Source organism: Paramacrobiotus metropolitanus, unplaced genomic scaffold (assembly GCF_019649055.1).
Source record: "Paramacrobiotus metropolitanus isolate TYO unplaced genomic scaffold, Prichtersi_v1.0 Parri_scaffold0000021, whole genome shotgun sequence".
In the NCBI taxonomy this organism is placed as follows: domain Eukaryota; kingdom Metazoa; phylum Tardigrada; class Eutardigrada; order Parachela; family Macrobiotidae; genus Paramacrobiotus; species Paramacrobiotus metropolitanus.
This window is the reverse complement of record NW_026570241.1, coordinates 1,014,068-1,066,965: the sequence shown is the minus strand read 5'-3', so window position 1 is coordinate 1,066,965 and position 52,898 is coordinate 1,014,068. Positions and strand designations below refer to the sequence as shown.

At 42.7% G+C, this 52,898-nt stretch overlaps 7 protein-coding genes and 1 long non-coding RNA gene across 8 annotated transcripts; 6 read left to right on the top strand and 2 right to left on the bottom strand.

Annotated features, from left to right (window-relative positions):
* Window positions 1-23: 23 nt before the first annotated feature.
* Window positions 24-1,679, top strand: LOC129586485 (tyramine receptor 1-like). Its single transcript, XM_055479745.1, has 2 exons — window positions 24-744; window positions 1,363-1,679. Exons 1-2 carry the CDS (start codon window positions 24-26, stop codon window positions 1,677-1,679), a joined length of 1,038 nt encoding a protein of 345 aa, XP_055335720.1.
* Window positions 1,680-3,085: 1,406 nt separating this feature from the next.
* Window positions 3,086-4,365, top strand: LOC129586484 (thyrotropin-releasing hormone receptor-like). The gene is made up of 2 exons (XM_055479744.1): window positions 3,086-3,815; window positions 4,046-4,365. The coding sequence occupies exons 1-2, from the start codon at window positions 3,086-3,088 to the stop codon at window positions 4,363-4,365; spliced, it is 1,050 nt and encodes a 349-aa protein (XP_055335719.1).
* Window positions 4,366-8,591: 4,226 nt separating this feature from the next.
* Window positions 8,592-13,620, bottom strand: LOC129586573 (atrophin-1-like). The gene is made up of 8 exons (XM_055479887.1): window positions 13,590-13,620; window positions 13,073-13,432; window positions 11,166-11,932; window positions 10,035-10,904; window positions 9,885-9,971; window positions 9,550-9,744; window positions 9,371-9,482; window positions 8,592-9,041 (listed from the first exon to the last, which is right to left on the bottom strand). The coding sequence occupies exons 3-6, from the start codon at window positions 11,452-11,454 to the stop codon at window positions 9,686-9,688; spliced, it is 1,305 nt and encodes a 434-aa protein (XP_055335862.1). The 5' UTR covers window positions 11,455-11,932; window positions 13,073-13,432; window positions 13,590-13,620; the 3' UTR covers window positions 8,592-9,041; window positions 9,371-9,482; window positions 9,550-9,685.
* Window positions 13,621-30,703: 17,083 nt separating this feature from the next.
* LOC129586483 (uncharacterized) lies at window positions 30,704-32,834 on the top strand. Its single transcript, XM_055479743.1, has 9 exons — window positions 30,704-31,154; window positions 31,211-31,255; window positions 31,420-31,758; window positions 31,830-31,873; window positions 31,937-31,975; window positions 32,046-32,126; window positions 32,222-32,359; window positions 32,427-32,477; window positions 32,649-32,834. The coding sequence occupies exons 1-9, from the start codon at window positions 30,788-30,790 to the stop codon at window positions 32,832-32,834; spliced, it is 1,290 nt and encodes a 429-aa protein (XP_055335718.1). The 5' UTR covers window positions 30,704-30,787.
* Window positions 32,835-32,925: 91 nt separating this feature from the next.
* LOC129586644 (uncharacterized) lies at window positions 32,926-33,451 on the top strand. Its single transcript, XR_008690164.1, has 3 exons — window positions 32,926-33,045; window positions 33,117-33,195; window positions 33,268-33,451. It is a non-coding gene; the product is annotated as an uncharacterized LOC129586644 (long non-coding RNA).
* An 11-nt stretch (window positions 33,452-33,462) lies between these two features.
* LOC129586482 (receptor-type guanylate cyclase gcy-2-like) lies at window positions 33,463-35,577 on the top strand. Its single transcript, XM_055479742.1, has 5 exons — window positions 33,463-33,751; window positions 33,809-34,025; window positions 34,080-34,344; window positions 34,437-34,656; window positions 35,371-35,577. The coding sequence occupies exons 1-5, from the start codon at window positions 33,569-33,571 to the stop codon at window positions 35,575-35,577; spliced, it is 1,092 nt and encodes a 363-aa protein (XP_055335717.1). The 5' UTR covers window positions 33,463-33,568.
* A 10,458-nt stretch (window positions 35,578-46,035) lies between these two features.
* LOC129586597 (BTB/POZ domain-containing protein 6-B-like) lies at window positions 46,036-48,675 on the bottom strand. The gene is made up of 6 exons (XM_055479922.1): window positions 48,410-48,675; window positions 48,210-48,332; window positions 47,809-47,968; window positions 47,538-47,716; window positions 46,747-46,882; window positions 46,036-46,680 (listed from the first exon to the last, which is right to left on the bottom strand). Exons 1-6 carry the CDS (start codon window positions 48,568-48,570, stop codon window positions 46,501-46,503), a joined length of 939 nt encoding a protein of 312 aa, XP_055335897.1. The 5' UTR covers window positions 48,571-48,675; the 3' UTR covers window positions 46,036-46,500.
* A 249-nt stretch (window positions 48,676-48,924) lies between these two features.
* Window positions 48,925-50,852, top strand: LOC129586625 (uncharacterized). Its single transcript, XM_055479954.1, has 3 exons — window positions 48,925-49,485; window positions 50,104-50,385; window positions 50,485-50,852. The coding sequence occupies exons 1-3, from the start codon at window positions 49,083-49,085 to the stop codon at window positions 50,616-50,618; spliced, it is 819 nt and encodes a 272-aa protein (XP_055335929.1). The 5' UTR covers window positions 48,925-49,082; the 3' UTR covers window positions 50,619-50,852.
* Window positions 50,853-52,898: the final 2,046 nt, after the last annotated feature.

The following is a 52,898-nucleotide window of genomic DNA, read 5'->3' as shown; positions in this document are numbered from 1 at the left end:
CCATCATAAGTTTTCCGACGAAAATGGATGATGTTACAACAGCTAACAACGCCTCCGGGGCGCCGGTATGGAACATCAAAGCCGGCATATCCCTCATTCTCTGCATCACCGGTCTAGGTTTCAACGGAATACTGGTGCTGACCTTTCTCGTTAACCGTCACCTGTGGAGTCCCTTCAACATTTACCTCTTCAACCTGCTCTTCGCCAACCTAGTGTACTTCAGTACGGAGTCTGGTTTTGACATTGTGGCAAATCTGTATGAGGTGTGGTGGCTAAATTCCGCTTGCTGTACCGTGTATATGTACGGTTGGTGGGTGGTGTCCTTAGTTCAGTTGACCACACATCCGCTGATCGCCACCAACCGTATCTGGGCATTGTGGGCGCCCATTAATTACCGGCGTCACCACGGCTACCAGGCGGCCATCGGCCTATGTGTGGTTACGTGGATTTGTGGGCACATCATCGGGTTGTGGGGATTGCTGGCTGATCATCTCTACTATCGGAAGCTGGAGAACCCTAAGTGTGAGATTGATACGGAAACGGAGGTCACTCAGAGAGTGTGGATGTTGATTGTGCAGCTTATCAGTATTGCGGCGGTGGTGACGATTGTCACGGCTTTTCCGCTAATCGTCTATAAAGATCATCAGCGAAAGAGAATTCGCGGAGTGGTTTCGGGGCTAAATGGGATTGGGAATGAAACAACTAATGGAAAGGGAATAACGCAACAAAAACCAGAAGATGCCGGTCAGATAGGAAATAGTACGTTCATCAGAAATTAATACTATCTCCTCAAGAACCATCGTTTTCACAAAACGGTTCGTTTTCACAAAAATTTCAAGGATGTTAAATTGCATAAAGTTCTTTTTCTTATGTAATTTCTAATGGTAAATCTTGCATAGTGCCATAATTATTTAACAACTGTAATAATATCAAAACGGAATTCCTGTTGGCCGATTCTAATAATCCCAGGTTGCTGTAATTGGTAATTATCAGAGAAATTGCTAAGTACAGTTGGTGATCCTGACCTTGGCCATTATTAGCGTCTTTATAAGCGCAGAAAATAATTAATGAACGAGACACTGAAGTAGAGCAATCAATGTACACAATCGTATCACAATCGTATGTACACAATCGATTGTACAAGATTATTAATCGTATTTACGTTTAGTCCGTGAGCGCATTAACACGAGGTGATCATACTGTTGTGCCGTGAAATCTGATGCCGGACTACGGCACGGCACGATACGTACGTAGTAGTCCGGCGCTAAATCAATTCAGTCTAATACTTTTTCTTAAAATGAAAATTTCTTTCTTTGAAATGAATTTCTTTGAATTGATTGTATTCAGTGCTGATTTGTGTAGCGGGGGAAGAGCAACACCGTTCCCATGCGCAGCCAACAGTAACACTTGGAACAACACTGCCGCGCAATCCTAAAGAGCGCTCCAATGCCCACACCCTTCTCCTTTTCGTGTTGACTGTCAGTGTCTTTATTTTCTGGTCTCCATCCGTATTCTACTACACGGTTGTCGCGTTTATCGGCTATGCCAATCCGACGGTGGATAGTGTCGTCATGATTATGTTCAATGTCCAGTCAGTACTGGATCCGATTTTATTTACGCTGACCTTACGCAGTTTACGTAATACTGCAATCAATACAATCTGCTTCTGGAAACGCTAACCGCGGTAAAGAACGTGGACTCTGTGTATATTATATTGGCCTCTATGAACATTAACAATTGTAACGTTTTCCTTTGTTGTTCTGTATTTGTGTGTTACGCTCCATGCGTTGCAGCCCATGCGCTTTGTCTTGCTGGGTTCTGTGTTTCACGTTGCATGTTTGTGGTTGCGTATTATGCACTGAAATCCTGGTTAATAAAAAACGTGTGGTTAAAGCGATGCCGTATGTAGTATCCAGGTGCATTATGTAGGTGCATTATGTAGTGAAATGTAGTTGTATGTAGTGAAAATTTTAACTCATGACGAAAATTTTAACATGGAACAATAAAACCATGAAACAACGAATCCTGAAGCATAATAGATGGAATATCAAGCTGCTCGTATGAAATAAGGAAAACAAAAATGCCAATCACAAAAGCAAAAAACATGTAACGGAATATAAACCATGAAACAATGAAACATGGAATATAAAACTACAGCTTGATCTATGAAGCACGGCAAGTGAATATGTTAGTATCATGTACCTCCAGACGATCTTTACCGTTTTCAAAAACGATTATAGACTGCCTGTACTGCACCTGAAAACCACAGGTCTACAAAATTCTATTTCTACACTAAATTCGGCATAGAAACACCTAGGAAAACAGGCATGAAACTACTCCATCAAGGCAATGTTTCAGGATTTGGATTGCTTGCATTAAGACCTTTCTAAAGTAAAATACTTGGTGTAAGCGACGCGGCGCAGTGCTTCTTGCCGCTTATGCCTTACCTATCTATCTACTCGTAATTCCTCACTGAATCGGCAAGCAGTGGTGTATACAAGTACTTACAATCAAGTCGCTAATCGTACAGCTATTGAAGTAACAAAGTTGCGGTTTAAAAATCAATTGAATTAGGTGAAAAATGGTTGTGGCTGCGTAGCTGTCACAGTTCTTGGATGGCGACGGCTATAAAAAATTCGTTATCTAAAGCCCCATTAATATTATACCTTAAGAGCTGTTACGGGAGCACGATCATTAGGGGAATTTTAGATATCAGCAACTTGTACGCTTTTTTTGCGCTTCTGCTACGTACGCTTGCGCATTCAACGTGAGAATGCAAACACGCGGTCAACAACGCCAGCCGGATGAGCTTTTTCGACTGCAGGAGTGCTTTAACGAGGATCACTCGATAATTGCCGGTATTAAGCGAATCATCTGCTCCTTTTCATAACACCATCGACCCACATCCTTGAAGCTCAAATGACAAACGGCTTCGCTAAGCCACAAGACATTTTGGAAGTGCCGTTACACATTGCTCCAAGTGCTAACCCCAGCATAACCTCACCTTCTTAGATACGACGATACGTACCTATATATCAGGGCAGGGAAGACTGCACATTCACCACTTACACATTTTCCAGCGAGGATGAATAACACTACAGCCTCTAACAACGTCTCCGCCGCGATGCCGGTATGGAATACCGATGTCGGCATATTCGTCTTCCTCTCCATCACCGGTCTGAGTTTCAACGGAATACTGGTGGTAACCTTTCTCGTTAACCGTCACCTATGGAGGCCCTTCAACATCTACCTCTTTAACCTGCTCTTCGCCAACCTGTTGTTTTTCATCACGGTATCTGGTTTCAACATTGTGCAAAATTTGTACGGCACGTGGCTGTTAAATTCCGCTTGTTGTACCGTGTATCTGTATGGTGGGTGGGTGGTGACACTGGTGCAATCAATCATACATCCGCTGATCGCCAGCAACCGCATTTGGGCCCTGTGGGCGCCCATCAGTTACCGACATTACCATGGCTACCAGGCGGCCATTGGTCTGTGTATGGTCACGTGGATCTGTGCCCATATCATCGGGTTGTGGGGCGTGTTGACTGATCATCTCTACTATCGGAAATTCGAGGAGACCCATGCATGTCAAATCGATACGGATACGAACGCCAGTCAAAGAGTCTGGATGCTGATTATGCAGTTTATCAGTTTGGCGGCGGTTGTGACGATTGTCGTTGCCTTTCCGTTGATTGTATATAAAGATCATCAACGGAAGAAGATTCGCGAAGGAATTACGGCGGTGACGACGGGAAATGGAGGTAATACAACGGAACAGAAGCCGCAGGGGGAAACCGGTCGAGCCCAGAGCGGTAAGTTGATGGAAATGCAATATGTACTTCGATTACGGTCGCAAACACGATGGAATAAAATTAAATAAAATAAATTATTCTACTTGTGTCAGTTGATCACAATGTTCCAATTTCTTCTATAAATTTTGCCTGTACAGATTGATAAAGTGAAGAAATATCAGTTTAATTATTTTCTTCTAAACAACTTGGTATTTTTTACTTATGCACGCTGTGCTTTGATTTCCATGCAGTTGCGACAGTGCAAAACCATTTCAACACGCAGTCGACTCCGGGAACAGCATTGCCACGTAATCCCAAAGAGCGCCCCAACGCCCACACCCTTCTCCTCTTTGTACTGACCGTTAGTGTTTTCATTTTCTGGTCTCCATCCGTCTTCTACTATGCGATTATCCCATTTACCGGCTATCGGAATCCGACGGTGGAAAATGTCGTCATGATTATGTTCAATGTACAGTCGATACTGGACCCGATTTTGTTCACGCTCACCTTACATAATTTACGTAACACCGTGATCAGTACAATCTGCTTCTGGAAACGCTGTTTGCGATAAAAATCGCTGCTGTGTGCTGTATCAACCTATTATTACCGTACAATTGTGCGGTTTTACTTTTGATTTTCATTGTTTCGTGCTTTGGGTGTTTTATGCGTTTTAACTCGAGCGTGTCGTTTTGTGGGGCTCTACATGTCTAGTTTTATTTTTATAGTTCCATTTCTACTTGGTTTCATTTTGTACGTACTTAGTGCGTACGATTGTTCAACCTCCTGCGAAGTTGTTTATAGAAAAGAAAATCGTTTGCCAGGAATCCTGGTAAACATATTACTCGGATAGCGTTATAATCCTGGGCCATGATTATAATGCTATCCATGGTAATATTATGTAGATAAATTTCTTCCAGTATATTTTATTATAGTCAGTAGCATCGTACAATACTTTGTACAGTTTCCAAAAGGCTAAAGAAGAACACAAACGCGGTCATGTGCAGAATACTCGCAAACAGTTTTTTAATAACTGAACAGAGTTATCTGTATTTGTGATATGCATATGTAAAAACACCTGCGCACAGGCTGAAGCAGCATGGTTAAGCAGTTACGGAATCTAAAGATTCGTTTTATACAGATCTAACATTTATCAAGTGGTCTTACAAAAACCCAGGTAAAGAGGTTTTTAGCGGGTTATTTAAACCCATGGTTCGTTGCTGATGGTCTCCGGAACAGTACAAGATTTTTATCAGCAAGTTGGTGACTATCGACACTTCTGACAGCTCGTTGGGTCCGCTCATCAGTCGGCATACACAAGCAGTTCAAAGCCCTTCGAGGCGGGAATGTATCGCTAACTTGCCTTTCTGGCTGAGGAACGGTGAGCACTTGCGAGGCGTGCCGATGATGACCGCTTGCGGAGACATCAACGGGATGAGCCGGTTGTACTGTAAGCGTTTCCTTGGAACAGAGACGGTTCGTCCAAAGGTGCTTTAAGGTTTTCCTGTACTCCCGGTTAGTAGCAAAGAAGAATATCTAAAAATAAATTAATTATTTCCTGGTGTTGTAGGGTTGGGCATGTAATTGCGCATTCTTATACTGAGCGTTTTCGTATCTGTGCCATGAAAGATAGGTACTAGTAATCAAATGCCGCTAAACGGGAAAAATTGCGATCGCTTATCTACAGTATAACGACCGCAAAAATATAGCTAAATGGATGGTGCCGGTCGATCCCGCTGATAATCTAATTAAGTGTACAAACTGCCAGAAAAGCGTTCTGAAAAGGTGGGTTGCAAAATCGATGCAAAATTAGTATTCAGTTTCGCTTGGCGACATACGACGTCTCATCTGCTCGGTGTAGAATTTAAAAAGATGCACAAGCACTAAAGAAGCGTTATCATTTGCTCCTAATTTAGAAACCTGAAACAAAAGAAGTTTTAATGAAGCAATTTGTCTTTTTATTGATTTACGAATTGTACAGAAAGACTCGATTCACTGGAAATTACCCAAAATAAATTAATGTTTTCCTAATGTGTATTGACATTAATGTACACTTGTATGTAACACGAGTACATTCATAAATTGTGTCATATATAAACTTGCTTACTGGACTTGCACCGTATCCCACCACTTGAACAGCTCTGGTATACAAAATGAATCTCAGCTCTTTGCTCCACGCTCCACCAGCATTGGTGACAATGGCCGGTGGTAAAATGCAGATGCAGTACCATATAAACGACAGCACCAGCGCTTTGGCCACAGACAGCCGTCTTTGCATGGTTCTTGAGCGCAACCGCTGAACGGTATTGCTTTCACCCGGTATCTCGGATCGTCGCAGAATCCGCGAAAAAATAAATAGACTGCAGTACGTAAGGCCCATTAAAGCAGCTGGAAAGTACAAGCCTAATATCAGGAGAATAGTCAGCGCATAGCCGTTACTTAATCCACATATTCCGGATGCTGTTCTGCTGCGCTTTAAATCTGGAGTGAAGAAGAATACCGGTACATCAAGACCGAGAGCAATGCCCCACACCACACCCACTGCGAGCAGGGAAAGCCGTTTTGACGCGATATTATGGTAGGCATGCGGTAGGATAATGGCCACAAAGCGATTAAAAGCGACGGCCACCGATGACCAGTTGCCGGCATTCATGAACAGTACTAGGAAAAATCCAGCATCCATGCCACAACTGTAGGAGAAAGGGATGCGCATCTGGGTGAGATAGATGGGAATACAAATGGCCGGACTGATCACAAGACCCAGTACCAAATCTATGACGAGGGAAGGGGCGATCAGCAGTCCCGAGCCGCTATTTAACGCCTGCATACGTTGCATGACGATTAGCAGCAAAATTATCAAGATGGCCGCCACCGCGCTCAGTCCTAGCTGAATCACAATCCAGATAGATATCTCTGTAGTCGAAATAGTTGTGGACTTCGTGGTGTTGGTGTTAAAGGAAAAATTTGAATTGTTCGCCATTGAAATTAGCATCCCAGAATGGAAACTCTTTCGCGCAAAAGAGAGGTTGAGAACTTGTACCAGGCTGGATTGATAACCAAAAGCAACAGAGACAGTCCAGAACAGTTAACATGCGGAACCAGTTGTGGATGTCTGCAAACGGAAACTGCGCGATGCCGACGACGATACAGCCGTTGAGGTTGCGCGGGCTTGGCATCAGCCGTGAAACTGAAAAATCACCCTTTAGTCTTACTATCATACTTGTGCGCGCGGTTAACATTGACGCTGTCCATACACCTATTGAAACATTATCCACCTGGAATTGATTAAGCGGATGTTAATCATTCCGTGTTCCTGCTAGAGACAGTTTAAATCCGGCGTTCCGGCATCCTCCGCAATGCCCCGCATGAATTAATTACAATTTAAAAAGCCGCACGCTTTTGAACTCTTTTCTTGTTATCCTGTTTACGATTTTATGATGAAACTCGGTGTTTAATTATCAGACAATTTTTAAACGGTCCCCCGCATCGCAGGGTATATTATTCGTAATGCTAAAAACGTCCGGTTTGTGCAAAAACTCCCGATGACTTGCCGCTTTATTTTAGTGCTCCTTGCAATCGTAATGAAAGCAGTACGAGATTTCATTGTTGGCTGCACCAGTTAATCTATTCTTGTAAATGGAAAGTGGATGTCTGAAGTCGCGCATCCTTCGTTAACTGGAACATACCTGTAATGCGTTTTGTTTCCTCAGGCTTTTGTCGCTCTTCCTAGAGATACAGAAGAGTTGAAGTTACATGTAATTAAAAATCACCGTGTGGCCAAGTATTGCCAAGAATGGTAACGGCCTTAGAAAGATCCCTTATGCTAAGGAAGTATGTACAGTTTTTCACAAGAAGGCATCATTATTTGTGTACGACACTGACAGCAGTTATATGACTGCTGTACTGAGAATGATGACCCAATCCTCAGTACACAGAGTATCGGAATATGAGTTTGATATAGTAATAGATGCAAGCTGCTTTGAGTTACTGTAGCAGTTTACTTCGAATTTTCAACTTTTACGTTACTGCTGTTTTATACGCGTAATTATCCGTATAATTGTCAACCATGTAATGAACTGAAACAAGGGCTTGGGAAACACGCTTTAAAGCGCCGAGCACGCGCGTTCTAAAATCTCATAAGAAAGAATACCATAGTTCCGTGATGTGTATAGCGTGACCTTTACGAAATCAGAAGTACTTCTAAAAGACTAACTGTTCAAATATATCTTGCTTTATCCGGATTTTTATTTTCAAATCGTAAAATATGTGTTCCAATGTGTAATTTACTTTGACGTTGAACGGTGCAAGCTGTGATCGGCGCAGCCGCAATTTTCTTATTATTTTTTTTTACAAAGGACTTGTGACCCGTTTGATGGCTCACCTGTTTTCCTCTTTTTGATCATAACAAATTAATTCAGCTGCATAAACAAATAATTTTAGGTTGCACTGATCTTTTAACCGGAAGTATATGGGTTTCATACACATTCGGTTTTGAGGGATTCCGCACGGATGTCAGAAATAGCTGTACATAAGTGCGGCATAACAACGTAACCGATACAATTCTCTGCAAAGAAAACTATCCATCCATTCACAGAAACATAATCCATTAACTGGTGCTCTTATTATTTCACAATCAGCACAGCAGTAATGATCAGCGTTAACCATTTACGGAGCCTATATCACACCACACTAGATGATCCCGAGGTAGGATTGTACAGTACTGTAATAGCAGGTACTAGGAAGAATTTGTTTTGTTTATACATGTCATTTTCTAATATTTGCTTTCTTTTCCGCCTGCGCAAAGCGCTAATACAAATCTAAAATATATTACCGCGTGAAAATTCAGAAACTTAAAGAGAAATTTTGTATGAATGAATTACAGCACCCATTCGGTTGTGTAGCTTTAGCCATCCCGCAAAATGTACTGAAAAGGTTAGCCTTATTGTTAGTTTCGCCATATTGATACCATCATCGTCGAAAGCTGAATCAGCAGTTCCACAAAATTCGACATCATTTTCCACGAAGAAAGACAGTTTTTACGTTTACTGAATCCCACTTCCCAAACCGATGTTTGCACTGAATTGTATCACGGAACAAAGATTCTACTCCAAATCCGAAACGTTGGTTTTTTCAGGCTTCCATAATTCCAATAACCTGCTCATCTGTGCTGCTTGGAGTTCCTCCGAAGAAATGTCACCGTGATAACTGTAACACCTTTTTTGTTGATCCCACCCAATGTGCGCAGTATGCCTAAAAAATACATATGACCCTGTTATTTGATATTTTTAAGTATCTCGTTTCCTTGCGCGGATCCGTCGTTATTTGGCAAAACCTCGAACAGCGCAAGAGCGGCCAGTCCAATGGTCTGCTACCAGTATTTAACGCGTAAAGGTCACGTTAGTCTAGGAAACACGAGTGCTGCAGTATGAATGCTTGGTTTGTGCATACGAATACACAAACACAGATTTTACATAAAAAACGAGGTTACAAGCAACAATGTGCCAGCATGTTTTGCATGTCAAGCAAACCAAACACCAGTGATCCGGCAAATGCAAGTATTATAGGTTAGAAGTTCGTACTGGAATGATCCCTTTTGCGGCAAGCTGATTTTATCGGCTGTCAACGGTGAGGTTTCCCGTCTAGCCCGCTCAACTCCTAACGGCTTGGCAATCTTAGATAACCATGTCGTTTCTGGAAGAAAATTCTTGGTGTCAGTATCATTGGCTTAAAAGTGTCGTTAGCAGTTTAGACAACTTACTGCGCTCAGATGTTCTGCGCTTGGATGACTGAGAGGTTGCGCTCCTTTTCTGGGGTACGTTGAATGTAGCGCTTCTCTTGTCAACTTTGCGATCAGCGTGAGTGGGAGGAGATTTCTTTATCATGGTCTGGCTCTGTTAGCGTTCGGGAGAAGGCGCGAATCCTGTATGTATTTCGTCGTTTGCTGTACCTGGGTCTAGGAACAAGTAATAGCACAAACGATAATGATAATCTGGGAAAAACAAAGTAAATATAAGTGAAAGACAGCAGCGTCTTCTTAAGAACACAGTTCTTTTATTTTAATAACATTTTTTTTTGATTTGACTTTATTTTTACCATTAGCCATCGCAGTCTTGCTTACAACACCGGATGTACGCGCATTCGGGTGTGGAGGAGGTGGTATCCGTTGATTTGATGGTCTCTCTGAATATGTCAAGGTGTAATGTTAATATAATGGTTGTACCCAACGAATATTTATGTTCTGACTTATTTGTGAACGCTGAACAGTTTCGTTGTGCGTCATCATTTGTCTTGGCCATGAGTGTGTTGCAGTTTCTCGTGACGTCGGTGACGGAACTGTCAGCAGTGATGACGAGCGATGTTGACCAACAGGTGGCGGTGGTGCCGGTCTGCTGATTATAAGCTGGCTTGGCAAAAAATTCCCAAAAGCCCTTCCGGTTTGCGGCATCGTGACCATGCTTTGTGCACTGTGGGACTTGCTTTTAACCCGCTTGAGATTTTCGGCTCGGTAATGCGGTAATGGGGCTGTGGATTTTCGAGCAACTACCACCGTTCCGCTCGAAATAATTGAAGGCAAACTAATCTGCGATTTGAGCAGCGGTGGTGGCGGTGCAGGCCTATGAAACTGGAGTTGGCTTGACGAATTAGGAGCTAGTTTTGCGGTACTCACTCTATCCGGTACCGTAACGACGGTTTGCGCACTGTACGACCGGTTCAAATAACCGGTACGTTCGGGCGGTAAGCGTAATGCAGCATGTACATCTTCCGCCGGTGGCAGATTCTCCGTAAGCTGCGGTAAAGAACGGTGTAAAGTATTCGGTGGTGGCGGTGCTGCTCTATAAGGTCGGGTGCTGGACCCAACCGGCACATCCGGCGAAGTGAAACCGTGACCGCTATTGTCGACACTGGCCGGCGATAAGGAACTCATTATGTGAGTCTTGCTGTGTGTTTGTCCCTCTGTAATAAGCAGCTGCTCTTGTTGCTCTTCCAGATGAGTTCTGAAAAAAGGCACAGGAGAAGCCGGACGACGTGGTGAGATTACTCCATTATTTTCCGCCGGCAACCTGGAGGCGGGAGCTTGGCCTGATTCCTCTCTAATTCCATTAAGCCTTCCATCTAAAAGGAGTTTTCATTATAACATTGTACATCTCGTACGATATTATATTTATATATATAATATGTATATATAATATAAAGCGAAAATATATATATATATATATAATATAAGGCGAATATATATATAATATAAAGCGAAAACTGCTTTCTGCGAAAACTGCGAATTTTTAAAAGAAATCTTTCCGCGGCGCTTGAAACAAAGTACTACAATTTCGCTAGGAAGTTTAAAATCCAAAAATATCGTCATATTTTGCTTCTTACTATCGGATGGTTTGGTGGTAGCATCTTGACAACCCAGGCGGAAAAATTCATGAATATTCGAACCATTTCCGCAAATACATCGCGAGGTACGAGTGCCAAAATTACGAGGGCTTTTGTTGCTAATTGTTATTACCGGCATATTATCAAGCAGAAGGGTTTTTAAATTTTCTGCCGATGGCCTAGACTTGCTTTCCTTTCGTAAGCACAATTCAATGAGTTCCGTAAATATCGGGGAAACTATTTCGCTGATAAGTGGGACATATCCATCTATAATTTTCGTGGCAATCATTTCCTTCTTTGTACTATATCAATAATTATACCATCGTATATGGACAGCGAATTCATCTTATACATCACTCGTCTTTCGATTCCGAAACAACGATCGGCTAGATCATGAATGATGCAACCTAAACTCCAGATGTCCGTAGCCCGGCCTGGAGTATCATATGGTTCATGTACAAATTTCCTTAACATCTCAGGAGACATATAACGGATGCTCCCTCGCAAATGTGGAATATCGTTTGAGCTGGTCACTCCGTGACGCATTGGTACCACATCATCCAGATCTCCGATTACTAAAACTGGGTGCTGATCTTACGTTCGATTGACGAAAATGTTATCCGGCTTGATATCACCGTGAATGATGTTGTTTTTATGTAAAAACTCCAACCCATCAGCGATTTGAACCGCATAGCATATGGCTGCTGCTTGCTCCAATAACATTTGGTTTTTTCGCAGTTTGGCCATGATTAGCGCCAGATCTCCATCTTAAAAACATAGAGATTTAGGAATATGTACGATATTATGATCCTTAGCACTGTATGTACCACAGGTGTATGTATGCACTGTATGGTTGTATGTATGCACTGTATGTACCACAGGTGTATGTATGCACTGTATGGTTGTATGTATGCACTGTATGTACCACAGATTACAAAAAATACACCCTGGTCACGCCAAGTTGGCGGCCTGAAATTTTATTTTTCTGTCGAATCGTGTTGCGCATGAATATCCAATATTTTTACAGTTTCCAATGCAGTTTTTTCTTGCGCATTTTCTGAGTATAAATTGACTTGGCTTTTGTTGCAATGTCGCGAGAAACACCTAACGAAGCGAAAGCATCGATTGAACGAGTCAAGGCAGTGTTTGAAACGAATTTAATTGATCCAGAAAATCAGGAACAACTTCAGATGCTTGAAATTAAGAATAGTTTGGGGACAACTGAGACGCTGTTTCGTGAACAAAAGCTGAAATTCATCGGCTGGACCAAACACACAAAACGCCATGGGGAGCAAAATTCGGCTTGCTTAGTCTGCAATATCGCGCGCTTATTTTGCAAACGGTGATACCTAAGTTGAAGCCCAATTCCTTCTGGACTGTATTTTGCAAAGCATGGCCAAAAAGAACTTCCCACGGTTACACAGTAACCTCGCGAAGGAGACCGTCCTACCTTTTGACCACGCCCACAGCTATACCGCAGCCCTGATCCAGGAGTAACTTTAATTCAACGGTATGACGTGTATTACGAATTACCACTGGGTGGGTAACTTACCTAAGTTGAAGCCGGTGGGCTAAGGCATACGTGGGAATTTAAAAAGAATTTTGAATAATGGGAAGGCAGCCACGGTAGCTAGACTGCAGCGCATTGTCAACCCAGTTTTGATCTTCCTAAGATTCGTCACGCGCTCAAATCTTGGATCCCATGAGTCCAAACGATGTGGGATACATTGGGCCATACCATAAAAGTTGGAAGAAGGTTAAGTTTTTAACCAGTGGTTGGAGGGAAGTTCTTAAAGGGATGCCGCCAACTTGGCGTGACCAGGGTGTAGTTCTGCTGCTGTTCTGGTTTTCTCTAAGCTGCTTTCATTAAGTTCGTGTTTGTATAAAAGTACTGCAGTAGGTCTTACCTCGACAGTAGTCCATAACGAATTCGACGTACAGGCCCTTAAGCGCCCTGAATACGGAAACTTTATGGTACACCAATAAGTGATCATGCCTTAAACTTAGGAGTTTGCTCCATCTTTCGCGCAGCTTAACCCAGCTTGTATTAGTAATCACTAAGTCTACGTTCTTGTCCAAATGAGTAACCTGTACAGCAACCGTTTCATCACCATCAAAATTTCCACGTTCCTCAACAGTGGCCTTGTATACCGTTCCGAATGCGCCTCTTCCAATGTAATGACTGGTTTTGTATGAATACTGACAGTTAGAGCCCATCATTTCATTTTCTGTCAGGTCAGCGTGATTCTCCATGATTCAGTTGGACGCTACAGAGATTTCGGCAATTACCGATGCAGTGAGCAGATGGAGCTCATAAAATAATTATATACTGTACATGAGATTTAAGTTCCGCCTTCACAAAATGTATTTGCATAGAAATCAGATAACTTTACAAATAGGTGCGATTGTTTTTCGAAGTCTTACAATTTTCTACTAGCGATACTGCTCCCGGTTCCATAATAGCGCGACTCTGTACAAACTGTGCAGTACATAATGCATATTTCATGATGTGAAAGCACGAAATATGCATAAAGGAAACACTATTGTTTCCGATAATCCTACTCTGCATTCTATCTTATCTACGAGTAGTTGTTCAGCGCATGAAGATAATTCAATCAATTGTTAAGTACTTGTACCGAGACACGTTTTCGCCAGATACAGAGATAGCAACAGCGTAGGTGGATAACGACAAGGCCTAAAACTTTAAAACTACCGGTGCTTTGGCCTGCGTCCTTGTCGTTCCACGCCTGTGTATTAACGCCTATGTTCGAGAAACGCCGACAAATGGTTTGGGGCAAATGGCCAGCCTCAGCTCGGCCGCGGAGTCTCGTGGTATCGTCAGAACATGCACGGCCACCGGGAAGGAGTGTATGCGTATGCGTGTGCGCGTGTATGCCATCGCAGACACCTGATGCGTGGCCAGGTGTCCTCCCTGATTCGTGGCCAGGGAGGTTGGCGACACCTGATACGTGGCCAGGGGACTCCCACCCAGGGAGTTGGGACCACCACCTGATTCGTGGCCAGGGGGATGAGACTGCCTTCCGGTGCGGTTCTGCGCGTACCATAGCGAGAGAGCTGCGCGAGTGAGGTCAGACCTTTAATCAGAATTGTGTACAGTGCTGCAGATAGAGTTTGATACTTAAACAAAAAATACTTGGAGAACGTTAGAAGCCAGCGACAGGGCGGGAAGGCGGGTAAATAAATTAACACGGCAAATATACACTGAACAATCGTTGAACAGCTTCTAAATTCCAGTCCGCGTGCAAAAGACAAAATGCTAACACAGATCGTGCTACACAACCAGTAAGCCGTCTTCGCGAATGCAGTACACGTAACTAGGCCATCCTCCGCTGAGCGATAGGAAACAGGCAGGTAACTTTTCCAAGAATTGGCCAGGCTGGCTAACGCCAAGCCATCAACGGAAGGCGGTAGGTGCTGTTCCGAACAAAAGCTATTGTTCGTGAGCCGCAGAATGAGAGATCAGCCGTGCCGGCGTTTCTCTCACGTCGTTAAAACAAGTTAACGATTAAAACGTTAACTTCAATTGCTCTTCGCAAAACAGAGATCAGGTACACTCTTGCCCATTCGTAAAACAACGGCTTTAGCTATTGGGGCGTAGACTGTACAGTTCAACAACAAGACGATCGTGACAATTTGTCGATTTTGAATAAGCCAGATTTTGTGAATAAAACCTGAACCTTTGCCATAATAACAGATTTGATCGACTTTTGTTTGTAAAAACAGCAACCGACGTAAACAGTACATCAATAAAATGAGTGCGTTTCGCATAATAAGGCCGATAATGTCAATCTAATACGGCAGGCATCGCAGTTTTACGATGAATTCTTTAGCGGTTGCCAGTGTGCTATTCGACTGCTTTCCTCGTGGAGCTCCCTGTCCCGTAAACTGCGCAAGCATCAGCACGTATCCCAGTATCGCACAAAAGCACTACAAACACCGTTCCCAAGAAAGCCTTTTTTAAATGAATGCGACTATTTTTATAAGCTGAATCCTTACCGCAACGATTCCATTGCGGTTTACTAGAATGCCACCGAGAGTGATGCCGGGTTTCACTGCTTCGAAGTAAAGGTGATGCTTCCGCAGATGTTTCTTGCTTTTCTCCGACACCGTAGGGCGGAGTGACAAACTTTCCAAGCTGCGAACAAATTCCATTTCCTACGAAGCTGTAAATGGGATTTTGTTTGGTGCAATTTTAACTGTTCTCAGTACCTTTTCCGCCATATACGTCATGGATAATAATTGCAGAAATGTTGTTGCTACATCAACTGCCACGATTCCCACGCTCACCATAAGCAGCTGGTGTATCTGTGTGGTTTCACTGGATTGTACTGCCTCAAACGCTTCCTCAAATACTACCAGGGCGAAGATCACCGTATAAAGGAACATCATGGCGCTTGCTAGGCAGAAATGGTCGTTGAATAAGCTGGATAACTCTTGCAGTCTAACGTGATCCTGCAAGCACTTTACCGCTGCTTCGGAACCTGAATGTGAATGCCGATTTTTATCAAATGTTTCTTTTAAGTTGACGGTCAGCGCACTAAAGGCAGCGCCCATAGAAATGGACGTAGTAGTAATTAAACAATAGACACAAGAAAATCTACTACACCGAGCCAAGTGGAGAAATGGTTCAGGATCAAAGCGACCTTTTCTACAAGGTCGTTATTCTCTGGATCGTGCGTTAACAATGGGATCAGATGTACAACGCTTAGTGCACCAAGGAACCCGGGACAAGCGATAAACAAGAGTAATCCAGTAAGGACGCAAAAAATCGTTTCGGAATTCGCGCGGTAAATTTTTAGAATAACAGTTAACGACTTGAGCGCAGAAGGGAGTGTTTTCGGCATTTTCCACATTTTTAATGCGCAGGTCGCACGGATGAAAGGAAATAAACGTACTGGTGTGACTAGCAGTGCTGCAGGGGCACTGGTCGTTGATATTTTAAAGGTTCTTAGAGAGGCGACGCTAAAGACAGCATGGAATAAAATGTACAAGAGAACTGCCATCTTAAAAACCGGCCAGCACGACGGCCGAACAGGACAGCAGAAAAATCTACAAACTTGCATGCAGAAAAGCCAGACATTGTTGTGCACAACAAACATAATACAGTATTAGCAACTACGTTGCGACAGCTGTGCATTACTGCGGGCAGACAAAAGCTGTCGGTAACTTGTGTTCAACTTCAGACAATACTCAAGTAGATGGAAAAAGTAAATTTACGTTTGAACGTTAATCACCTACAGAATGCCAGTTTTAGCGAACTGTGCTGCTACGTTGTAAATAGTATTTTTAATACACAAAATTTTGAATATGTTCGTAGAACAAGGGACAGCCCTAAACCGATATCATAATGTGTCACCAACTGCAGCTGTCTATTAAGACACGAAGCGCCTAGGGATAACCGTTCCCGTTACCTTCCGATATTACAGCGGTTTCTCGTTACCTTCCGATATTTACCCAGCACAATTTTGATAGGTCGCCAAATAAGAGAATTTATCATGTACCGTTCGTTTATCAGCTTAATGTCTACAACAGCCAGGACAAGATCCCACGAGGTGGTAGACTGCCACAACAGATTGTGCTCTCACACAAATGAAAACACTAACCTACGTAAAACAAAGCAACCAATACGACAAAAACGAATAATGGTCAGCATGATAAGTCGAATTTTTTAAAGTCTGTATTAATTCCAATAATCGTATCGCCAAATTGAATTAATAAAACGGTAACTATCCAATTATCTATCGGTAACTTGCGTCATTATACCCGGGAAAACTGACAAGTAAGCGGTTGCCGTTCCATGCGAAATATAATCCTTAAGGGCTTAGCGAGAAAGAAGGCGTTGTAAATAAATAAATAATTACAAAATGTTGTATAACAGGAGCCTGATTGTTGAACGACGCGATAAAGTGGTTAAACCGAATAAGCTCAAATGCGCAAACCGTTAACTATGCCTAATACATTTGTACGGTTTTGATCGTGTAAATTTACAGTTACACCTTTTATGAGATCCAGTACGCCCTTCGTTCGCTGCTGGTCGGAGCTTTTCTTATCGACAAACTGAGCAGTCATCAGAATGTAACCAGATACTCCACAAATAACCTGAAAGTTAGTGCAAAAGTTTCATTTCAGAAACTGCAGAAATCTGACTAACATTGCTTACAACGTACTGTTAAGAAAACTTCTCGGGTCACCGTAATACCGCCGGCGCTGATGCCGAATCCGGCTGCTTTGAAAAAGCAGCTATAACTGTCATAATTCTTGCCCACGGGGATCTTGACTTGGTCAGTGATTTTTGAAGAGACCGAAAAGTTTTTTAAGGTGTTCACGAATTCCTATTCCTGTAAAATTTTTTTCAATTTGCAAGTAACACGTAATTAATCATAAGCAGCGCTACGGTAATACGTAATCAAGCAACAATAATGTGGAAAGGAATTTGCTGTTGCGTTGATACTTTTCGGCCATGTAAACCATGGATATGAAGTGCTAACAGGTAGTCGCAAAAGAAACAGCCATGCTGGTAACAGTAGGGCTCTACTAACATACTAAACTCAATGGCCCTGAAGAGATCTTGAAATGTTTCCAGTAAGAAAAACAGATTATTACAAAAATTCATGACGCTGGTCAAGCGAAACTGCTCGTCAAATAATCTTGACCACTTTTTGAGTGTGAAATGTTCTTTTAAGCATTCCAAAACCAATTCAAAATTGTCGACTCCGGATACGCTTTTCTTCAACTTATCCAGCACGGCTACGAAACCGATTCCCAGTGCAAGGGATGTTGGGATGAGCAAGAAATGAGCACACAGAAACCCGGTGAATTGTATAGCAATAGAAACATTTCTCAGGATATAGCCGAATTTTTTAGCAGTACTAAAGGTTGATAAGTTTGCACTGTAGTCGTAAGAAAGGTCATTCCATCATTGGGCATTAGACAGTTCCATAACGCAGCGGACAGTATTGGTTCCTGGATAGCTGATGAATAACAGCAATCCACTAAATATGCAAAAAGTTATTCCACAGTTTGATTGTGAGCCATACTTCTTTAAAATGGAGATTAAGGAATATAGCGCAGCTGTCAGCTGTTTTGGCATGTACCACATTTGGAAAGCCCCGACGAATCGCATCACAGGAAAGAATCGTAAGAAGGCTGCTGCGGAACTGTCTCGGGACCGGTGATAATAAGTTGCCGAATCTGACAAACCGCATGCTAACTGCTCCAAATGTACACGAGCGTTAACATCTTAACAGGCTTCCAAAGTGACTGCCAAACAGGACAGCAGAAAACGCCGCAAAGTTGCAATGACCACAGCCAAACGTGGTTCTGTAAGATCAAGATACGAAAAATCTTGCTGCACATTACTCCGCTTCTGATAAACGGTCATAAACTCTACCTACATATTCTTTTAATTTTAGCTGCAGCTGTTCTAAGGTAAGAATTACTGCTGCGTCCTGACGCCAACCATCAAGTTATTTAAGCGAGAAAACACAAACTAACAACAGGTTAGTTGTTTTTTTCTTTGCGCTTGTGAGCTGCACTTTAAATCAGACTGCTCAATAATCTGCTTAGGAAAGAAGACCGTCATGCATAGAACCTTTGCAAGGAGTGTTGGTTTGTTCAGCTGGTGACATGATTGACATTAGGCGACAGGCGGCTCCCGGCTCCGCAACTTGCCATATGTCGACTTGCCAATTTATGGCAATTGACAAGTCGACAGTTGACAACACTTTTACAAATGCACGCACCTAGATGCGTGCGCTATAACTACGCGGGTTCACTCGTATTTACAGCGTCGCGGTGACCATTACTTATATATATGCCGTGCCTTCTTATGATTGCAGTTTTAGTATGCCAATGCTTTTGCGTACCATAATTTGTGTCCGGTATCTGTACACTGTATGTATAACGTTGTATTCACGATAATGTATGTATAAATCCATCAGATTCAGGTAACATAGTACTTTGCATCCCTGAAAGCGGAAGACCTTAGGTTCAATACCACCTGATGCCGTTAATCATGCGGTAAAATAAAAGATAAATAAAGGACCACAAATTAAAGGACCGGTGAATGATTTTTATGATCGACTTTGCGGAATTAGCCCTCAACAGTTGTTTTAACAAAGTGGTTCTGACTTACTGAACAACGTATTTGCAGAATAGCGAGCGCGATTTATACGGTAGACACTAGACACGGTACGGGCGGCTTAGACACATTAAATCGTTGCGCTATTTTGGCATAATATAATCATTAATACGCATCTGATGCATCAGGCACCGTAGTTTCTCGAGCAATTGGTTAGCATTTGATACTGAAAAATTTGTCAGCTTTTCCTTTGGAACAGTCTGATCAGAAAATTGTGCAAGCATCAGGATGTATCCCAATAATGAGCAGAAACACTGCAAATATCCAACCCACAAAAAATGTCTTAAATGAATGACGCGAGAAAGTGAAATCTTACCGCAAAAATCCCGTTCCGAGTTACTACAATGCCACCCAGACTGATGCCGGGTTTCCAAGCTTCAAAATAACTATTATGCTTGCGCAGCAGCTTTTTATTTCTTTCCGACACCGTTGGACAGAGGGCCAGACGTTCCAGACTGCGAACAAATTCCACTTCCTATAACGCTGTAAAATGTGATTTTTATTAAAGGCATTCTATAATTATTATGAAGTACCTTTTCTGCCATATAAGTTGCGAATATTAACTGCAGGAATGTTGCTGACAGAGCAATACCAATGGTTACAAGTAATAGCTGGTGTGTTAACGTGGTCACCTCGCTTGGTTTCACCACAAACACTTCTTCAAGTGTTGACAGAACGTGAGTCACCGTATTTAAGAACATCATGACACTCACAAGGCAAAATTGCTCGTCGAATAATCTGGATAACCGTTTCAGGTTAATGTGATCCTGCAAGCACGTTGCCGCTGCTTCTGAACTCGACTGCAGATTCACATTTTCGTTAAGTGTTTCTGTGACTGCGTTAAAGGCAGCGCCCATTGCAATAGACGTTGTAGTCATTAGGCAATGGGCACTGAAGAATCCGATCATCCCCAAACAAACGAAAACAATATTCAAAACTCCACCGATTTTTTCCAAAATTTCGCCGTTAACCGACAATGTGAATAACACACTGACAATGCCAAACCCAATTTGAAAACAGGGAAAAAGGATAAAAAGGAGCAATCCAATGCAGACGAAAAAAATCATGCGAAAATGCGCGCAGTATGTCTTGAGGACGACAGTCAACAACTGGAGAGCAGCCGGGAGTGTTTTTGGCATTCTCCACATGTTTAGTGAACAGGCCAACCGCATTAAAGGATATAAACGTCCTGGTGTAACTAGCAATACTGCAGGAACACTAGTTGTTGATATTAATTCAAAACTTGTAGCAGAAGCCAGGGCAAAGGTTGTTTGTATTAAAATGTACAAGAGAATTGCCAGTTTAAAAACCATCCAGAACGACGGCCGAACCGGGCAGCAAAAGTACCCGCAAGCTTGCATACAGTGCAACCAGACATAGTTCTGAACTGCAAAAATATTTGCAACTTGTATACAGGGCATTACTGCGTCCCTTAAATTTTGATAACTTTGGTAATTCTGGAACTACTTACAGCTATCTAAAGACTCTAGCTAGATAGCATTCAAGGGGAGTGAAAAGTACTAAGTTGCTTTCAAATAAACTGCAAGAGCTACTGGGCAAACTGAACTCGTACCAAACTAATATTATAAAAAGTTCGAAGCTGCTCGCGGAATGAGGTATCGGGTAAACCTAGGTTAGCTGACGATGAATGCCATAAACTCCGTATAAATATTTTGCGCAACTGCTTGTGAGTGTTTAACATGCAGCCAGATGGAACTGTCCTGTTTCTGCGGTTTCGGGTTGCGATTCCGGATATTTATCTGACACATTTTATGTCAGCTCCCTCAATAACTAAAACATCATGATAACTTGAGTTCTGCTTTTGCATTAATAGAAGTATAAATGTCATTACTCCATCCGGCATTTGCGTCATACCATACAAAAAAAGTGACAATCTGGCGGATGCCGGTCTAGGCATAATAATTATGTGAAAATTTATCCATAAAAGCAGCGGAGGTTAAGGGAGAGCGCAGGTGCGGCATCATACTAGCAAGTCGAAGACAAAACGCAATAAACCCACCCAGTTTGAATGCGTAGACCGTTATTCACGTCACATGCGCATGATTGTGCAAATTAACAACGACCCCTTTAATAAGATCCAGCGTGCCATTCGTTAGTTGCCCTTCCGGACTGCTCTCATCGGCAAACTGAGCCGTCATTAGGATGTAACCAGATACTCCACAAATAACCTGAAAGTTAACAAGAAGGGCATAAGCAACAGCATCTTAACAACGTAACGCCGGAATGGAAACATACGGTCAAGAATCCTTCCCGAGTGACCGAAATACCGCCTGCGCTGATGCCGAATCTGACTGCTTTGAAATAGCTATAATGCTTGCGCAAGAGAATTTTGGTTCGGTGGTCAGTTTTTGGGCAAGCCGAAATGATTTTTAGATTTCCCACGAATTCCTTCTCCTACAAACATGATGTTCGAGTAATACGAGGTACTCATACAGATACTCGTAAGCTACGCTCTGTTGACATAGCGCAGTATCTGTGAAATGTGAAATGCTAATTGCTGTTAACTTAAAAATTCGTCTCATCACCTTTTCGGCCATATAAACCATGGACATGAACTGCAAACAAGTGGTCGCAAAATTAAAACCAGTGCTCCCAACAAGCAGACCACCTACAGGCATATTACGCTGCATAGCCTTAAAGATATCTTGAAACGTTTCCAGTAAGAAAAACATAACATTACAAAACTTCATAACGCTTATTAAGCGCAACTGTGCATCGAATAATCGCGACAGTTCTTTGAGTGTGACATAATCTTTCAAACATTGTGAGACTATTCCAAAGCTGTCAACTTTTGTCATGCATTTCTTCATCCTGTCTAACACAGCACCGAAGCCGATTCCCATGGCAAGGGATGTTGTGATTATCAAGGAATGAGCACACAGAAACCCTGCAAAGCAGAGACCAACGGAAAAATTCCTCAACAATAGGCCGCATTTTTTAAAAGTTTTTAAAAGTGTTGAGTTTTCATCGCTATCGTAAAGAAAGAGCTTTTTCCATCCTTCCACATCAAACAATTGCATAACGCACTGGACAATGTACGTTCCAGGATAAGCAGTAAAAAGAATCAGTCCAATAAAGGCGCAGAAAATTATTCCGCGCTTGTTTTGTGAGTAGTATGTCTTTAAAATGGTGATTAAGGAGTGCAGCGCAGTGGGAAGTTCTTTCGGCAAGGACCACATTCGGAAAGCTCCGACGAATCGCATCACCGGAAAAAAGCGTAAGGGCGCGATCAAGAGTGCTGCGGCAACTGTCGGGGCCGGTTGGTCGTACGTGACCGAATCCGTCACACCGCATATTAACTGCTCGAAAATATACACGAGCATTAACATCTTAACAGGCTTCCAAAGTGACTGTCGTACGGGACAGCAAAAAAAGCCGCCTAGCTGCAGTGACCAGAGCCAGACGTGGTTCTGTATGAACAGGATACGAATAACGTTGCTGCCCATTGCTTCCCGTTTGATAAAACTGCATAAAGCTACTGAGTACCTACAGTCTGAGGATATTTTGAGATAAAAATAAGTGCTGCTTCCTGAAGTTTACCAGTAAGTTTAACAATGAACACGTAATTTTTGTTCGATTGGTTTTAAAGCGGACTGTAAATTAGATTGCTAATCACGCAAGCTACGAGTAGGGAAGAGAACCGCCGGCCATGAATAATTTCCAAGTGGTAGTCGTTTGTTTAGCTGGTGCCAGGGCTGACATCAAGCGGCTTCAAAACCAATTGTATGCAGTGACACGATGGCTAATATTATTTATTGATATGACATGTCTGTTATGATTGCGGTTTTGGGATACCACTGTTTTTCCATAACACAATTTCTCTGTGCATACAGATGTGTGTCTAGCACTTACTGCTATAGACTCTGAATTCTTGAAAGCGGAAGATATTTCTGTAGGTTCAATAGCACCAATGTATGTAAACCATTTAGCTTTAGAATGCCACAAGGTATTGCAAAATAGTAATTCGGAGTGCGCGCAAGCGAAAGTTTTAGTGTATGTATCCCATTTTTGACGCTATGTACCGGGCCATTTTCCTTAAAGGAATTCTCACGGATGGCTAAAGGGGATGTTATGGATGACTTGAAATGCGATAAGTAGTTATAAAACTGATTTCTGATTGCTGAGTTACACCTTGCAATAACTTTCACTGACTCGGCACATTTTATTGCCAGCTCTTATTCGCATTAAAGGTCAGCAAATTTATTCATTTTATTACACCAATGATTGAATGTTTTATCTATCAGTAATAAGTAATTCAGATTAGCAAAACTTAATGAAAAGAGTGTCACTGTATAAGTCCAAAAATTAAATAATAAATGCACGTACTCACAGTTGCTTGAAAGCTACAATGTAGAATTTATTGTTTGAAGAAAGGACGACACACGAGCGAAATAACGACAGGCATAGAAAAGCCGTCAAGCTTGATTAAAGTATTAAACAATAAACGTAATATTGCAGCGAAATATCTGTACGTCACCTCGCTTTATTTTGCATTTATCACAGCTTTGGTATTTTGATACTTAACGAAACAATATGACTGGCAGCTAAGCCATGCGCGTCTTTGTGTTATGTCGGTTGTTCATTTCATGGGTTTGCTGCCAGTCCCATCTTTCTTATCCTTCTCCCGGCCGTTCAAACTTACTATCCTATAACGCGACAATGGATATTTCTGTCAATGTACCTGTCAATGTAGGATGTCTTTTAACTCCGGTAAGCTTTACTTGAGCTACAGCATAAATCAGTTTCAAATACATACTTCGCTTATAAACGAACAATAAATGCAGGACAATGTACCGCGACGTTAAAATTGAAAACTTGTGTGATGCATTTTTCGCAGATTACGGTTGGACTTATGAACAAGCAAGCCAACATCTTCTGAAGGAGGCCCTCCTTCGCCAACTGAATTCGACGAAAACCTAACCCAATGTTTTCCACTAGGACAGTGCGAGACGGTTCTGAATGAGGTGTGGCAAGTCCAAGCGAACCGACAATTGGAAGCCTAGTTTTCCAAGCATGTTACAAATAAGGAGACCGCCAAATTTGCCTTACTTCAGAAAAACCGTATGAATGCGAACAGGTAGCGCTGCGGAACGCGTGCCACAGAGTAATATAAATGCTCGAAAGCAAAATTTAACATGCTAATCTAAGTCGAAGTCTTATTATGTTCAGTTTCTAAAGATTATGGACGACTACACAGTCAAAGTAAACTGGAGAATATCTAAAATAGGAAATGCTGTTGTTGAGGTTACTAAAAAAATATAAGACAAACACAAACATGTAGTTTAAGTAAGAGTTTCCTAACTATTAACGAAAATAAAAAGAATGTTGCAAAAGGAACACATGCAGCAGGAGCAGTAATAAGTAAACTACCCTATATGGACACGCTACCACATGAAGTAAAAACACAAAATTCGTGTTTGCCAGCCCCAGCACTGATCCAATTTTCCTGACAGAATGGCTTTTGTGCACTGAAGGCTAAATTGCTTTTTTTCCAAACATTTGAATGAACAACGTGCTTGCCATGGTATCAGCACTACCAGTCGCTTTACTGCGAGAAACAGCGCGATGTAATTGCATTTTTTAGGCATACTGTAGCCGCTGAGATGCACTGGTACGATAAAACCCAAAATAATAATAAGAGCAAATACAGTGGATTGATAAAACATACTGCCTCTACTTACTTTTCCATAAAATGTCAGAACTTGACAGCCGTATATTTGCTCAAAGCCCAAGCAGTAAACAGTGTAACTTAACCCCGAACATTAATAAGGCAAAGGTTTACATTACACGTACCGCAACGGAAACGCCAACAACAAAGTTGTTGGCGCATGTACTCTGTCTTCCTGTAGAACAACCAGGTCCACAGCGATCCCCAGTAACTTACAGAAAAGGCTGTTGTAACAGTTAGACATAAATTCGAATAGTGCATTTTAAACACCTTTTGCTAAATGTAATTATCGGTAACCAGAACTCAGAAGTCTCCGTTTCAAAATTTTGGTCAATAGACACCCCCCATCCATCGAAATGAAGGATAAGGGTCCCTTATCATATCGCATCCTGCATTGGCACACTATCTTCTGGATGTACATTTTACAAATATTTGGATATTTCTGTTACCCGGCATCGGCAGCTACCAAATACACAGTCATTCGCCACGTTATGCGCACGCTAATGTCCGTATATATGGCAGCACTGATTGTTGTATCCGTCACGACCGTAATAAATCCGTTGCCGAAAGGCAGTATGTCACGATTGCTCCTGGAACTGCCGACTCGGTTGGCTCCGTTCCTGCGCTCCTACTACGCCCTTCGCATCTGGCGACTACATGGCGCTGTACCGCGTACCGCTAAGGCTTTAACAATTCTTCTACAAAAGTATCTCAGACCAGTTGATGTTGTTCTGATCTTAACGACATCCTTGGCTTTGTTTGGTTTGGGACCCATCGTAGAAGCTTCCACACTCGGACCGTTCCAGGAGGATTTTGGCAACATGACTAGGAATTTTCAGGCCAAACATAACACCTCGAGGTTCCTTGTGACGTACGCTGCAGAGGTCATCAACTGTCAGCGCGTATTTTCGTTTATGTATGGTGTGGGATCGAAAGTGGCCTACTGTTTCATGATTATGGTGCCGTACATGATTGGTCTACTGTTAACCAGAATGATCAAAGCCTTCACTGCGGAAAGGTCACGGGATAAAGCATCTTTTCGCAATCTACTTCGAGATCACTTGTACTTGGGCCAGTTAATCCGCGAATGCGATAGTCAGTTTGCATGGATAAACGTTGTGGCTTTCGTCGAACATATGGTGAGGATCATCGTGCGCTGTCAAAAACTTTTGGATGATATCAAACTTAACACAGCTACGTTTGGTGAAAACGAGATTTCTATGATTTCCCGGGTGATTTTGCTGGCTTGTCTTATTCTTACCCTTCTGTATCAAAGCGAAGAGGTAAAAATTCAAAGTTTCAAACATAAACTTCTTTTTGAGTCTCTACAAAGTTATAATAATTTTGTGATTTAGGAAACTCTGGTGCAGAAAAAACTGCATCACATGGTGGCTTTCGAAGAAACCCCCGAAGACATTGCGGTCGACATCAATGACCATCTGCGACAAATGCGAGTAATCAATCCCAATATTACCCTGGGAGGAATCGTGCTCATTCGGGAAGCGGCAATTGGGGTAAGCGACATGCGTTTTGCTGGTGAATTGAATGCTTATCTTGTTATAGCTTCCGCAGCGTACAACTTTGACTAAATCGTTTTCAAAAATCGTTGTAGTTCAAAGATCAAAGAGTCATAGTGATCGCTGCTCTTCATCTTGAAAAATGTGAAAATGACCTGTTAGCAAATTGAATCGATCGCTACATTTTTTCGCAGATGGTATGCACGATATTCGGCTACATTTTGATCCTGGCGGAGCTCACTGACGAAGCCCCAGTGAACCAAACCTCTATCACAGGGTAAACTCAGACCTGATAATAAATACCAAACGATTGTTATTTTTGAGCGCTATCTTGACGCCCGGGCACCCGCATCTCATTCGATTTGAATTTGCAGTGATCTTAAATTTATAGTGCCGCAAATTCACTTTAACTTGATAAGAACTTAGCCTAATCGACCGCTTATACCTAATCAAACTAGTTTATTAACAATTACGCAGTTTTATTATTATCACCTTCTTTTACCTATAATAAAATTGATTTTATTTCGGCAAACATACGCGCATTAAGAATATCTAAGCTGTACACTCTGCAGATACGGTAACGAGAATTTGCGCTTAAGCGCTTTCTATCAAACATTTCCTGATTAAGTAGTACGGCATCTTTATTCGATGGCCCGAAAAGGATTAAAAATGTATCTCTCTCTGCAACACCTTGTGTTCAGCCATTATCACATTTGCTCATGCTTAATCGTTATTGATCAGAACAAAATAACTACAGTAGAAAAAGGTCACCGGTTGTTTAGCCTGTCACAGGAGAGGAACATCTGCGTTTAAATAAATAACCTGGACGGTGATGATTAAAAACAGAAACATTAGATGCATCATTTAGTTAACCTATCAACTACTGCTCTTTACTCTGCACACTCTAATATTCTCTTCTATACACTATGACTCTCCTCTTGTAGCAGGTGAGCCTGGTAAAATTCTACCCGGGTGAGTGTGCTGGTTTCGTTAATGTTGTCTGGCAGTCAGTCTTCAGTATACAAGCTTCTGGGTGTTGTGCGATATATAAACCTTATTTCGTACATTTTCATTCGTTGTTTGACCTTTGCAAGTTCTGTGCACAACTCCTGTGCACAAAATCTGTGAGACCAGTCACCATTTGTCTCTTTACGCAGTTCTTGGTCTTAATAACCGTGAAACATGAAAGCAGAAACAATTCAAAAGGCACTGCACATCCATGCCATGGTTTGGCTGTACGCCTTCCAGCTGTTTGGTTACTTCTGCTATCCGGCATCGGCGGCAACCAAATCAGCGATTCTGCGCTGGGTTTTACGATGCGTCATGATGTTGTACATCCTGGCAATGTTCGCCGTGTCCTGTGTCCCGGTCTTGAACACTCCGCTGCCACAAGGCAGTACTTCGCGTTTGCTGCTGGAAGCTCCCACTAGGGCTGCTCCTTTCTTTCGTATCTTCTGCGCTGCATACATCTGGTATCTTAACGGCGCCGTTCCACAAACAGCAAAGTCCCTAATCAACAGCGCAAAACAATACTTGAAGCCCTTTGATGTAACTGTGATTTTGATCACATCGATTTTCCTCTGTGCAAACGGACCAGTAATGGAAGCCGCCATTCTAGGACCTCTACACGGAAAACTTGATGACCTTACCCAACATTTTGCAGCAGTGCACAACGAATCTCGGATCTTAGGATCATACGCCAAGGAAATCTTTTTATGCGACCATGTTCTGTACTTCGTTGCCGGCGTTGGATCGAAACTGATGCTATGCTACATAATCATCCAGCCTGTCATAATCGGATTGCAGTGGTCTCGAATGGCGGAACGGTTTGAAGACGCTGACAACCACAAGATCGGCTTTCAGAAACTGGTGCAAGACCATCTGGAAATCAGCCAGCTATCCCGGGAATACAACAGCCAATTTGCCTGGATCAATGTGGTGGTGTTTGTCGATCATGTGGTGCGAATAATTGTACGTTGTCAGAAGTTAATGGATGACATTCGGTTGGGTGCTGTGCATATTGGGGATAACGAGATATCTCTGTTGTCGCGGCTGATCTTTCTGCTGGGACTTATGCTGGCGCTTTTATATCAAAACGAAAAAGTAAGATGACTAAGATCCAAAATTAGACATTTTCTTAACGGAATATTAACATCGTGGCGCCTGTGCTTAAGCTGTACGACAAACAGTTATGTGTGTGAACTATGCCTTTTTGTTTAAGGGAAACCATCTGCAGAAAAGACTACAATACATGGTGACCTTTGGAAAGATGTCGGATTTTACGGTTACTGAACTGAAAATTCACTTGGAACAAATTGATGTGATAAAATCCGGAATTACCTTGGGCGGGATCATTCTAGTGCGGGAATCGGCGATTGAGGTGAGTAAACTGATCTATGACTAACTTGCAGAGCAGTTAATCTAGGAATACTCATAATCATGCTGATTCATGACCGGCATTTGGGTTTTTTGATAGGTTGTCTGCACAATGTTTGGGTATGTTTTGATTCTGGCAGAACTGAGCGACGAAGCACCGGCAAACCAAACCTCTAGTGCTGTAACTGGGGCAGCAATGTGATGGTATTCGTTGGGACTTAATCCAGTTATCCATTTTATTCAACAGTACAGTTACGTTTTTCGATGTTACAGAATAATAAAAAGGAAAACAGGTTTTGGTGACACGATGAACTTTGCAAAAATTATGGTTATGGCGGTGTAAACAGTTTTCGATTCCTAAAGCAGCAGCTTTCGATTAATGCTGTGCAGGTTGTTTGGGATAGTTCGTTACGCTTCGATGTGTCCTCCGAACACCAAGAAATTAAAGAATCGTATTCCACTTATTAGTCTGACGCACGATTAAGACTAGAAGATTCATGTCTTTGTGAAAGGAAATCGCAAATTCCTTTTTATTGCGGGATGTTTTCTACACGAAGAAGTATTTTTAGACAAGACAACGCTTTATTCTCAGATCAGTTTCAATTCTTGGTATACATGTTCCACTTTGTACAATCGTAATAACATCCAAATGTTAATTTTCATATATTAAAACAGATCCCTGTATGCTGAATCGATGATCGTTGCTAATGTACTGTACCTGTTGCTGCTGATGCACTCTACCTGTCGCTATTTAAATGCCAGCTTGTTTCAGTTATTAAATATTATCCATATATGGATAATCTGTTCAATTTTTGAAAAGTTTGCACCGCTTTCTGGTTGCATTTTATGCAACCAGAAAGCAACTTTTGAAAGCGGTGCAAACATTTGAACGGCGAAAAAGGTAATTACCTATGTCGCATACGCAGGTTCACATACCGTAGTTACGTCGTAATCAACAGGATCTTCCCGCGCTTGCTATCCCGGATTCTGCTGCTGGGATTAAACCGTTAAGTTTCGTGCTACCGGGTTGTAATAAATGATAAGTATAGATAGTTATGCGAGGGAGCATGCAGAGTGGCACTGAGGGAGAAAAAGCAGGACACTTGAACGGTCTTCATTTTCCGTCCGTATCTGATAGCGTCAGGATCTTCCGTACTCCTACACAATGCTAACACAGCAACACAATACCTTGAAGCGTCATTTATTGTGTGTTGTCAGCAACAAAATTAATTCCAACTTGAATTGAATGAGATACACAGGTCGTGGCATACTCGGTCAGATCTGACACAAAACTGTTCTTGTTATGTGAACTGGTGTACAATTTTCACATGTTTATGGACTTTCTTTGTGACGACCATTTTTACCGTATCACAATGATCAGATTAATATTGATTTCTGCAAAAAACCATCGTTTGGAATGGCCAACAATGAAATGCAATATCATAACCAACCTCGTCCTTTGGAATGGAATATAATGTGTACACATATCTGTAAGTTGTGCCGAGAAGGGATTCGATAATACCCGTTAAATCATTTTGATGCCGTACATGTAGTGCAGCTCAACTCAGGATATTGACTGTAATTTCATTACCAATCGATACTACATGTGCCATCTTTTACATCAACCTAAGGAATATAGACTAAAACTCGGGAGGAGCATTTGTCTCAACCTCTGGGAGTATCTGGATCTCATCTAGCAATCAGTATGTAATACCGGAAACTTGGAATAACGCCTAGAGTACTCGCACACTTCTCTTGGCACAATTGGAAGATCTCTTGCTGTTAATCTGCAGAAGCAGGTTCTCAAAAATGATGATGACAAGATGATCGAGTAAACAATACTATGCGTTAAAAAATACGTAGCTCATGACTGTCCGGAATGGTAGAAACTGTGTTATTTATGGTTTGGCTGTTGTGGATCTTTCAACCTCCTACCATACACAGCATGAACATAACCGTTGTAACCGTGGCATTCACCGACAGTCCGACGTACGGCTATAACGCCATGATGCCGACATACGACGCGATATTTTCCTTTATTGCGCGGAAGTATCCATTAGTGCACTCGAAGATAAAGCGTATGCCACCGTTGAATTTGGCACAATACATGCCGGCTGATGGATACTCGTATTCTTGTACATTTGCTTATGAAGTGGCTATGCAATATATTGGAGCGTATTATCAAAAGCATCCAGAAATTTTCCAGCCGAATTCTACGGAAGTCTTTCCATTTATATTGACCGCAGGTAATGTTCAGTGTAATTCTTTAAATGAAAGTGCGGTTGCAGTCTTTTATTTTCAGACTGGTGCGATGACGCTCAAACTGAACTAGCAAGATTTGCTACAGGTAAAACACCGATCCACCTTCGCAAACCAGAGCTCGACGCAGGTTTTCCAACAAAATTATATTTTTTGTCACAACAACAATGCTGAATTAGCATGTAAATACTCGTACGTGAATGGACCAAGGTTTTGCTACCCAAATCACACATTTTCTTACATGTTTTACAGCGGCAAATGTCTTTCTGTTGACCCTAAATCCAGCCAACGGAATTTTCTCCCAGTTTCCAAATTTTCCCGTCATGACGGAACTGGGTCCATTGCCCGGTGCCAAGATGGTGGCCGGGGTCACGGCGGTTTTACTGAAATACGGGTGGACCAAGAATCTGGGGTTTTGGTGTCCCACGAACGGCATGGCATGGCCCTTTATTTTCTGTGATATATTCATCAAAAGCGATTTATACAATAAGATCGGCGCCGAGCAGTTCTACATTGTCGATCCCGAGATTAAGGAATTTTCCCGTGCCCAATATCGAAAAATACTGAACGATATGCGATATCGAACACGAGGTACGGGACTTTTTTTCTGTGAGAGCTTCGACAGGCATCAGATGTTTATTGATGTATATTAATTTTTGCAGTCATTCTGGTGTTCCTCTTCCACCGACTGTTGCGTGAATTCATGGTACAGTAAATAAATTGATCAATATGTGCTGAACGTATGTCTGATGGCTTATGTTTTCTTCAGATTACCGCTCACGAGATGAATATGACCAACGGCGATTACGTAAAGAACAGTTCCTAATTTTCCAAAGGCACTTTTTAATGACAATTAATACTTTGAATCTTTTTCGCAGGTTTTTCTGACCTTAGCTTTCCAGTTGAGTCCAGATAGTCCGTATCCATTCACCTGGAAGGCCAACGATAAAGATGACGGGGTGAACACATTTTCCTATTTTTAACAGCAGTCGATCATTTATACATCAGAGGTGAATTACCAATGTGTAACAACCGCACGTACTCCACGTTGCAGAAAGCCTTTCAAGCCTATCAGTCCCTAATTGCCTCGTCAGATTCCCTGGTTAACTGGAATGCCATGAAAGACTTCGTCAGCGAAAGAGCAAGAATATCAGCTGATGTGTACAATATCACGTTGCCTCCGGAAAGAATGGTATAGTTCTGCTAATCAGCGTGATTTGTGTGGCGTGTTGACACTTACTGGTTGCGGTAATTTCTAGTACAACCAAGCTACGGCGCTCATGTATGACCTTCTCACTAGCTTTGCTGAGGTAAGATTATAATCTCACAAACTGACAGCTGAAAACGCATAGCTAATTCCAGCATTTAGCTGAACTAGGTACATTAGTTTTATTTTGTGTAATCCCCCTCCCTATAAATGTATGGTACAGTAAGATACAGTAATACTGCCTTCTGTTTATCAAACTTTACTGCTTTTTAAGGGTGTCAACAGATCCTTAGGAAATGACGATTACTTTCAACCTCGAACCTTTGCGAAACGCCTTAAGGAACAGATGTACAGTCGAGAAACAAGTTCCACAAAGTTGGACAAGAATGGTGGAGCAGCGTTCCGTGTGCCGATTCTTCGACTGAATACGGAAAGCGGAGAAATCGAAGTACAGTACTAATTATATAACATTAATTAATATTCGAATTCTAAACCAATGCGGTGTTTAACGGGTCCTCGTTATTTTATATAGCAAGCCGGGTTACTAGACACAGAAAGTGAGATCTTAATAATGCAGAATAATAAAGCATGGACATGGCACAACCAGACAGTTTTTCCTACTAATGAGCCGATTTGTGGATACGACGGTCAAAGTTGTCCGAATAATTCAGGTGGAACATTAGCCGCTCCGGACGTAAATTCGGCTAATTCTTACTAACGATTGAATGAATTTGTTTTTAAGGAAATTTCACCTTGATCGTACTGTGCATCGTATTGATCTGCATATTCGTCATCGCGATAGGTGCTGCATGGTTTTACCGGTACAAGTGTAAACATTGTACTATTTGCACAACGCTGCATAAGCTAACTCACAAATGTAAAATAATTTCCAGGCGAAAAGCCAATCATCTCGCAATTGCCCATATGTTTCTAAATTCATCTTCCTTTACCTTTGAATCACCTGACAACGGTATCAAGAAATGCCCCAGTGACGGGAAGCAAATCGTCTCCTGCTTGCATGCAACACTGCAACTGGAAAGTCAGCCAGTGTATCTTGTGCGTCTGCCCGGCAGCGCTTCCATGAAAATGTGGTCAATAAACAGCGCATTTACCAATAGTCTCTTGGCGGTGCGTACTGACACAGCGCTATCAAGTTTTTGCTTAATTGATTACCTGCAAAAGCGGTTTGTATAGATGCATCGATTGGCCAATGAAAATATCGGTCGATTCTATGGCATAATCCTGGATGATATAAGCGCGTCGTCTTACCTGATGTGCGAATTCACACAGCGTGGAAGTTTATATGATGTCGTGACGCAGAAAAATATCCTCAGTGATATGCCCATTCGTATATCGTTTCTGCACGACTTAATCAAAGTGAGTCGAATTTTTGCAGTGCAGTAGCTGCAGCAACCATTTTTTGTGTTTTTGCAGGGATTGAATTACATCCACAATTCCCCACTACATTGCCACGGCAGCCTTTCAGCACAAGTTTGTTTCATCAACAGTCGATTTACCCTGAAAGTCTCCCATGCCGGCTACCAAAAGATATTCAGTCTGATGTCCAATGATACAAATGTATCAGCGGGATCACGAGCCGTTGACATTGTCAGCTTTGGGAAGATTTGCAATGACGTTTTAAGTGATGCAGGTAATGTTGACCTTGTACTTCCTTAAACATTGTACAGAGTACGTTAATCTATAGACTCGGCAGCGATGGCCAAACAATCGAAGCTGAGTGCGCTTATTGATGACTGCCTGAGTCTGTATCCGGCACAACGACCCAACTGTCAGAAAATCCTGCGCATCTTCCGCACTCTCCCATCCGTCCCTCGCAATGTGGTTTCGCATACGTTGTCACTGCTGGATCGGCAGACTGTTGAGTTAGAGGAGTCAGTGCGCATTAAGACGGCTGATTTGCTGGAAGAGATGCGGAAAACGGATATTTTACTATCGGAAATACTTCCCAAGTATTATAACTCATAATACATTTTGCGGAACCATTCTGTGTTATCTGTAGCACGGGCTGTCGGTTTGTATCACCTGTTATTGTTTCTTGCAGAACGATTATACAACGTCTGCGCAATAAGGAGCAGATTGCTGCCGAGGCGTTCGATAGTGTATCCATCCTGTTTAGTGATATACCGGAATTTGCCGAGCTGCTGCGCCGGTGTACACCGATCGAACTAATTAATCTTTTGAACGATGCACACTCCAAGTTCGATGGGGTTCTTATGGAGTTCGATGCCTACAAAGTTGAGACCGTTGGCGATTGCTATATGGTAAAATCTAGTGTTGTGCTACTAAATAAAATTAAATAACGGCCATTTACTTAGTAAAAGTCCGCCTAATATTAAAAGTGTAGTAAATAGTAAGGTTTTGGAAACAAAGTAAGTAAAAGTAAGTAAATGTGCTGCCGGAATAGTAAAAAGTAAGTAAATATTAAGGTTCAGCGTTGAATAAATAAAAATCATTTACTAAATTATTTACTAATTTGTTTTATGAGCGTTACGTAAAACTGGCGTGGCAGGAGCCGCCACTCGCAGGTAAAGTGAGAGTGCGCAGTAGTCGGCTGTGCCGCCCTAAAAGCAGCAATATTTACTGTTCAGTATGCACCTGTATAGCTCGATTAATGCATAAGAAATTTATCTGCACTATTTTCAGTAGTCTGTTGCGCTCTGAAACTAGGGCATTTCGAAACTGTCAATGCTAAATTATATTTATTTAGTAAATTTACTTTAATTTAGTAAGTAAATGTCCTTGGAAAAATTGAAATAGTAAGTAAAAGTAAGTAAAAGTCCCGAAAAATTTTGAATACTAAGTAAAAATAAGTAAACTTCCAAAAGCAGATAGTAAAAATAAGTATATTGGCAAGGACTTTTACTACCCAACACTAGACTAAAATCGTCTTCCTCGCGCTTACGCCGTACAGTAATTCAAGTTTCAAACGCCTTTATGCAGTTCTATCCCAAATTTATTTTGTGTTTTTTCATCAGATTTCCAGCGGTGTTCCTATACGAAATGACAAGCATGCCGCCGAATTGTGTTTTCTTGCCCATACATTGCTCAAAACGTCCCACTCTTTCCATGTTGCATCGGCTCAAGATGTTACACTAACCGCACGAATTGGTATCAATTCAGGTAATTTAACACTTCAGAAACTACATGCCGTAAAATCCGATATTGACGCCCTGGGCGTTTAATTTTTCGAAAGCTTCGAGAGGGGGCGTTTAAAACCGCAGGGGGCGTTTATTCCGGGGGCGCGTTTATTGTTTCATTTGAATAACGCGCTCATGAAATTTCATCGTTAAAGCCTAACGCTCAATATTAACAGGCATTTACAAGCTTCAGTGAATGTAAGCTAGTATCAGCAAAAACATGAGTATGCTTAAATTAGACCAGATTAATCAGATTCAGAATCAACTCCATCCTGGGTCAGAGGATCGTCCACTATTTCCTCATCGCTACTTTCATATTCTTCGTCCACGAGTTTTAGTTCTTCGAATTTTGAATTTTTTCGAAGCGGCATGGACGCTGTTTGACCTTGCAAACTTGACAACATCAGCTTTTACAGCAAAATCATACGATACGCGAGGCATTTTTAGATATGAAAACTTCTCAAAACACAATCTATTTGACTGTTTTGTAAAAATTCAGCAAAAAGAACTCTGTTAGAAAATGATATAGCAAATGTGTATGAGTGGAAGTTACCTAGACTATAAGGATGTACTATCGAAACTGCACGCGCAACCAGTTAACAAAGCGGATGCGCCAAAACTTATTAAACGCCCCGGGGCGGTAATTTCGGGGGGGGGGGGAGGGGGGCGTCAATATCGGCTTTTACGGTGACTAGAATTTGCGATTATTTTTCTTTCGAAGACGAAGTTGGTGACGACAGATGCTTACTGTTGTTTTTTAGGTCCAGTTGTAGCAGGAGTTATTGGAACAAAATCTCCACGCTACTGCTTGTAAGCAAGATATTAGTGCGCCATTGTGATCATGTATTGTACAGATTATTATACAGTATAGTCAATACTTGATAGTTAATACCGTCTTTTACAATCTTAATAGCAGCGTGCCTGGATTCAGTAGCTGTTGTTTTGCAGGTTTGGTGATACAGTCAACACAGCCAGTAGAATGGAGTCAACGGGAAGCGGTACATAACCATTTAATTTTATGAACCGACCATTGAGTCTACACGCCTGTATTTCATACCTGTTTGCTGATTTTTACAGCTGGAAGAGTACACATCAGCCCGAGCACTCACGATGAAGCAGCCAAAAATCCCTTTCTTCAGTTTGTGGCTCGTGGAAAAATCACTGTCAAAGTACAGTACAGCCTCGAACGCTGTGCAGTTTTTCAGCAGTAAATTAATTCCGTTTGGCTAATAAGCTTTAATGAAAATTAGTCTTTCTTCTATCAGTCTAATGGTAAGATATCGTAGAACTGGTAGAAATACAGGCACTTATTTCTGGTAAGAGACCTAATTGCTGTTAGAATTAATCGAATACTTCTCTCTTTATGTGGTATTTAAAGAAGTACCAGCCGCACTGCAGTTTTTAAAAAGGTATTATGGTATTATGTTTTTTATCTAGGGAAAAGGAAACGTCCACACCTACTGGCTAGAGAACATCCTCTACAGCCTAAAACTTGACCAGTAACAGCTTACAATTGGTAGTGCCGGCTGCTGATGTCAATTGCTTAATAAAGCGGTTTTTGGGCCAAACTGAATTATTATGTATATATAAATGCTGCTCAAACATGTTCGAACGTGTATTCTATTGCACATGAGTCTTAAATTTCTTGTTTTCAGTACAGTATCTGCTTGAACTTCATTATTTTCTGTTTTTGAACGGTTTAGCATCTTTGGTTTAAAGATGTTATTTATCTGCTTTTGAATGTGCTAAAATTGTTCGACTTGACAATACCTTCCGAAGCTTTTGCCCATTCGAAATTCCAGATCATAATCTATACTTTTATCCACAGCGACTGCGCATAACATATTCGCTACCACTTACAAGTAAATATGTAACTCGCTAATTGTAAAGCGTAGCTGTAAATTCTTCGACCTGAGCGCGTTGTTTTTTATTGCAATTCTGCACAGAGGGCGACAAGAACCCCGTTCGTGCAAACACAAATACATTGTGCTTTGTACCGCAGTGACTTTGTGCTCTATTTTAGTTTCATATTTTTCCGCGCAGTTGTGACAACTTCGATAAATTTTAAATAATACGGCACACACATCCATAATTATAAACTCGTAAGCAAACTAAGTCGGACCATCGCCCTATTCACGCGCGGCCCAAAATTCTTCGTTCAAACATTCGGACCTCCTCATTGGTAAAGGCAATAATAACTAAAACCTAGGCGTTAATGCCAAAGGGAAATGTTTGAAAAACGACATTTCCCATTCCAGCTTACCGGTGTAGATAGATTATAGAGAGGCCAGATAGTGCGCAAACATGAGCTACTGAAAAGCAAGGGGATACCGCGCATGCGCGTCCGGAACAATGGTAAAAAATATTGAAGTGGCGAATCCAACAAAATGAATAACAGAAAGAGCGCAAAGCCTTTTAGCCGAATTTGCCCGACGCTCGTTTCGCTTAAAGCTGCCCGCGCTATTGGCGGTTGATTCCGCTGGCAACCCGGTACAGTTAAGCCACTATAACAAGATGGCTGTGCCGACATATTCTGGACACGGTTTTTTACGGAGGTTCCAACAAATAGTGCAAAGTAAATCGCGCAAGTCAGCGCCAGTGGCAAATTAATACCGACAACTACGTTGATTTTGAACTCCGTTCCGGTCTACACAGAGCAGCTTCTGGTTTTGGTAAAGAAAAAGTATCCTTGGTCCACAATAAGTTTTCGAAGAGAGATGCATGGCGATACCGATAAGCCACGGAATGACTAAGTGCACGGCAATCACAGGCCGGCGTGTTATCCATTGACGGTAGCTGAACGGTAACAACGGCGACAAAACGGGTGACCGCCAACATCAGCAAACCGTACCAGGATGCTTGCAAAGTGACTACATAACCAAAGAAAAATGGCCGACAAAACACTGGTAACCGTGATATAATTCGAGTGAATTAACGGAAGGCGAACAACGTTCACCGGCCAGTAAAATGAGGTAATTTACACCTCTACAATCAGCTGATGGATAATCAGGATGCGGGATCCCGTCAGCTTCTCCAGGTTCATAGCCATTATGGTAATCAGCGAAAGGGAAGCGACTAGTAAAAAGCCATTCAGTACTGCAACCGCAGTTCTGCACGATAAAAATGCCGGTGTGATAAAAAGTGTAGAAGAGTTCCCCGATGACGAGGCATTCCCCAGATAATCTTCCAAGCTAGAGTTGTTCATTTTCGCACGCCCAAATTGTTGAGAAACGCTAGATGCGTGATTATGGAATAAAAGAGGCAGCGCACGGTTCATTCCAGTTAGATTATAAGCTGCGCTGCTAAGGGCGGGCGTTATTTTTGTGCTGCATAATTGTCTCTGGCTTGAAGGCCTGCGCGGGGGCAAAGTGAAGTGACATCGGCGAGAGTTCCGATAATTTCGAACTAAAGGTAATCAGAACATTTCGAACTAAAGGTAATCAGAAGACTGCAATCGAGCATTACAGAGGATCAGAGCACGTTAGATCAGTATGGAGGATGAATTCCGATCCTCCAAAGAAAGAAGGCGCCCGAGAGCCTTCGCACAGAAATTCCAGATATGAAACGGGTTGGACAATAATCATTTGGACGAATTGCTGAGAAAGATAGGTAACCCACCCACACAGTCTACGTCCTAAATGTTAAGACGCTTACACAGCGCAGCGCAGTTCTGCGGAGAGGCACGCAGATTTGTGTACATAACGTGAAATCCATTTTCGCGCGCAACATCCGGTTGCGAAGTTCTGAGGGTAACAAAATTCCAAAAAGTTTAAATGCATTCAGGTGTACCAAAAGTCTCGTTATGGACCGATCCCTTTCAAATTTAGCACGTAAATGCACATAACCATGAAGATCGTTCTTAGATGGATCAAGACTTTTATGATTTTTTTCGAATTTTAAAATGTTTGAAATTCCTTTTAAAATTTGAAAAACATGCTAAAACAGTGGATCGGTGTCTGGAATGAATTGGGAGTGACAATTCATTCCAGGCTCTAGAAAACTGTTCTTTTAAAGAAGCCGGAATTAACAACACAAATTACATCACACAGACGTGGGTGTTAGCCAGAGATGCAGGTGGCTAGGGGATAATGTCGAACAGTCAAACAAAATTCTGCTAAAAGGAAATCGTGTTTAGTCGAAATGCCAAATGATATTGTCACGTGTGTTCTCAAAGCAGGAGTGTTTATGGTGTTATTTTTCGGTTATTGGTTACGCGGTTATGACCGGAATGTGTGTCGATTGGTACCCGTTACGCTATGGTATGGGAAAAACCGGCCATAATGACACATATTTTTAATTTTAGCGCTGCCAAACAAATTAATACGCGTGCCGTAATGGACGTGAATTCGTATCCAATTTGTAAGCGATCCACTGCACTTTTGAAAGAAATGAAATTTCTCTATTTACTGGTTAATATGCAGGAATTGTTTGGCCCGACAGTAACCGGTGTCTGTTTCTGCGCACGACTGTCATAAGTTTGACGAACTTTGACCAATCTTGTGGACCATATATTTTCAAGGTTAGGTTGGACCGGCCATCGCCACCTATGAAACCGAGGCCGAAAAAATTCAAAAGTACACATCACGTACACGGCGGAAATAAACGCGACACTAACCAAAAACAGCACAATTTACGGTAAACTCATTGTCCAGCTTTTCGGGCTTCGCCGTTGGTGAGGGCGATAACAACCTGAAAAACAGTAATAACGAAATACCAAAACGTTCAGATTCCGTTGAAAATTTCGCCTTACCGGTATCGATACGTAGCTCAGATAATACGCGAACACAGTCCAAAGCCAGGCAGTTGGATACTGTGCGGCGCGTCCGGAACAATATTTACAAATATTGGTGAAGCTGCGAATGCAACGAAATGAATAGCAGAGAGGGCACACAGCCCTATAGCCAAATTAATTCTACGCTCGTTTCGCCTAATGCGCCCCGCGCTAGTACCGGTGGATCCCATTTACACCGACCGTACAGCCATGGCACTATCGCTAGACGACTGTATCGACACATTCTGGACTCGGTTTTTTACGGAGGCTCCAACAAATAAAGCAATGTACTCGTACGTCGCGCTAGTCAGCGCCAGCGGCAGATAGATACCAAAGACTGCGCGAATTTTGAAATCCGGTCCGGTTTGCACGGCACAACTTCTGGTTCGGAATGAAAAAATAACCCTGATCCATAATCAGACTCCGGAGAGAGATACCGATACTAATACACCACGGAATGATTAACTGAATGACAGTTACGGCACGTGTTGTCCACTGCCGGTAGTTCAACGGTCGAACAACGGCGACAAAGCGATTGACCGCCAGCATCAGCAAACCATACCAGGATGCTTGCAGGGTGACAGAATAATCAAAGAAAAACGCCCGGCAGAACGCACTGGTAACCGTGATATAACTTAAGTGAATTAACGGAAGGAGAACAATATTCACCGGCCAGTAAATCGAGGTTATCTGTATCTCTAAAATCAGTTGATAGAAAATCAGAACGCGGGAACCCGTCAGCTTCTTCGGGTTCTTAGCCATTATAATAATAAGAGAAAGATAAGAAACAAGTAAGAAACTGTAGAATACACCAACCGCAATGCTGAACGATACAAATACCGGCGTTATAAAAAACATTGAAGAGTTCCCCGATTGGGAAACATTCTGCAAATGATCTTCCGAGCTGAAGTTTTTCCTTTTTAAGCACGGGGTACCAGAGCAATGCGTGAATAAGAGTGTAGCAGAAAGAGTAGAGAATGCACAGGAAGATCAGGATTTGCGTTTCTAAGCCATTTCTAATGACAGTTTTGCATTGTCATTCGTAGATCGAAACGCGTGCAAGAAATTTCAATAACTGTAAGCAAGATCAGCGATGTTTTCTTAGAGTTATTATTAATGATACGAGCAACAATCTGAGCGCGCCGACCGTATGACATTGTCAAGCAATGCAGAAAATTAATTCCAGTTATTCACGAAAGAAAGGAATTACTTGAAAGCTTCAACAGAAAATGTCATATCTGAAACAGCTAACGCACTACATGTATTTACGGTGGAAGAATTTCTGCCTCAAATTGGAAAGAAGCCTGCCGCCCACATAACTTATGCTTCCCAGAAAATATCGGAATACTATTGTATCTCGCTTTAGGTTTATTGGGTGGAGATGGGAATTGACGTAAACTGTTATTTTCCTCGACTGATTTCAATTTACAACAAACTGACATAACCTGCTAATTCTGCGCGATATATATACATTCGTATAAGCCTATTTAGCCTCAGTATTAGTCGCTCTACTCTATTTAAAAAAGCGCTTACAACGCTAACTTGAATATAAATTTACGTACCTTTTTTTGAAGTTGCACTGTTTATGTGTTGTACGCGTACGCATTGTGGCGTGATTGTTTGATTAAGATGTTTTGTGTTCCACTCTTGTGCATAAGCGTGTAGACGTGGCTTGTATAAATTTGCATGAACAACGTGCGTCTTTGCCTGCAGTATTCAGCAATTTTAATGTCAGCGTAAACAATATCATTAAAAAAGGTTTATGTTATTTGACAAACACAATTTGTTTACAAAGTACGTTTTTATCAAAGTTTTACCAAGAGTCACTAGATACCCATAGTCTGGGTAAACATAAATCTTACCGAGCCAGGATACCCGTTTGATGCAATCGAAAATTATTTTTGAATAGATGTTAGCATGTTACTAAGCGAAGCGAATCTGGAACCTAAGAAACCATCAACAAATGGTATGATGTAATACAGTTTAGCAGCGACACAAAGTACGGCACACATTTCTTCCGATTCTTTTGGCATCGTCATTTGCATAGGCGACAAAAACCTGCAACATCAACATTAAAGCACCAAGAATTACCGAAATCTCTTAATTAACAAGATTTTCAGTTTCAGCTGTACCGGTGTGGATAAATGTCCAAGGTATAACGCCAACATAGTCCACTGCCAGGCAACTGGATACCTTGTAACCGCATCCGGTACAACACTCACAAAAATTGGTGAAGTGACAAATCCCACAAAATGAATAATAGAAAGGACACAAAGTCTTTTAGCTGAACTAATTCGACGCTGGTTGAGCTTGATGCGACCAATATTGTTTCCGGTGGACTCCATTTGCAGCGACCGTTCAGCTGTAGCCACGTCACTGGGCGGCTGTATCGACACAGTTTTGAAACGGTTTCTTACGGAGACTCCAACCAATAACACAACGTATATCGAACAGGTCAGCGACAGCGACAGATATGCAATAACGATGGTGCCAATCATGAAATCCGGTCCGGTATGCACGGTGCAGCTTCTGGTTTTGGCAATGAAAACGTATCCACCAGATATTATACGATTCCGAAGAGGGATGGCCAGACCGATACACCACGGGATGATTAACTGAACTGCAATTACGGGACGTGTTATCCATTGCCGGTAGCTGTGCGGCCGAACAACGGCGACAAAACGGTTGATCGCTAGCATCAGCAGCCCGTACCACGATGCTTGCAGGGTGACTGAATAACCACAGAAAAAATGCCGACAGAAGGTACTGGTAACCGTTACGTAATTTAAGTGAATTAACGGAAGGAGGACGACATTCACTGGCCAGTAAAATGTGGTTATCTGAATCTCCATAATCAGCTGGTGGAGAATCAGAACGCGGGAACCAGTAAGCTTCTCCAAGTTTTTCACCATAATGATAATAAGCGAAAGCGAAGAGGTCAGCAAAAACCCGTACAATACTGCAACGGTAATGCTGAATGAGACAAATGCCGGCGTTATTGAAAACGTAGAAGAGTTCCCGGATTCCGAGCCATTCCGCAGATAAGTGTCGAAGGTATGGTTGTTCATTTTCGAAGTTCGGAGTTTTGCAGCAATGCTTAAAGTCTGGAAAATAAGCAGGCAGGTTTTCCTGCCTACTTAGTTAACGTATGATTTGTTCTCCTGTGATATGGTATAATGTATTGCTTTTCATCGAATGGGAAGCACGTGTGAATTATCGGCATCGCTGAATGGGATCGGCGGGTTTCTTGTAACTGCTGATGTTACCAACCGGAATACGATTATCCCACAGGCGATTAATTCCATTAAAGCCATGAGGCAATCCACGAACGAATGAAGACGCCTTAAAGCTTTCGCAGGAAAATGCCCAATAGGAATTATAATTGTGCAGTGTACAGATTCTTTGACAGAATTGCTGTCTCAATGGGGAACGAAGATAAAGCAGCGCGCCCGCATATTTTAAGTTTTCCGGACAAGCCAATAAATTCTGAACCATGTTTCACTGCATTTATTTCATTATGATGGGATTTGGCGTCAGCTTTATTTAACCGCAGGCGCTTATGTGTACACTTGCGTAATGACCCAAGTGAAACAGTTACGTTCAAAACATTATAATAAGCGTTTTCAAACAAGCACTAATCTGATTACACAGGATTCAGGAATATTTATTTAACGAAATGATTGTGCATCCCGACAACCAGAGCGAAGAATAAATTGGCTATGCGTCCCGAATCAGGCAGCAAAATAAGCTTGCTTTGCTTCCGGTCAGAACGCGGAGCGATTCGGCTGTGCACCCGAGTTCTGTTTATTTATATAGGGACGATAAATTGCGCCAGGAATAGACAAAAAAATGTATTCTGCCCATTACCGCCTGTGTGGCCAGGCCCGAGCCGGGACGCGCAGAGAATTTTGGTTTACGGGCGGATTTCCGGGGCGCATATTGTCGCATAGCATCATTTAGTCATTTACCTATTTTTTTATTGCAAATGGCATGTGCGGAAGCCCTACTGTAACGTCTACATGACAATACACACTCTAAAATTACGAATGACATTGTCGGTTTTTGGATGTGGATGTCTTTCTGTGTTTAAACTTTAATAATTTTGATAGAGTAAATCTGCACATGTAAACGTAAATCTGCCGAAAGGAAAGTGTGCTCTTAAAGTATAGAGATCAGGATCCACGGTCATAACCATACAAGCATTGTTCCTGCAGTTCTAATTGATGCGCGGCACACAGCGGCACAGCGCATGGTAAGCTCTTCGTCCAATCGTTCGCACTTCATCATTCGTACAAGCGATAACGACCTACTGCCACGCCATAGGATTCCGTGTGGGCGCATCCGGAACAACACTTAAAAAGATCGGTGCCGTGGCGAATCCCACAAAATGAATAACAGAAATGGCACACAGTCCTTTCGCCGAATTAATTCGACGCTGGTTTAGCTTATTGTTAGGGTGACGCGTACTATTTGATCCTATTTGTAGTGACCGAACGGTTGTAGCACTGTCGCTCGATGGTTGTACTGAGGCATTTTTGGCACGGTTCCTTACCGAGACTTCAACAAATAACACAAAGTACATCGCGCAAGTCAGTGCCAGCGGCAAATATGTACTAAAGATTGTGCTAACCATGAAGTCCGGCCCGGTTTGCAGTGTGCATGTTCTGGTTCTAGTCAGAAAAAAGTATCCACCTGATGCTATACGATTTCGAAGAGAGATAGCGATACCGATACACCACGGGAGGATCAGTTGCACGGTAATTACGGGACGTGTTATCCATTGCCGGTAGCTGAACGGTCGAACAACGGCGACAAAACGGTTTATGGCTAGCATCAGCAAACCGTACCAGGAAGCGTACAAAGTGACTACATAACCAAAGAAGAAATGCCGGCAAAACGTACTGGCAATCGTGACATAATTTGAATGGATTAACGGAAGGAGAACAATAATCACCGGCCAGTAAAATAAAGTTATTTGAATCTCTATGACCAGCTGATGGAAAATCAAAATGCGGGAACCCACAAGCTTCTTGAAATTCGTAACGAATATGGTAATGAGGGAAAGGGAAAACATTAGTAAAAAACCGTACAATACTGCCACAGTAAGACTGAACGATAAAAACGCCGGCGTTATTGAAAACGTAGAAGAATTCCTTGATTGCGAGACATTCCGCAGATAATCTTCCAAGCTAATGTTATTCATATTTGCACCCGTGGATTTCAGACAAAAAGGACGTAACTCGCGTTTCGTGGTGATCGGATAACGATTTGCGCAGCTAAACCATTTCCAATGGCAATTTTGTATTCCCCTCCTTAGGCTGAAAAGCGTGGAGGAAATTTCGAGAATTGTAAATGGGATCGGCCATGTTTTCTTATTAGTACTTACTTATGTACGACTACGAGTAACGAGTGCCAATCTGAGCGTGACGACCGTACAACAAGGCATTACGGAAACCCGATCCCATAAAAGCCATAATACAATCATGAAAAAAGGGAACGCCTTCCAGCTTTAACAGAGAGATCCAGATATGTGACAGCTCGCGCAATAGGTCATTTCGAAGAAATTGCCGTACTGCGTAAATGGAGAACGAAAGTCGCCCCATATTTTATGCGCACCAGGACACGGCATTAATACGGCTCGTATAATCTCGGCTATTGTTCACTGTATTTACTGCATTATGATGGGTTTGACATACAGTTTTGTGCTTCAGTACCGCATGCTGATGCACAGCTCCAAATATTGTATGTAAACTAATCGCATGTAAAACAAATCGTAAACTTGTATTTTATTAATCGTTTATGAAAGCAGTACTGTTATATAAATTTGATCATATATACTATTTATTCGTTTTCTGACATTCTATCAGTGACAAATTATCAGCATCGACCAGGCTCGTTAAATCTTCCCGTTGATCGTCTTCCATGACACGACCTGATGGTCCAACAGCCGAAAACAGTAGAACGGAACAACAACGCTCTGCCCGTTGCAGTTGGCCCGATGCTCACTACCCGCCGTGCTGTCATACGTGCCATCCTGGTATCCATCCATGGAGAGGGTGCCCACTTGCAGAGACAGTCCATGCTCCAGAATATCCGCGCCTCGCAGCACCCGGTCCAACGTAACACTGCCGAGGCGGCCTTCACCCTGCCGATACCGTATATACGACAGCTGTAACGGAGGAGTGAAGCGCACGACTCTAGCGGGCTCCCAAACGTCTCCTTCGGCGGTGCGGATGAAAACATTGTCCCCACACTGGATCATCAGCGGATCCAGTGCCGGGCGGGGTCCCGCACGCCGTTCCGCGGAAAACGGGAGGGACGGCTTCACGGTGGTACATGATGATGCTGGAGATTTCCGATTCACTCAGCAGACCTCTCTGTGAATTACAAACTGTTGAAATACGCTGGTTCTTCATCTTCTAGTATGCTAAACGTCCGCTCACCAAGGCCGGGCCACCAGCCAGTTGCGTACGAGTCAGCAACGGAAATCGAATAAGGAAGACAGCGTCGCCCAGCATGCGGCGCAGATTGGCGCCGGATGGATCCATGTTGTTCCGCGCACAGGTCGCCGCGGCCCATCTGTAAGCAGCACACATGCGTCGTACTGTGACTGTCCCAGCAAGTCAGGTGTTATCAACATTGGCGAGATAAACAGCATTGTGTCAGAAGTTCTGGTACCCCGATGCGCTAGCGGCAAATGCACCGTCGTGCATTACCACTTACTGTGCGATGCACATAATCGAAAGTGTATGGTATTCGCTATTTGTCCGAGTCGAAATGTTTACGATTTATAAGCATTTCGACTCGGACAAATAATGTACACGTTCGATTTACCCTGTATTTTCCTGCGCAGTAGATGAACAACCCTTGTACGAAACAAACTTTTAACGGCATAAAATGGTTGTTGTAATTATTTCTTTGGTTTCTAGGTTTCCGGAAGGTCTAGGTTTTCTTTTAACCTTTTAGCAGAAACCTGCTTCAAACGTTAAAATGCACTAACTACCCTTCTTTTCAAGAAATAACCAGACGTAAGAGAAATTTTGCAGCGCTGTCCATCTTTAAAAAGAAGGTTAAAGAACGTTCCTGTATAAAAATAACAAATTCCAAACTGGCGCCATTGTTGAGCACGTGACAGCGTGCACGTCCTATGTACGAAATTTGAATTTCTTTTAGGTTGGCTTGCTACAACTTAAACGCCTTTTTCCGCCTCCCATGAACTGCTACAAAACCGTACTTTTCCGTAGCGAGATAAAGAACAAATTCGTTCACAATCAGCGTGCTGCGCTGCAGGATCATCTGCAGTGCCTCCGGACTGATGGCCGTGAACTGCTGCGACTGGAAGATCTCGTAGCTCTTGACATCCACCAATTCCAGACACTGGCGCACCACACCCTCAGCATGCCATTGGATTGCCTGGAAAACCGACAGCAACAACAAAGTGATCGTCCTTCATCCTACTTACAATTTACAAATATCATAAACTGTGCGCTGCAGCAAAGACAAACCTCGTCCAAGAAGGCCAGACAGTTCTCCAGATTAAGGTGGCTGACGAGGAATTCGGAGCACACTGCCATCAGCTGCGGCATATAGTACTTGTCAGCACAGCGCATCGTCGCGAGAACGTTGTCATCGGTGAGATTTTCCACAGTATCAGCGTAGGCAAAACTGGAAACAGTGCAAGTTTAAACGGACGCTTCGGCACAGCAACAAACACACAAACCTGCTGCCCAGGTTCGGGCAAAAATCAGCCAAATTTTTCAACTGCCAAGAAAAATTAATATAAATACAGCGCTGACTGACTGTTGAGAAGGTTTACAAGCATACGAGTGGCTCTCCAAGAGAAACTGCACGAAACTACTCAAATCGGTCATATAGCATAATTTCTCATTTCTCACAGTCGCATTACCTGAGCAAATTTCCAAACGCTTCTGGATGGATGTCCGGGATATCGAGAGCGGTCTCACATTTCTCAGATAGGCTGCCGTAGAACATGGCACGGAGCACGGAACTGCGAGCAGCGAGGACGAACCTGCAAGAATCCACACAGGGCCATTCCAGAACCGAAGCGAAGAGTCGCCTGCCGTGTCAGTGCCAAGGTAGGCCTACTTGTGCGCGGCGAAGTCCCTAGTTTGACCGAACTCGCGGCCCACGGTGAAGTGCACATCAAACAGGTCCCCGCTCAGCCACATCTGCTGAATGAAGTCCGCTAGCTTCCACGCAGAATCTGGTGAACCTGAAGCCATGGTTGACGGCGGAGTATTGGGCATTGTTGGATATTTTATCGGCTGCTCAGTGAATGGAACTATCAGATTAGAATAATCAGAATATTTCGTATGTAAATCTTGAATTGGAGAAACTCAGAAATTGCAAAACTCTTTCATCTTGAAGTTCCGTAAAATTGAGTGAATCTGCTTGAGCACACATGTGACATGCTTAAGTTAGTTCACGGAAACGCCGTACGGCGGCCCCAGCTGGCAGCGATATTTCCGCTTTACTTGCTTTCCGAGCGGTCAGCTTTGCGACAAGCTCCATTTTTAGCGCTTACAGTCCATAGTCTGCTGCGCAAATCCCGATCTGGGCCTCGAAAGTTTAAATGCAAATTTTCAAATTTGCAACAGACAGCCAAAACCTGGCCAAAGTACAACTCATGGTAAATCAGTATTCCTGTTTTACATAAACTCTCGCAATTTTTTGCTCGAATTTTTGTTGATTTAGAAGTTCTCAACTTTTTCCCAGTTAAATTACAGTGATAAGTGGAAACGGCTGGAATCGTAGCAACATGTCTGTTCCCGTGTATTTGAAAAACAGAAGCGGTGGCGACCTGTTGATTTTGGAAGGGTATGAATATCTACGGGATAGTGGTCGTGACAATCGATGGCGCTGCCGTCTACGTGATAGATGTAACGCCAGGCTCGAAATGGGCGACGAGGTGGCCACCATGCTCGCGCCCCACAAGCACGGACCCGTTAAGGACAAGAACAAGCAGCAGGAGCCAGGGGGGCCTGCGGAGCCGTCCGCGTTGCCAGGTAGTGGGACTAAGGTGGTGCAGACGCCCGAGAAGCGATTAGGTCGACTGAAAGACAAGCCCATGCTGGCTGTGGAAAGGGAGGAGAAGGAGCGGGATTGTCTGGAGGAGTCAGAACCGACCGCGGTGCTGGCGTCCAGCAGCAAATCCAAGTCAGGTTCGTGGCCCAGCGCCGTGTTGTTAGTCTGACTTGGTGGGTCCTGATGACTTGGTGGGCATATGTTAGAAACAATAGAGTGCTCGTAGAACCATGCTGTGAGGAAAAATTTCTGAAATTCTGTCACATTGTTACGCTTCCTAATCCGGTATTACATAAGCGGTTTTTTTTTGCTGTCAACATTTTCATATTTTGGAGTAGGTACTAGGGGCAGGGATAACGAGTGCACCCACCCTAATTGGATGAAAATCGAGCTCCCCTTTGATGTGGCGGTGTGATAGCGATTAACAAATGATAAACCTGCTGCTGCATTGCTTGCATTATTTCCAGAGCTGCATCGCTCTGTAATTTACCCGCTTGATTAGCTTAGATTCTTGTTTTTTCGATTTTACGATTTTGTTCAGAGTACGGAGTAGTGATAGATTTATGTTGGGAGGACGGGGCGGTGCACTCGTCATCCTCCCCTGGCAGTTTACGTTTCAGATTGGTAGCCGTGTTCAGTTTTGAATGTTCTACTTCTGCATTCAGCCACTTAACTAGCTTCTGTCTGGAAATGAAATTGTAAGTTAGTTTTGTGAGTGATGTTCCTCGTGCTTTAACAACTGGCTTCTGCTGTAGGTGGCATTAAGCGGGCTCTGAGCGCCGTGAGCAAGCAGAAAAATGTGAAGAGAAAGGCCATGATTGATCTCAGCCGATTCGCGAAGAGAAAGCCCCAAATGGCTCCGAATCATCGTGCTTCTTTGGCAGCTCCATCATTACCGCCTGCTCGCCGACTGCCACGAGTGGCCGCACTTTCTGTCGCAAAACTTCCACGTCCTTCTGCGGTCGTTCCGACTCCCTCTCGGATGGAAAATAGCGATGATGCGGGAACCGTTGGGAAGGATGTCACCGGAAAATTTGGTAAGGTGTTGGTAAAACGTTTATTACACTTGTGGGAGTGGAAGATTACCGTTTTTCAATTATCATTGCGGAAAAGTTTTGGTTTGGCTGCTCATATAGGTCAGTACATCACCGCCATGCTGGACTCGCTCCGCCCCGAACAGATCCGACAGTACATGACAGCCATTCGGAAAACGGTTGCCGAGCTGGATCTGCAGGCGGCTAATCAAGACTCCCACGTCGGCGCAATGTAGCGCGATACAAGAGCGAATGGCCGAGCATTTGGTTGCGAATAGGCGGTTCGTAAGGGAGAAGGTTTGTTGTGGAATGGTATTGTGTACAGATCTTTATTGCTTTCGATTCATGTTTGAATGGTACGCTCATTGTGCTGCCATTATTGTCTGATTTCTTGCTGTATCGATTTGTATGTAATGATTTACGGACCGTCTCCTGCTTTAGTTTGGTGCTGCTTGGAATTTTATTGTACCACTCATATGAATCATTATTCACACGCTTATCGTGTGACTAACGCCGTTGTAGCTGGTTCTCGCACTTAATGCGACATTTTTCCCTCTGTAGTTGAAAAACTGAACAGAAAAACAGTGTATCAATGACGTATCTTTGAAGAGCAGAAGGTAAAAGTATAAAGTGTTTAATCAACGCAAACCAAGCATCTTGATTGGTCGGTAGGCGTTGTTATGTCAATAGTGATATAATATTTCAAAATAGGGGTAGGTAGAAGAATCGAATACTCCGGAAACCAACTTTTCATCAAAATCAACAACTTTCTAAGACCTTTGAACCAATGTTGTAAATATACTCGTATGTTTAGAGGAAATTGTTTGGCTTTTTTTCAAAATCATGAACATTTCTAAGGGAGCGATTTTTCTCTCTCGGTGTTTATTCTCACAGCGGAGTCTTCGAAACTATTAAAAACTGAAACCTGACTACTGGAAGTTTGAACTCTTATTGGTTGCCGCGCATATCGGTCCGGTGTTACGCTTAATATTGGCTGAGGTCAGGGCCGTAGCGAGGGGGGGTGCGCACGGGCGCACGCACCCCCCTCCTCGGCTAACTTGTGAATTTATTTTGCGCCCGAAACTGGCGTATGGGCGCAAGGGCGCAAAATTCAAGAGATTTTTTAAGGGCGCAACGGGCGCCGGTACCAGTGCGCCCGTGGCGCATGCGCAATGCCGTGTTAAATTTGAATAAAATTTTTGTAAATTTGGCAATTAGGCACACAGTAGACTTTGAACTGCTCTCCAAAGGGAGCAGGGTTGAAACGAAGCCCGAGGAATAGGGGTGCGCAACGGGCGCAGGCTTTCAAATCCAAGGGCGCAGTGGGCGCTGGCCGAACTTTAAAACGGGCGCAGCTGGCGCAGCTAATTTGCGCACTCCCCATACGTCGGACCTCGCTACGGCCCTGGCTGAGGTTACACTCAGCCGCTACCATTAAAAAACTTGGTGACCTTTGCTGCAGAAGATCTGCAAAGATCGGAACTGCTACCACGGTTACCGTCGCTAGCATTGCCACTATTACCGAGCGTTACCGTGCGTTACTTCACAAAAATTGCATTGCATGAGACTAAGCAGCTGCCAATTTTTCATGAACTAAAAAAACCGTTTTAACTAAAAGAAAGTAAATATTTGAATAGTCTGATTGCAAGTTGCCGATTAACGCTTTAACCTCTTTACGGAGAAAAACTTTTATGGACTCAATGCGAACGGTCCAATACGGGCAATACCTATTTAATACAGACACCGGTATTCACTGAAGGTGAATGACGGGGCCTCGCTCTCACGAGGCTTGCATGTAACTGGTATAATTTGCATGGAATTCAGTATTTCAAGGCCGACACTACAAACTGTAGTGTATCTTCCGTGCAATCGCTCTCACATCGTCATTCGTTAAGGCGATGATAACCTGAAACAAAATCAAATTGTAAACAACAGGAGAAACGAACGAGAAAATGTTCTTACCGGTGTCGACAGGTAGCCCAAATAGTACAGGAAAGTTATCCACTGTCTGGCAAATGGGTATCGCGTCTGGGCATCCGGAACAATGGTAAGGAAGATCGGCGAACTGGCAAATCCGATCAAGTGGATAACCGAAAGGGCACACAGTCCTTTAGCTAAACTAGGAAAGTGCACTCGCTTTTGGCGGGCACTGCATGACCGAAGCGTAGCGATAAATTTATACGATTATGAAGTATGCAAAGATAAATCACGGTGAGGTCTCCAGACATATAAATATTCCGCTGTTCTCGGAACATGGCAAAAATTTGGAGGAGTCATTTTTGCCGGGATTATTTAAAAATTTCTCCAAAGCCTATTTCGAGGAAAATTATTGCTGTCTCAGTTACGGCAACTGCCGGCGGATGCATGAGTTCACCATCTGTAGAAGTTTTCTGGACAATATTTAATGCACTTTCCAAATTTCATTCTTGACGAATCGGGTAACTTCAAGTCTTATTTGTTTTACCCGGTTACCATTCCAGTAGATGATGGTAACTTCCCGACGAAAGACCGGGTGG

Coding starts and splice junctions, on each gene's coding strand:
- LOC129586485 (XM_055479745.1), top strand. CDS start 24: ATGGATGATGTTACAACAGCTAACAACGCCTCCGGGGCGCCGGTATGG. Junction 745..1,362: donor ACAAAAACCAGAAGATGCCG/GTCAGATAGGAA, acceptor TGATTTGTGTAG/CGGGGGAAGAGCAACACCGT.
- LOC129586482 (XM_055479742.1), top strand. CDS start 33,569: ATGCATCGATTGGCCAATGAAAATATCGGTCGATTCTATGGCATAATC. Junction 33,752..33,808: donor TTCTGCACGACTTAATCAAA/GTGAGTCGAATT, acceptor GTGTTTTTGCAG/GGATTGAATTACATCCACAA. Junction 34,345..34,436: donor CTATCGGAAATACTTCCCAA/GTATTATAACTC, acceptor TGTTTCTTGCAG/AACGATTATACAACGTCTGC.
- LOC129586597 (XM_055479922.1), bottom strand. CDS start 48,570: ATGCCCAATACTCCGCCGTCAACCATGGCTTCAGGTTCACCAGATTCT. Junction 47,969..48,209: donor GCGTTTGGAAATTTGCTCAG/GTAATGCGACTG, acceptor CACTGTTTCCAG/TTTTGCCTACGCTGATACTG. Junction 46,883..47,537: donor CTTTATCTCGCTACGGAAAA/GTACGGTTTTGT, acceptor TGCTGCTTACAG/ATGGGCCGCGGCGACCTGTG.
- LOC129586573 (XM_055479887.1), bottom strand. CDS start 11,454: ATGATTGCCACGAAAATTATAGATGGATATGTCCCACTTATCAGCGAA. Junction 10,905..11,165: donor TACCACCAAACCATCCGATA/GTAAGAAGCAAA, acceptor AACTCCTTTTAG/ATGGAAGGCTTAATGGAATT. Junction 9,972..10,034: donor TGTTCAGCGTTCACAAATAA/GTCAGAACATAA, acceptor TGACATATTCAG/AGAGACCATCAAATCAACGG.
- LOC129586484 (XM_055479744.1), top strand. CDS start 3,086: ATGAATAACACTACAGCCTCTAACAACGTCTCCGCCGCGATGCCGGTA. Junction 3,816..4,045: donor AACCGGTCGAGCCCAGAGCG/GTAAGTTGATGG, acceptor ATTTCCATGCAG/TTGCGACAGTGCAAAACCAT.
- LOC129586483 (XM_055479743.1), top strand. CDS start 30,788: ATGGTAGAAACTGTGTTATTTATGGTTTGGCTGTTGTGGATCTTTCAA. Junction 31,256..31,419: donor ACTAGCAAGATTTGCTACAG/GTAAAACACCGA, acceptor CATGTTTTACAG/CGGCAAATGTCTTTCTGTTG. Junction 32,360..32,426: donor CGTTGCCTCCGGAAAGAATG/GTATAGTTCTGC, acceptor GGTAATTTCTAG/TACAACCAAGCTACGGCGCT.
- LOC129586625 (XM_055479954.1), top strand. CDS start 49,083: ATGTCTGTTCCCGTGTATTTGAAAAACAGAAGCGGTGGCGACCTGTTG. Junction 49,486..50,103: donor CAGCAGCAAATCCAAGTCAG/GTTCGTGGCCCA, acceptor CTTCTGCTGTAG/GTGGCATTAAGCGGGCTCTG. Junction 50,386..50,484: donor GGATGTCACCGGAAAATTTG/GTAAGGTGTTGG, acceptor CTGCTCATATAG/GTCAGTACATCACCGCCATG.